The sequence below is a fragment of the Gordionus sp. m RMFG-2023 genome, chromosome 4 (genome assembly GCF_954871325.1).
Source record: "Gordionus sp. m RMFG-2023 chromosome 4, tfGorSpeb1-WG-v2, whole genome shotgun sequence".
Lineage (NCBI taxonomy): Eukaryota > Metazoa > Nematomorpha > Gordioida > Chordodea > Parachordodidae > Gordionus > Gordionus sp. m RMFG-2023.
The window spans coordinates 24,681,801-24,742,748 of record NC_088778.1 but is presented as its reverse complement, the minus strand read 5'-3'; the positions used below and the strand labels follow the sequence as shown (position 1 = coordinate 24,742,748).

At 28.6% G+C, this 60,948-nt stretch overlaps 1 protein-coding gene across 1 annotated transcript; it reads right to left on the bottom strand.

The window, feature by feature from the left end:
- Positions 1-5,152: 5,152 nt before the first annotated feature.
- Positions 5,153-50,380, bottom strand: LOC135928524 (nipped-B-like protein A). Its single transcript, XM_065464980.1, has 49 exons — positions 50,242-50,380; positions 49,938-50,166; positions 49,756-49,892; positions 49,676-49,712; positions 49,504-49,559; positions 48,971-49,179; positions 43,775-44,330; positions 42,242-42,304; positions 41,694-41,795; positions 40,830-40,951; positions 39,025-39,111; positions 38,636-38,758; positions 38,125-38,233; positions 37,534-37,679; positions 36,703-36,783; positions 35,005-35,105; positions 34,157-34,295; positions 33,587-33,675; positions 33,143-33,275; positions 32,750-32,893; positions 31,944-31,979; positions 31,209-31,298; positions 29,406-29,602; positions 28,203-28,429; positions 27,178-27,667; positions 26,965-27,058; positions 24,687-24,785; positions 24,332-24,478; positions 23,693-23,827; positions 22,046-22,192; positions 21,171-21,279; positions 20,371-20,501; positions 19,313-19,453; positions 17,686-17,779; positions 17,283-17,434; positions 14,938-15,102; positions 13,992-14,082; positions 13,153-13,259; positions 11,209-11,275; positions 11,094-11,148; positions 10,793-11,036; positions 9,941-10,324; positions 9,557-9,703; positions 8,997-9,078; positions 8,211-8,325; positions 7,777-7,978; positions 7,535-7,658; positions 7,032-7,096; positions 5,153-6,861 (listed from the first exon to the last, which is right to left on the bottom strand). Exons 1-49 carry the CDS (start codon positions 50,306-50,308, stop codon positions 5,851-5,853), a joined length of 7,878 nt encoding a protein of 2,625 aa, XP_065321052.1. The 5' UTR covers positions 50,309-50,380; the 3' UTR covers positions 5,153-5,850.
- Positions 50,381-60,948: the final 10,568 nt, after the last annotated feature.

Below are 60,948 nucleotides of genomic sequence, written 5' to 3'. Positions count from 1 at the left end.
ATTTAGGTTTATATTACCCCTTCACTTGGGACTAGGATGTATAATATGCTCACAGTATTAAAATAACATTTTGGGAACTTTTTAGAGTCCCAAAACCTGGATGGATCTCAATACCCTTATTGGCTTAATAGTTAGTTAAAGAAAAATTAATACAATCTCTTTTAACCCTTCAATACTCTGCTGGGCTATATGAAACCTCAGGCATGCTAGAAATGATATTACATAAAAACGGTTAAATATTATGATCTGGATTCTTCAGTAGCTTTATCAAATATATCTTAGAATTTATATTCCAAATTTCATATATTTCGGTTGAGTAGTTTTTAAGATATAAGCATTTTGTGACTGATTGGGGTTTGTGAGACCCCACTAGAGTAAATTTGTATGTTCTATATTTTTTTTTATATTTGCATTCATTTGTGTAATTTTTTTTATACAATAAAGATCCATATTATGAATTATCATGATTATATGATGGATAAGTTATTTTTTTAATTTTTTGGCACAAATTATAATTATCCTCATCATCTTTAATCTAGGCTTAAGAAATAAAAATATTTTATCAAGCTTAAGGTTAGATCGATCTTATATCCAAATATCAAATGAAAATAATGAATATTTCTGGAGATATATACATTTGAAATTGGGATCTATTAAACCACACCCGACTACTAACGTCATTTTTTTCACCGGAGTATTGAAGGGTTAATTATCATCTCTAGCCATCTTATATTTTTCTACGCTAGTATATCTCATACCTCAATAAAATTCTACCCGGAAATAGTTCCTGTATCTTACCAGACGTAAGGTACTAAGGTCGTTACTTTCTATCTGGTAAAGTTTCTTCCCACTATTTTCATATATGACTTAAAATACCACGGTGGTCAGATAATTTGTTTGCTAAACACATTACCAGAAGAACTTAACAAGATATCGCATACGGTAGGATCAAAACCTTAATTTGAATAACGAATGAGACGGCGTTCTAATTTAATTTGTTAAATCCGTCAAAATAAAATTTCTCAAAATTACTTAGAATTTTGCCAACTTTATCCAAACCCTTAAAATTGTTTCGAAATTATAGAATCATATAAAATAAATATAATTTAATTACATCTCAATCTTCCCATAACAAAATAATATACAAATAAATCATCGCACAATACCCTTGGTTTTTGTTTTCTTACGTTTAAATAGGAAAATCACTACATCCACTTAAAATGTTTTTTCCTCTAAACTTTATTTTTATACTTTTTTTGTTTGTTTTAGTTTTTTTTGTTTGACTTTTCGGGTTTTCTCTTGAACTAATTGACAGGCAAGTTACAAATTGCATCCCTAAATATCAATGGAATGAAAAACAAACTAGCGGTTCTCTTAAGGAAGTTAGAAGTGGAGAATGTAGACATTATTGGTATTCATGAAACCCATTCTCCAGGGAATAACACTGCAAGCTTTAATGATTAAAAAATATTTTGCACGTATACTACTTCCAACAGCTGGTCTGTGATAGCATTTCTAATAAATAAACATATACATAAATTTGTCATCAAATTCGTACCCATATCTGAAAGATGTGGTCTTCTCTATTTAAACACAAATTTTAGGCCCACAATAATAATAAATTTTTATGCCGCGCCAAGTAGAAACGAAAGATTAGGCTTCATCGACATAATGATAAATACGATCCACTCCCTATCGTGTAGATAGGTTAACTTAAAAAATATAAACAAATCTTTCACGTAAACTGAGTAAATTACAAACGTCGGAAGATGTAATACTTTTTGACCAAGCATTAAAAAGGAAACGAGCTAACTTCCTAAAAGTAACTATGCATGAAAATGTAAATGCTGGAAACTATTTAAAAGTGATCTTGCAGAATCATATGATTGTTTGCGTCTTTTTTCAATGAAAGAATGGATGTGAGACGTTGAAAAATAAATCAACTAAGAGTGATGAATGGTTCAAATAAAGACTTATGGAAAAACATAGAGATTACTGCGAAGCGATAGACGGATTTATAAAGCAAAAAATGCCTTTGATATTGATAAAGATATGAAAGAAAATAGGATTTATGACACCTATACAAAATTAAAATATCTGTAAACCTTGCAGATTTAGAAAAGTTCTCTCTATAGTTTTAAGGAACGGTAAGGTAATCATTGACCAGGGCGAACAAAAGGTATTATGGCTTGATTATTATATGATGGTCTTCGACTCACAAACATAGATATAAACCTCGCCCCACCCCCGTCTGGTTTCTCCATATGAAATATCTAATGTAGTAAAAAAAAAATACGGAAAAACAAAGCTCCTGGTAAAAATTGCACCTATATTTTCCTTCCTATTAGCCCTCTTCAATAAAATATGGAAGAGTGGAAATACTACAGTAGAATGGAACAAATTCTTCCTATGTAATTTCACTAAAATCAATGACCCGCAAAGATTTACTAATTACCGAGCCGTAGACCTCCTCACATCCTGTGTCTCAAAGATTTTTATGGTCTTCTTAAAAAATAAAATCATATCATCTAAATCTCATTTTTTTTCAAATTACATATGCGCAAAAACACATTAGAGCCTATATTAACCCTGAAAATAATTTTACAGAAATGTTGCAAATACAAAATATACTCCTACTTTACATTCGTGGGTAAAGCTTTTGATAATGTTAACCATAAAGCTCTATGGGAAACTCTGTCAGAGTGTGGGATAGAACCAAACATCATTCACATCATAAAAAATCACCATTCCATACAGTTTGCATGCTTCAAATAACAAAATATCCCCTTCCTTCTGGATAAAAAAAGGTTTAAAACAAGGCTGTACTCTATCGCTACTCTTGTTCAATATCATAATAAATAAAATCATAAAAAAAGCACTGGGTGAGGCTTTAGTAGATAAAGGGTCAAAGGAGACGATATGTTTTGAAAACAGAATAATATCATATGCAGATGACATAGTTGTGATATACAAAAATATAGAAGAAACCAAAAATTTACTCTACTATTAGAGATCTTGAGTCATAGGAGGGTTGGATTAACGATAAACTTCAACAAAACAGTTATTCTCCCTTCCCCAAACGTGCCACCGCTCCAAAATTTTAGGGTTGGCGCTGACGCAGTAAAAATAGTAGATAAAATAAAGTACTTAGGGATCACACAGGATAATAAAGGTAGCTGCAAAGAAGAAATGAGAATACAAAAAAGAAGAGGTGCTTTTTATACGTGTATGAAAATATGGAAAACAAGAGATTTCCGTATTTACCAGGCTGCATATCTTCAACTCGACAATAATTTCCATATTACTCTATGGAGTGGACATATGGGAAATAAACAAAACAGAAAATAGACGGATTCAATCCCTTATGAATAATTGCCTCTGAATCATAAATGGTATATTCAACCCCACCAATCTTTGGAAAAAGTAAAAACACACGGCTATAAATATAACATTTAAAAAACACCGAATTCAATAATAAAAAACTGATAATTAGTACATGTTGCCAACATGGCTTTATACATACAAAGGGAAACAGTACGCAAAATACAAATCACTATGGTACTATAAAGGATGTGATGGAACTAAAAATAATAATGCTATTACATATATTGCCCACTTTTTTTAAAAAAATAATCTATATTTGGTATAATATAGGAATAAAGCCATACTACTTATATTTAAAATGTAATAACTATTAGCCCAGTACTCATCCCGATCTAGGATTTTGTACACATTGAGAAATATAATGTCTATCTGTAAAAAAAATTGAAAGAATAAAAAGGGCAATTTTTATTTAATAGCCATTTCCGGTGTAGTAATAGATCTATTTTTAATATAATAAATTTTATATCATATTAAAGGGCTATTCTAGAGCTATTTAACAAAATTTAAATTATCTCTTTAGGTTAATTATTTTTTGAGATATTTAAAATTAAATATAGTGTATTTTGAAATTTCCGCGTTTCTAAAGATGGCCATATCTCATGAAGTAAGCTGAGTTGAGAATTAAAATTTTATAATTTTACTAGTTAGTGTATATACCACCATCATACAAATTTTAAAAAATATCGAAGAGGGTCGGGTTGAATCTTCAGTTGATTTGTACGAATACAACATATATACCTTGGCGAAATTATCTTTGAGTTAAGACTGAGAAAACTTAGATTAAATTATTAAATCACTTGTTGTCGTAGATAATAAAAAGAATCTTAAGAAATAACAAAAGAAAAACCTTATCCTTCAAATCACAAGAATTTGCAAGACCTTATGACTTCTACAGTGAACTCCTATGTATTTGCCAATCACATTAATACTAACCTAGACTGACAATTTATTCATTTAAAAAGTGTACACATTTGTGACTCTCACCTCTTATTGAAAGTTAGCACAAATTCATGGCACAAGCCAATAACATTGGATGCTGTCTACCCGAAAAGCATCGAATTTATTTATTTTATTATATATAACCATATGTGGTAGTGGCAATTCAAACAAAAAAAAATACATATTTGTTAAACAATACCTTTGGCACCGTCTAACATAAGCCAACATGAGCACTTTCTTTTTTTGTCAGTTTAAATGTAGATGAATATTTTCCAATAAATCCATAGCTTAATATAAACTAAAAAAAAATGAACATTTACATTATAATTTTTGGGTATCTGTTAAATTGAAGGTGTACGCTATTTTCAATACTAAAATGCCACAAATATTTATAAATCCATAGTCTAGAGGTTCCTAGAGGGGAGGGGGGATTTTATCTTCATATATTTTAAAGGAGGTAAGAAATAAAAAATATTTTGAGAGTAAATATTAAGTTACCTATATATTTTTTTCCTCTCATAAAGATGCTGTACTTGTTTGACCGATCTAATTTAAAAGGATAAGACAGGATTGTATAAATTAATGATATTAATGCTAACCACGATTCATTAAAAGTGTAAATATACTGATGTCCGCTATTAAAAGACATTACGAAATTCTTTCAATAGTACCTACAACCAATCACAATGACTTTAACATTAATGACATTTATATGATTAAATTATATTATATTACTAAAAGGTAGGAATAAATTAATTTATTTAGACTTTCTTTAAATATAAAAAAAAATGTTTAAAAACATGTTCGCTGTAATTATAAGGTATGATGGTTTGAAAAGTATTTTATTTTGTTTATTCGAAATTTTGAGATTTTTTTTTAAATATAAAAAAATTAAAATATAAAAAAAATAAAGGAAAATGTATGTGTTGTTTTTTGACAAATAAATATTAAATTAAGGAAAGGAAAGAAAAAGTGGGCATTCATTCATGAATTTAAATATTATTTTTGCCTTCTATCTAATAAATAAATATAAAATATATATTTTTTTTACAATACAATTACAAATGATTACAATTTAAAAATCGGATAATAAAAAAAAGGATAAAAATGTATTAAGAATCTATTTTTTGTTTTTTTTAAAAACCAGGTCCTAATTAAAAATCACTTTTTAGAAAATTATTAAAAATATGTATTTAATATAAATATATTTGGGGGAAAAAAATTCATCATTTACAAGGGTAATTTTATATCAATTTTTTTACACAAATTTAAATTATATAAATAGTATATTTCAGGTTATATTAAAATTCTGCATAATTTATTATAAAACAATTTTCGTATTTTAAAAAAAAAGGGGAAATATCAATTATAAGAACCATAATGATAAAGATACAAGTTAAATTTAATCAACAGTGTACAGTGCATGGTCATCACTGATAGAAACCAGCTTTCAATAATATCAAGTCCTCTGATAAATTATATAAATTTGGAATCATACCTTGTTAGAAATAATACACATATTTTTCTTCAATTGTTGCCTCCTCCCCCAGTTCCGTAAAAATTTTCGTAGAGATTATAAGAATAACCACTCGTGTTGGAAGTAGCTACGATATTATTGTTTAAATTATTATTATTAATGGCACCGATATCGTTAAATTTGGTAATGGATACGTTTAGATTTCTTGAGATATGTTGAATTTGATTGTGGGAGTGGAAGGAGGCATTGGGAGGAAAACTATTGACTATAGAAATGTCTGGTTCCATCTGTCGTTGGTTGTATTTTAAGTTGTTTGGGTTGATGTAAGGAGCGTTATTGTTGTAATTAATAACGCTAGGATTGTAATTGTTGCCAGCGTCATAGTGATGATGGTGAATTTGTTTATTGGATAAGTTGGCCGAAGTCACGTTTGGGGATATGAGGTTATTTATATCGTACGGATGAAAAGGCATTTGATGAGAAGAGTGTGTTGTATTGTTGTTTGCGATGTTATGGCGAGGAGGATTCGAGGAAGATGCTACGTTATTGACATTGTGAGATATTTGGTTGATATTGGGATAATTGTTAGCGTGATGAACGTTGGTAGGTCTGGATTGCTTGGGGGGTTGAGGCTGCGGGTATTGAACATCAAATATGTTGTTTGCCACTAAATAAGTGCCGTTGTTAGAATGAGGAGGATTACTGTAATGATTATTCAAGTTATCCACATTTACTGGGGCGGCCACCTGCCCCGGAAATATCGCTGGGTGATTAGCCACAGTCGACGACGTTCTTTTCTGAATTTGATTCGAATTTTTGAGGTATTGTTGATAAGAAGACATGAGCTGGTTTTGATATTGGCCAGTCAGGGAGTCGTTATTTTTAGTTGGGCTAACTTTCGTCTTAAGATTGTTTGTATTGACGATAGGTTTGTTATAATCATTTGGAATATTGGGTTTCGAAGTAGAAGCTACTACAGCATGGTGATGAGAAGGCAGATGGGGTTGTTGCTGGGGTTTGTTCAATTTGATGTGCACTTTTGGTATGGCGTGAGTTTCATTCTATAAAAAAAAATAGGTGGAGGAAAGAGGAAATAAATTTTAATTACTAATATTTAAAATGATATGCAGCTCTTATTAAGATTCTTAAAATTAGTAATTTAAAAATATAAATTTTTATTTTTTTTTAAATACTTAATATTAAATCACGATAATCAATAAAAAAAAATTACCGGATTTGAAATTTGTTGAACTGTATAGGAAATTTCCCCGGCTTCATTGTTTTTATCTTTTGTACCTTTAGGTTTAAAAAATGAAATAATTGGTAAATGTTTAACAAACCTATTATGACCTTAAACTTATTAAGATTTCGGAATATTTTATATCACACATCAAAAAATAGGTATAATAATAAAGCAAGAGTTGTTAAAAAAATACTTTTAAAATGTAGCTAGACACTGCACCAATGTATCGAAAAGATAATAAAAATAGGGAAATATAATTGGGCTAGTTTTCCGATACTGATTCAACTCGAAAACTAGCTTTATTCCAAAGGTATTAATGATATACATTTAACACATTCATAATTTTAATCGCTTATTTATGCTGATATAAGATAAAATGCCTCTAAATGGACAAACCTTGTCGATTCAAAACTAATCGCTTAATTTATTAGTGTTTCCAATTTCGATAATATGGGTACAAATCAAACAAATTTTAGAAAAAAGGATATTACTTTTGTGATGAGATTTTGGCAAATGGGTTCTCTGTTGAGCCTTGGCTTCTCTGCAAGCTTTAATGGCTTTGACATCATCGTCATCTTCCTCATTAGGGTCCAATTTTAACATCATTTCTTTGAACTTTGATTCATAAGTAATTCGATAAATATAATATATAATAAATATGCAGCTAATATATTTAGATATTTCCATGTAATCCTTTAAACAAACATTAAGAAAAAATGAATGATACACATACCTCCAAATACTGTCTAATGAGATTGAGTTTATCCTGAGTTGTATAGGTATGGTCGGGCATTGTGGCATATAATTGATGGGAAGCGCGGCTCAAGTAATCGACTGTTGACTGTGGCTTAAAGGTGGGTAAATATTTGCGATTTCCGCCTATGGGTTTATCGAATACTTTACTAGTATCCATAGGAGAGTAGTTGGCTAATTTACTGGATATATATAAAATAAAAGTGATTTGATATTATATTTTTATATAAAGCCTTACAGACTAAATTAATATTTTATAATAAACATTAAACTAAGATCAATGTAATTTTAAAGACAATTGACTTTGGTAGCAATATATTGTATCTAATAAAACAAATTTCATCCATGATGCAAAAAAAATTAAAAAATATTACTAGTATATACGATATTATATTTAAAAAAGTATAAATATACTTGTCAGTAAGGCCGTAGAGATTTTTCAAAAATTGCCTCAAATAGAGGAGCAAGAAATATCCCTGAGATGCGACGCAGCACTCATATAGAGCTAAAGGCTTATCCGGAACCTTAGCTTAAAAATATGTTAAATCATAAAACATTATTTTTTATAAATTTACGTAACCCATTTATTTAAAATAATACACACAAAAAAAGGAAGATATGAAGCATATTTTTTATTTATAAAATATTTCATTGCAAAGGCCTATGAGATATGGATCTGCAAAAGTAGGCCCAATCGGGTTCTAGCTGGGTCAGGCCTAATATTTTTTAAGAAAATTCGGGCCAGGTCGGGCCTTACAAATTTTTTTAAATATATCTAAATTTATAAATTTTATGTTGAATTTTTTATGTAAAATAAAAATATAAGATTTTATTTATAGAAACTAGACCCCATATAACATATATCGTTTATTTTGAGTAATTATAAAAAATTAATTTTTATATTTAAATAAATAAGGGCTGGGTGGTTAAATTTTTTCAAAAATATTTCTGGTTCGGGCTGGGCCGGGTAAAATTTTTTTAGAAAAAATTCGGGCTATACTGGGCTTGAAAAATTAAGCCCGATGCAGATCACTACTATGAGATAATCATTAATCCTCTCTCTATATTGGCTTTATCTAGCATATACAAATAAACATACGAAAAACCATTTATATAACTAGAGAAACCAAAAAAATATGTAAATGTCTTCAATTTGTAACTTCATGAAGTGATATTTAATTCATATACGAATATTTAAACCTAACAACTTGTCAATGTCATCATCATCTTCATAATCCTCGTTGAGATAATGGTTTTTGCTCTGAGTATCGCGACCAAAACACTTTTAATTGTATAATAAGAAGTAATTTACAAAAATCTGTAGCTTATAATTAATTAGTCATGTTAATTTAAAATCCTACCATGCAAATATTGAATAGTAATAACAATTAGAATCCTTACCTTGGGTTGCTTCAAGAAATTTCATTTGGAGATACATACTGCCCTCTTAATATAAATATAGAAAACCTCATTCTAATTGTAAGAAGTGGTATTTATCAATTCTATCAATAATTGCTTGATATGATTGACAAACCCCTCATTTCCTCGAACAAAACCAATCACACCACAGATACCTTTACCCTTTACATTAGTATTTTATTCTATGGTTATCGTACCAAACGTGGCTGATTGGTATTAAAACGACATGAAGTAATGAAATAATCTAATTTATACAATATGCAAATGTGGTCAGATATTGGCCATTCCAAAAGTTAACTTATCAAAAGGTGTCCTTATTTTGAAATAAATAAGATCAAAACCTCCGAGAAGGCTTGCAGAATGTTAGATCCCGTCACGGAAGTCATAATTTCCATTTGATGTAACACAAACAGCGGCTCCTCCTGATTAACGTAAGGGAAATATGCCAAATTGTCGGCTATGTAAAGCAATTCTTCCAGGGGAATTTTCTAATATAAATTAAGACGTTTTGTTTTTTTTAAAAATTTTTATATCTCGTCTTAGAAAGCAAGCAAATATAAAATATTACTGAGAAAAAAAAATGTGCTTAAAATTAAGTCAAGTGACCCCAGATAAATTTAAAGATATTTATTTTTCAGTTTGTTTTTCAAGAATAAATAAAAAAAAGTTACCTTAATTCAAATAGTAAAATGAAAGATATATTTTTAACATTAACATTACAATACCGATTGCTCGTCAAAAAGTTTAAGGAGGGAATCGATGAAAAAACGCCTTTGAGCTTTGGAATTTCTCAGGAGGGTGTACAGAAATCCTAGGGTTGAAAGGGGTTGAGTATTCGCGTTCGTGACGGTACTTGGCAAATTGGCGCTATTGTTAGCGCTCGTTTGCGAAACGTTGGCAGTCACCAAGCCTCTCACTATATTACTAGTCAGGTTATCAGTATCTTTGCTGCTATCGTTAGCGTTTTTGTTTTGGGATTTTTTATTTGGAGAGCTCGATGGCTCTGTACTAATTGTGCTGTTGATAGATGTTGGCGGAGGATTGATGTAAGTTAACTGACATATCTTTTGGAGCTCAAAGGACTTTCGAGAGCCTGCTAAGGCTTTCATCTGAAAGCAAAAATTATTTGTGGGGCAAGAAAAAATTAATCGCTTTTTAAACTATAAAATGGCATAACATACAAAGGCATAAACTTTGTGATGACTTTTTTCTGAAATAAGAGATAGAATATTAAGATAAGATATCTCATCATCTTAAAAGCTTTTTCATTGATAATCTTACCCTGGCATAAGACCTAAGTAGTGTTGTTAAACGACTTCATTTATCCATATTACCTATCAAGACTTGACCAATAGATTTTCAAACTTTTAGGCCATCTATGGGCAGCTTGGCTAAAATCTTGAGTTCATCGTTATTAAAAATCGATTAAATCGAGCCGTTTAACAACAGTAGTCATAAATCTAATTTATTATCGTTATTTAATGAATAATAATACTTTCCTTAAAAAGTAACGCTTTTCCTACTTATCCTTACTACTACTTTACACCACCCATTAACGATAAAGAAGATAAATGTACCGAAACGAATCCCGGGTATTTAATGTCTATATCGCCCATCAGTTTGCGAGCTTTATTCTTGATGAGCGTGTTAGGATCGGTGGCCATGGCGATAAGATATGGCACACATTGCACTGGGTACACCAGACCTTGTTTGATTATGGTGGCGAGCACATTGTTGGAGCCGCATCTCACGTTCGTCTCCAGATCCAGGGACCGGTCCAAGATGTCCTTCAGGTATATCTGAACTATAGCGCTGCTAAGGCTGTACCAATATTAAACAAATCATGTTTATCTTAGAAAAAATATAATAGGTAAATACCTGGATGAGATCTCGTTAATTTCCTTAAAATCATCTTCTTTCTTGGTCTTTTCCCCTAAAAAAATAATCGATTTAATAATCATTATTTATAAAAATTATTAAGAAGTTTGTTTACATTCTTTGTTGGCCATAGTCGTCTTATTTTCTTCCTCTTGTAAATAGGAATATATATTTTTCAATACCTGTTAAAAATTATATTTATAATATTGGTGCATCACTTAAAAAAATAAAATATATACATATTAACTTATAGCTTTATAGGCTGCGTTTTGGGAATATTTTTTTTGATTAGTTAAATTGAAATGTTTTTTATATTTCGGATCTTTTAAAATGACGCCAATCATTTTTTTAAAAATCATTCGAAACAAATTAATCATCGTAAATAAAGATTATAATGCCTTTTAATGGTATTTGTCTTTCCTATAAATTTTATGTAATATAAAAATAAACTTTTTAAAATTATATTTCTCTCATTTTAAAAAATATTTATATTTTGAATTGCCATATAGAATCCATGGAGATTTGGGAGATAAAATTATTTGAAATACGATACATTTCCGGGTTTAAATTTAAAAATCGTACTCGGAAAATTATTTGAAACTCAGTGTTGAGTATTCTATACAGTGTTGTAAAACATTTCCTAATTTAAAAAATCGTCTGAAGAAATTTATTTGAAATTCAGTGTTAGGCATTCCACACAATGCTGAAATATACTTTAGGTAGATTCAAATTTAAAAAGCGTCTGCAAATTATTTAAAATTAAGATTCCTTCCAAATCCCCATGTGAAAAAAAAACTTATTCCTACATTTTTTTACAAATTTATAATTCAAACGAATATGTTAGATAAATAATGAATTTAAAAAAAACCGATATTAAATTCAAAAGAAGATAAAATGTCATCAGATTTTATTTATTTTTTAAATATCGTCGCCTGAGAATTAGATTATTCCATGAGCACTTATTTTCAAAAATGACCTTGTTTTTACATAAATCAATTTTTTTAAAAATATACTATTACATGTAAAATCAGAAATGTTTATAAAGTATGTTAAATAATAACCAAAAGCTCTCCTGTAAAATTATAAAAAGTGTAGATGGAATAATCAAATTCTCATGTGACGATATATAGTAGAGATCTGCAAAGTTAGGACCGAACCGGCCCGAAGCCCGTTCGGACCGGGCCGGTCCTAATTTTATTTTAAATAATCGGGTTCGGGCTAGGCCTAATATTTTAAAAAAAATTTGGGCCGGGTCGGGTCAGACCTTGGAATTTTTTTAATATCTAATATATTGAATTTTTTATGTAAAATAAAAATATTTGATTTTATTTATTGAAACTAAACGACATATAACATTTGTCTTTTATTTTGAGTTTATTTCTATATTTAAATAAATTCGGGCCGGGCTGGCAAAACTTTTTAAAAAAAATTTCGGGCCGGGCTTGAAAAATTAGGCCTGATGCAGATCACTAATAACAGTTCGAGGTTAAAAGAAATATAAGCTTCCTTTTTTTAAATTTATAATCAAGTGACATAAAACAGAACTTAGGGGAAATTAGGGACGCTTTTAGAACGGAAACAGTAATTCCGTGAAAGTTCCGGAACATAATTCTTTTAGTCGGAACGAGAACGCAACAGGAGCATAGAAGATGCATTTATTCCGAGTCCCCGGTTGGGTAGATAAAAAGAAAATTTAATCCGACCCGGTATCGGTTAAAAATCGGAATCTCGGTGGCGTTTCTTATCAAGCCTATTTAAAAAACGGATAAGAATCGAATTATAAAATATTTGTATTCGACTCTTTTAAATAAATAGAATAATTTACTATCCGTGCATATACGTTTAGTATTGTTTAATATTCTTATTTGATTGGCATAACTAAGAATGATAAATTATTTAATTTCTTTAAAATAATCGAATGTGATTAATTTATTAATATTTCAAATAATTTTTAAACTTAGTTTTGATTTGAATATAATTTTTAAAAAAATTTAAAAGCAGCAGTGGAATTTGTTTATAGAAGAATGAAATAAAAATAAAATTGCAGCGGAGATTAAACTTGGCATTTTAAGGTGACGGATATGGCAGGATCGGTTAAAAAGAGTTGATACAATTCTTTCGTTTTGGAATGGGATAAATAGCGTGAATAATTGATGCAGAAGAAGCCTAATTTTCGCGGAATGGCATATATATCCATTTTAAAAAAAAAGGAAAATTAATTATTTATAATATTGAATAGAAAGTTAAAAGTAGTATCAATCATATATTCTATGATATGGATAGAAGTAAACTAAAAAATAACTGGGCAACAATTATATCCAAAATGCGAATTCCTAATTTAAAAAAAAACAAGTTTATAAACCTTGAATCTAAAAATATTTGACTTTTCCCCTCCCTCTCCTTGAGAAGATAAAAAAAATATAAAGTGATGTTGTTGACAACTAGATGAGATATGAGTAGTTTTATAAAACGGCTCGATTTTAGCTAATTTTTAAAAACGGCTAACTCAATATTTTATTCAGAAAAATATTACGCATGCTTTCCGATTTTGCTCATAGATGGCATAAAGGTATTGACATCTATAAGCGAAATTTGTTGGCTTACGCCATATTTCTCTGGATAAAATATTGAGTTAGCCGTTTTTAAATATCGGTTCAAATAGAGCCGTTTAACAACATTAGATATGAGTATGGGCAGATTAAACTGGGTGGGTGGGTACAGCAAACCAATTATAGATAAAAAACATGGGGTGATGATGTTGACAAAGAGGCGAGATATAGGGAACTTAAACCGAAAAAGTGAGCAGGTCTATCCAGTTGACCCCAGTCAAATCCGTAAAAAATGGGTTTTAATAGTTTGTGTTAATCGTTATATGTGTAACAAACGTAACACGTGTACCTAATCCACTCAAAGCTTTTTGTTTGATAATTTCGTCTTTTTGGGTAACGAAATGGAAAAATATTTCGAAAACGCATTCGGACACGGGTATCTAAACATTGAAAATAAAACATTTTTAAAAAAATTAGGATGAATATAATTTGTCTGATAAAAAATAGGATATTTTGTATTTTTAGGGGATAAGCTTGCTAGTCTTATAAATACGATGTTTTAGCATTAGTAAGAAATTAATTTAACTACCAAAAAAAAGCTAATATAAAGTAACCATACAAGTCTACTCAAAACTTCAAATTTAAAAAAATAAATATAAATAAAATAGCAAAAAAGAATTTCTCTCCTAAAACGTAATTAGAAACTCAGGGATACAACACGTAATAAATATCGACTTGGTTCATGTTCGATTATCAAAAAACAATACCAGTTCGTTTTGAATTTTTAAAAATAGGTTCTGATCTTTTCGAATATAAACTTATTAGAATTATGTAAATAAGCACTTATTATAAAAAAAATTATTCACTATTCTCTAAAATAAGGTTAAAAAAGGGATAACTTGTAAGCAGTACTATTTTTCACATCGTCGCCTGAGAATTAGATTATTCCATTTCTTCTTTTTGTAATTTTATAGAAGAGCAAATTCAAAAATTAAATTGCCTTTATTTTCAATAGGATTTCAGACTTTATATTGGCTATAATTTAGCTTATTTTAAATATATTTCGAATTTTTTGTATAAAAATAGTATTTCTATAAAAAATTGATTTATGTAATTTTTGACAAAAAGTGGATATAGTATAATATAATTCTCAGGCGAATCCCCGTCAATCTTTAAAAAATATAATCCAATTTTATAAATAATTTTTGCTGCCTATAAAGCAATAATTATTTTGGCTGACAAAAATTAGATTAATATAATAATAATAATAAATTTTGAGAACGATTTTTTTTTACCAGATTGCAGGTGTTTAAAAATGGAATTTTTTTGCGATTGCAAGAGTTGAACTCGTGTCCTGAGTTGTCGGTACTTTTAACATTGTTAGATTTATCCATGTGAACTTTTTTGAAATTGGAATAATATTGATTTTCCCAAAATAGCAATTTTTCTTGAAAAATTTTCTGTCGATTTGTCATTTTTTTTAAAAACAAAAAAAAAATTAGGTAAATATTATTTTTATATTGCTTTTTAATGTCATTTTTCAAATAAGCAGTGCTTTACAAATATATTTTTTCTTTCTCTATCTAGTGAGTCTGGATTTGGGCTACTAGTTAAATTAATCAAATTTCACTAAAAACACATGATTTATATTATATAATCGCTTGTGACAAATAAAAGTTACATAAAAAATTTTTCGTTTTGATTCACTAGTTAAATTAATCGAAAAATATAACTACACACACCAAAAATAATCTACAAAAATAGCCCCCCCCCCTCTTTCCATCATAAGATTAAATTTACTATCTTAATACAATAAATTTCAATACAATATCCCCGATTTATATTAAATCTAAGTAAATAATGTCCATACATAAACTGATGCATTAAGGGCAATATTCACCCTTTATTTCATAACATCAAATACTTAATAAATTTTAATTAATTCCAATACTCTATTTCCAAATATGAATCCAAAAATATAATTATAAATTTTACAAGGATTACCAAAAAAAATTTATCATTACAATTGGTTCCCCTTTTGTAGGGGAGCTCCTAATTGTAAAAAAATAACAATTTAAAAAAACATTTCTTTAAAATTAAAAACCCATGCTGAAAAATGATATTCATCACTAAAAATAAAACTATATAAGTTAAAAATAACTCAAAATCAAAATACAGAATGATTTCACAAAAATCGAAAATATAAATCTAAATATAAAATTCATAATCAAAACAAAAGAAGATTCCACAAAAATATAATTTATAAATCTAAATAGAAAAATATAAATCGAGATTAATCCTGATTACATTAGAAACCAAATCCTTCATAACTGTGACACCTCCCCCTTTTACATGACTTAAGTAATTCTTCCACTTTAAATGGTGGCAACGGCTGAACCTGTTCATCGCATATCGGGCGACTCTACCTCTCCGTGCTCGTGTGCGTTGTCCTATATTTGGCGGCCTTCCATAATGCTCCCTGTGGCACCATCGTCGTATGTTCTGTAATCCATATCCATGCACAAAGCGATCTCCCTCGCCTTTCTACTTGATTCAATTTCGTCTCCAGATCTACCACTACTGAATCCTCCTGTGTCAACGTTCTCAACTCACTAGCTATCGGCAACATATCCCTACTGATGATGGTGGTTCTGACCAAGTGTGTCAGGTCCAAATATCTGCATAAGATTTAAACTAGCCAATGCAAGGACAGTGCACTAAAGCGCAGAGGCAAGGAGAGGAAGGCGCCCTATGTATGAAGAACAGATTCACAGTCGTTATCACTATTGAGAGTGAAAGAACAGGAATATTAAGAAATACTGGGGTCTCAAGAATTGGGAAAAGCAGGATTAGTCATGATTTATATTTTTCTTTTTAGATTTATATCGATTTTTGTGAAATCATCCTGTATTTTGATTTTTGAATTATTATTAATTTATATAGTTTTATTTTTAGTTATAAATGTTATTTTTCAGCATGTGATTTTATGGTTTTTAATTTTTAAGAAATGTATTTTTAAATAGTTATTTTTTATAACAATTAGGGCTGATAAAAGGGAGCGAATTATAATGATAATAATTCCTTTTTTATTTGGTTTAAATCCTTGTAAAATTTATATAACCATTCATTTGGATTCATATTTAGAAATAAAGTATTGGAAGTAATTTTGTGTTGAAATTGATTGGCATTCTTTCTCAAAAAATTTCGTCTTCAAATAAGCTTCCACAACCAATAAGAGGGTAAACGCAAAATTTGATAAATAGTTCATTTGATACAAATTTAAATTAAAGAAATGTCAGTATTTGTCTAGTATTTATGTCATTAGGTAAACATGAAGAAAATATAAAACAGTTTGAGATTTTTTTTTTAAGAAACAGAGATTTTCATCAAATTTAAATTTTATTAAAAAAACTTTACATAAGTTTAATTACTTTTTTTTAAATTATCTGATTATTTGAAATTTAAAAAAAAATTTATCTCTAAAAACTTGCAAAAAAAATCTTTCAAAATGAAATCAAAAAATTTTATCTTCAAAGATTTTATTCAAAAAAATTTGAGGATTTTTTTTTCAAACCCTGATATAAGATAATCGAATCGGGAGTCGATAAAAAATATTCATTTTTTTAAAAAAATATTAAACTTTATTCAATTTCATATCTTCTTGATCGAAATCAAAGTGCATACAAAGGAGACCAACAGTGTAAAGAGATCGGAGTAATAACGATTTTTTGGAATTTAACACGGGACAATTTTCGTTTTCGTACGTTTCCAGGGCCATCTTGTATAATATTCCTAATAAAAAAATAATCATTTAAGTTGATTTCGGTTAACAATAATTTTTATTTTTTTTAAATCTAATTTTATATATTTACGAGAAAAAAAATTTACGTAAATATTTTCTAATTTTAACAAAAATTTGATACTGTTTGAAATTGTTAAAATGGTTGGAGAATGTAATTTAAAAAAAATTAGCAATTTGCGATAAGGAAGAAAGAAAGCTATATTGCTTTTTCATTTTTATTTAAAAAAATAATTAGAATAACCGAAAAATCTGAGGAAGCAATCCGTCACCAATCCGTAATTGAAGGTGACTTGTTTAACTATATCGGCTAAGCAAGCTACACAGCCTTCTAAAACCTAAAGAAAAAAAACAATAATGTATTTTTTATATAGTATATCGTTGGCTAAAGATTATATTGTTCTATCTATATCCATTTTTTATGAGCATTAAAATTTTTTTTTATGTATTATAGATAGGAGATTATAGTTAATGCAAATAAAGTGTTATTTTAGCATTCTTATTGGTAATATGAAAAAATACGGTGGGTGCAAATGGATAAATATCCAAAAAAAATAAATAGATTTTGCAAAATAAAATGATATAAGAAAATTATAATATCCAGCCATCGATATGTCGCATGATTGGAATTTAGGATTTATAAGATCATATATAGCGCTCATTTTTTAAAAGTTTTTGACTCCGAATGCCAACATTTATAGTATCTCTAAAACCCCCCCTATAAATTTCATAATTTTTTGTTCGTGGCTTTTTCGTATAAGTGGTAAGAATCCATGAGGATTACAGAATCTCATTTTATATCATTTATTGAGGGGCGATTTTTAAATTTGGAAAATTTTATTTGATTCCAGCAAGAAAATTTCTGCCAATCAAATTTGTGTACTTAACAATTTATACGTAAAACACTATATAAAAATACCAAAAGTTTACGACAAAGTTTGTCTGAATCCCAGTGTGGGTATTTTTATACGTTTTAGGAATAAAATTTTCGGTTCAAATAAGAATTTTTTTAAAAATCGCACTCAGTAAATGATTTAAAATTGAGATTCCGAATCCACATGGATTCTATATCCCAATCAATGATGTATACAAGATTGGCGATTCGTGAATTAAATGTGACCACATATAAGAGTCAGCTGTAGCGCCATTTTGTGGTTTGCATGCTCTATTTATCATTATATGAATGCTGCACAATGTCACTTAATCGACGTGCAAAACATAAATGGCACTGCAGCTGGATCATATGTGTGGACACTTTTAAATGCATTTAATGAATAAATCGCTAATCTATTAGTATACATTATAGATTCCAATACATATATATATATCTATGAAAAATCGATCTCGATTAAAATTGTGTGAAATAGGGTTTAGGTGTGGAATTGCGATTCGGGTAAAAACAAATCTTTAAAAAAATTAATTCCTATACCCTGAATTTACCCCTAGGACTACACAAAAATATTACCATATCATCAAATCCCTCAATTGTTATTGTATTGTTAATTTAAAGTTTAAAAGCCCTAGCTATATATAGAACCTTCAACAACTTATAATATTCTTTACATTCAACATATACTATAAAGATCAATCTCATTGATGTGACCCCCCCCCCCATTATTATTTAAATTTTTACTTAAATAAAGTTTATTAAGCGCAATTGTTATTAACATCCCCAATACATAAGCTAATTTTTTTATTTATAGATCCAAATGAATCGCCCATGTAATACACAATTTTAATACAATTATTTATTAAAATCCCCTCTCCAAACTAAAAAACTAACCATCTTAATGCGAAAATTATTTAGTATCCATTCCCTTCCGAGAGTATCCTTCAAAAACAAGTAAAACATTAAATAATAGGTAAATTACTAGCATGCCTTGCGTGACTATAAGTCTCATGAGACTCTCCTCTAAGTGGGATAGGAATATAGGGTTGGGATGTCCCATCTTGGGTACAGTTAGCCTGAATATTTTAGCGACATAATGTATGATCATGTGGTCGTCTTGGATCTGAAATAAAATAATTTATTAAAAAATAAACAAAAATTTGATTTTTGGTGTGGAACGTAACGGATCAATATTTTTAAAAAAGCAACGATGAAACAAATTATAAATGACTGCTTTAATTCATGATGTATTTTTTTAAGGTTATAGTAAACATATTTATTAATAAACTTATATTGAATTTAGCCTTCTAAACCCGGTCCGACCAAAGTAGGATTAGAACCGGGTTGAGTTTAAATTAAAATTCAGCTAATCGTTAGACTAGGCCTAAAACTAATTATTCGTTATTCGTTTTGAAAATTACTTTGAACCCGAATTATTGATGTTAAACACCAACATTTAGTCAACTAAAACACGATTCAAGTCGAGTTTTTATTCGAAGACTCTGACTCCTAGTGACCAATTTAGTCAACTAAATATACGAATTTAGTTGAATAAAAGTAGGAACAATTTAGTCAACCACTTAAATGTAGAAAAATGCCCCGTATTGGTAATATAACAGATTCTGTAAAAAATTATAAAATTTTTATACCCAAAAAAATATCAAATCTTTTCATTTTTTTTTATGGAATCTATTAGATTATAAAAATAATAGATATATGACGCTTAGTTTTTTACAAATAAATATAATTTAATATTTTAAATTGTAAAAATAAAATATTCTATCAAAAATGAAAAATAGCGCTAGTTGACTAATTTGGTTGCTCAATAATATTTAGTGACTAAATATCCTCGTCATTATCTGATCGAGAAATTATTTTCTAACAAAAACTTCCTTTTTTTAAACTTTTTTACTTTATTTCCACAAATCTATTCATCTTTTTTTCTCTTACAGAAATTTAATAACAAAAATAGTTTAGATAAAATATTTTATAAAAAATTTTATTATAACAAAAAATTATATAATATGCAATTATTTTTACATTGCATTTTTGGGCGAGGTACGGTTGGAGCGTATCGCAATGTTTAACAGTGAACTCAGGATCTATCTTAGTAAACAAATACAGCGTACTGAGGCATGAGACCAATTTTTGACTTCTAAGTTGCGATGTTTCTTTTCGAGGGATTATCAATTTTTAAAAACATTTATAAAATATATTTTTTCCTTCTTTTCCTCTATATTTTTTCTTTCTAACTTTCTTACTTACTTCATATATATGAACATATAATTATTAAAAATAGGTAGATGATAAAAGTATAATGGAAAAAAATGATATTAAAAGTAATATCGAATTTAAATCTAGAGCTGTATATCGACCGATATATCTCTAAACAATCGTTGAAAAATGGCGAAAAGTAAGCTACTGATATAAATCGGGTCTAATTTTTCAGGCCAGGCCCGGCTGAAAACTTTTTGTAAAAAAAATTGGCTCATATGTCAAAATTTAAGCCCGAACCAGCCAGGCCCAAATTTTTGTTAAAAGTATTATGCCCGAATTAAATACAAACCAATTTTTTTTAATTGCTCGTGAGCTCTATTTTCAACAGCAGGAAAAAAATTAAGCTGAGGTTATCGTTTTTAGCGAAATCTAAGTTTAATTCATTTTTTTTAGTCGGGCTAAAACAGTTAAAAATAAAGCAATTAACCAACTACATCTTCAACGATAATTTAAATAATGTCTTTCCCCATCATCACAATGCATGACTGGATTTAGATATTTGTAATAAGAAACGCTCGTACAGAGAAAAAGAAATGAGTAAAAAAATAAATAAATAATAAAACCAGTTCTATTTTCGTCGATCTTCATGATTTTATCGATCAAGGCGTGAACTATTTTTGTTCCTGCTTTGTAAACGTTTTGATAATTTGGGTCTTCCGTATTTGAAAGCAACTGAAAAGTATTATGTATTATCATTTTAAAAAAATACAAAACTTACCTTAGGTATAGTTTTAAAAACGGCCCAATTGGATTTTAGCACAAATAATATTATGTAAGCCTGGAGTTTTGCTCGCTTGCCAAATCTCGAGGCTTACATAATATTATCCTGGCAAACATTTTGATCCGGATATTTTTAAAAATCGACCCGAATCAGGCCGTTTAATAACACCAATATTTAGGGACAAAAAATAAATTCTTTTTTTGACAAAAAAATCGATATATTTAAAAAAATCAAATATCCTTTTTGTATAATATCCTTAACTAGAACTGAAAAATGAAAAATCGAAGCGCTTTTTTTTGAAAATTCAAAAACAATTACCAATTTTTTTAGAATAAGTTTATTTTTGTATGACAATGTATTGTTTAAATTCCTGAATATACAATGTTTAACAACTAAGTTATCACTCATTTAATTAGAAAAATATGTATGCTATCTAGCAATGTATATTTAGGAACAAAAGGATACTTTTGAAAATTTCTTTCTTTACATCACTTTTATATTATATCCTTAAAGGGCTAGAAAATGAAAATCTAAATCTTTTTTTTTTGAATATTCAAAAAATATTATCAATTCTTTTTAAAATAATTTTTTTTTGTAAGATATGATTATTTTTTAAATTCATGAATATTTAACGTTTAACAAATAATTTGTGACTAATTTACTTAGAAAAATAAAATTTGTGTAAATAATTGAGGGTGGAGAAAAAAAAATATGTACGCTATCTAGCAAAGTTTCTATAAGCTCGGGTCCTTGCTCCATAAAATGATTCACCGTCTCTGTAATGTTGGATATCTTTTTCTCCACCGTCTCGTTCGTAAATTCCGGGTTAAACCACATGGCTTGAAACACCTCGATCACCAATTTCTTATTGAAATTTGTTTTTTTTACGTTACATAAAATTTAATTTACATTTCTCTCTCTTTCATGTTAGTGTTATACTATCAATAATTTTTTTTAAGTGAACAGTTATTGAGAAGAGAAGAAGGTAGCGAGGTTTAAGAGGCCGTCCGGGCTAATTTTAAAATAATGAGCTAGGATGGCGTCTAGTAAATCCATCCTGGGATTTGTAATTAAGGTTGTTAAAAAGCTCGATTAGAATTGATATTTAGAAACGACCAAATTAAGATTGTAGCCAGAAATACAAACTTTCTGCCATATAGGAGCAAAGAAGGTTAATATAATATTATTTGGGTTAAAATCTTAATCGAGTCGTCTTTAAAAATCGACCCGGGTTTTTTAACAACCCTGTCTGTAATGTATATGTCGCATTGGGATATGGAATCCAGATTCTAAATCATTCACTGAGGGCAATTTTTGAATTTAATTTGACCGGAAATATATTTCAGCATGTAGTAAATCTCCACACTGCGAATTTCAACAATTGTCAGATTCTTTGCACTTTGATAAATCTTTTGCCTTTTACCGGGAACTTTATAACTAGTCTCAATTCATATTGATTTTTTTATACGAATTTTTATTAAAAATAATACGAATGTTTATGTCGAAAATTCTTAGAAATTTATAGTGCAGGTACTCAACATTCATGAAGAATTGCGCTCATTAACCTTTTTGCCCCATCTGCCTAACCATGGTTTTTATAATTGACCCACTAGCTGATATATCTAAAAATTTAGTTTTAACCCGTCCATCCAATATTTAAAAATTATATTTATTTTTAACGTTTATTTAATTAAACTCCAGAGATATATTAATAATTAACCCATGCATTGCCCCTCCCTTACATTTTAAAAATATTTTTTATGCCAGCCACCCACCAAATTTTTGAAATTCGGGCTAACCGCCCTTTGCAGAACTGTACACTATTTAAATATATACTAGAATACATTTCTAGCTAAATCAGATTTTTAAAATCGCCCTCGGTAAATATTCTAAAATCGAGAGGTTCCAAATCCTAATGGATTCAATATCCCATCCCAATACGGCCTATATAATAATAAATAAATAAATATATTTTAAATGTTCTTATAACAACTCTTCTACAGCATGAACACTTAATCCCTCGCCCTGCTTTGTTTACCTACTATTAGCCCAACTTCACAGTGAAAGTATGTATGTATATCAAGGACATATGATACTTGCATATAATACTGATGATTCACATATATGCATTCTGAGGTGTCGCCGAATCAGCTGGTGACGCCTTGGTTTCCCCCATATAATAATTTTTATAAATAAATAAAAAAAACTTTGCAATTTATTTTAAGTTGGGAAACTAAAATGGTGTCACCAGCTGATTTGCATTGATACATATATGATGAAACCAATCCAGGTAATTAAATGAATCATAAGTCTAGCTAGAGATACTATTATATGCTTTATGATGCATGTTATAGGAAATATTACTTTGATTCCTTCTTCGTCGTGTATTCTGCGGACTAGCTTGCAGCAAATGGAGGTTATGTTTTGGTATTCGGGGAAATCGTTGCAAATGTCCCTCAGTATACGGATGACGCGTTTCCTGACGCTAACTCCAGTATCCTTTTTTTATATTTTTAGGGTTTGTTTTTTTATAGGAATAAGTTGTATTCATAAAAATTTATATTTATTAGGCAATCTATCATAGCATAAATAAAAAACCAATAGGACAATAAGTAAAACCTCCAATTCGTTATTATTGTTGTAAAGACCCTTCGCCAAGAATGTTAAAATTAAAATTGTTAAAACCATTATCAAACCGCGTAACAACTAATAGAACTCTGATTTTTTTTAAAAAAACACCCAATACGATGATATAATTTAGAAAATGTCCATTTTACCCTCCCTTTTCGTTGGATAATATCATATATTACTGCTAACGGAAAAAATAATAGTTTTAAAAAAAAATCTTTGTAGCCTTAAACAAACTAAACACTTTGACTGACGTTATACATATGACAGAAGATTTGTTTAGTAGATGGCTTCTTAAGCCCTCTTTCCGAATAGCAATCCTTGTAATTTCTTTCTACAAAGGAAAGTTGTATAAAAATTGAGTGTTAGTTATACCAAAATCCGTTCTGCGATCATGTTAAAGTAACGAGGAATGAGTTCGGACCTGGCCAGAATGCATTTGCCGATTAGTTCGACGGCCGCTTCACGTACGCTAGGGGATTGGTCCATGAGCCGAAGATGAATAGTTGATTGCACGTTTGTCTATTGTTAGAATTAATTTTAATTTCGGAAAAAAATGTTAAATACGAGAATGAAAATTTTAAAAAACGTAGTAATTTTTCATCTATCCAAAAATTTTAAAAATGATTTAAATTTGAGCTAAGTTAATTCATGGTTTACATTAAATAATATTTCGCTCAAAATAATTTCTATAAAAAAAGAGAAAAATTTTTTTAAAAAAGAAGATTACCTGGGCTAATATACCGGGATCTGCTTCGATAATATTGGCCAAACATTTCATAGCCTTAGTTCTGATAGCTATTGCCGACTCGTGAACTACTTTCATAATCTTTTTCGGCAAAAAAAAATTTGGTAAATCTCATTTACGAATAAATATTGATATATTCTATATTTTCTAGGACGTTTAAATTAAGCCAATAAGTAGCGATAAAAAAAATAAAACATTTAGCAATAAATATATTTTTTGGTTTATATTTAATTTATTGTGCCCAAAATAAAATCAAAAAACTTTATCGAAAATAAACGAAATTTCGAAAAATAAAAACGTGGGCAAAAAATTTATCTTTAGGTTATCCTTAGGGTTTTGGAACAGGTATTGAACAGTTAGATTTATTCTTTTTTGTTGCTAAAAATTTCTATCTACAAATCAAAAGAAATAAGGCCTTAAATTTATAGCTCAATAATTTTAAAAATTAGGGCTTTATTTCTTTATCCTTCTCATCTGGTTTTAGTGAATTGATACTTTTATCAAGTGAGCAATTGAGTTGCAATAGCTTAACAACTAGAATCTTACTTATAGTCCAACTAATAATATGTTTGCACAGCATTATTGGGTCATCTCTAAAGGTAAACGTGGATTAACGTCATACCTCCTTAAACCTAATAATTAGAGGTAGCCACAAAGAAGCCAACATAGCAAACATTCTCGAACAAAATCTATCATCACATGATACAGTCTGGGACCTGACGGACTGAGTCCCATCTCACAAATCTTATCATTTGTGACTTTAACTTGTGTCTTGCTCATTCCAGTAGGACAAAAATTATGAATCCCCCTTAATATCAGATAAATCAAGAAATGATAGTTATATTTCAACCATAGTTTGAAAACGGAAATCAGAACCCCGGAAACCAGGACAAATCTAAGAACCGTAACCCACTAATCGTTTAAACTAACTGTAGTAAACCTTGTCTTTGGGCTCTATAATTCGGGCATAACTACCACATATTATAAAGTGCCTTGATAAATTTGAATGTCTAAGTTGAGCAAAAACTTTGCTCCTTGTGGTGCATAAATTAGGTAAATTATACTGTATACTATCTATCTTCCATCACAATTATTCTGCTTTTTGACTCAAGCTCTAAACCTCCTTAATTTATTAAGCCATAAAATTAAGTTAAGACCCTTTTCAAAGGAACCGAGAGAATCTCTTTTTATCTACTAAAATAAATGCAAATAGCAAATATATATTTTTTAGTATTATAGTATTATTTAGTAATAATATTTATTTCGTATATCACGTGATATATATTTTATCATACTATTCGAAAGTGGCGTGATATTATTAGATAATTCATATTATTTCTTTATATATTTATATATGGCGTGTGATGTTCATGTGACTTGCTTTTTTAGGGATCCGAACTGAATATTGGTTACGTTCAGATTCAGATAAAAATGGCGGTTCAAGGTTCGGTTTCGTAAAAAATAAAAATAATCTAATTTAAATTTAATGTGTCGTATCTTAATTATTTTATTTTTTTGCAAAATGAAAGTGAAACGGCTTAAATATTTTCTTAATAATAATGATTGATCTGTTAGTTAAAATACCTATAAAATCTATTATATTAATCATTTTTTAATATTGGTTCTTTTATCTTTAACGGCCTTCAGTCCCATTCAGGAATAAATCAAATATTGAATCGAACAGTAACGAATATGAATGGTAAATTCAGTTTTATTCGAATACGTTTATTCAATTTAAAATTTTCGACGAACGAATAATTGGTTTTATTCAACCTAATTATTCGGAATAATTATTTAATATAAAATTAAATAAAATTATTTGTAATTATGCATCAAATGCTCGTGAAGCATTTTTCTCAGTTCTCAGCTGAATTTGATTTGCTGTCAAAGAAACAAGAAGAAAAACTTTTAGCCTAAAAAATTACCTTAGCATTTTATAAATTAAATTAATATGAATTTTAATTTCGTTAATTACTTAGTAGCATTGTTCTTTATCATCAAATTAATATGATAATTTTTATATTTAAAATTTAAAAAGAATTTCAAATAATTTAAAACAAAATACAAATAGAAATCTTTATAATTCTTACTAATACAAACAATAAATTATTTGAATACCAATACCTTATCAATTCGTATGATCGTTTTATGATAAAGCCTAGTAATGTAATATTAAGTTAAATAATAATAATTTCTTTTTTAGAAATAAAACACAATAACCCAAAATGGTTAAAAAAATATTTTTTATAAAGTGACTTACTTGACCAAGGTATATATCATAGCTTCTGCATAATAAACGTTTGGAAGCCAAATATTTTGCTATAAAAGTTGACTGCTCGGTATCTAAATGTATGCTATAAATAAAAGTTGGGAGTTATGTTCTATTAAAATAATGTAAATCGCTTTTTTTAAGATTTTATAATTCTCATTTCAACATTTTATTTTAATTAGGGATATATATATAACTGTATACTTTTTGATATCCTTGGACAAGCATTTCCCGCTCATGCCCACGTAAGTGGCTTGATAAGCTGCCTGCGATTGGGCTCCGTCTATGCATCTTTCCCTTTCTTTCGCGGTAACATCGACCTGACTAGCGGAAAGTGAGCCGTGGTTTTCCCCTTTTTCTTCTTCCCTTTTTATGACAGCATCCGATTCGTTCGCCAGCTTCTCGTGACTCGAATTTTGAATGTTAGATTTCTTGAAAACGCTGGAAGCGACATTACCGACACTATCACTGTTATAGGTCGGTGGCTTGAGAGAAGGATAAACAAACCCTACGAGGAAATTTTTGTGATACTCCATGAATTCAAGGCTGTTCTCGTCGATGGGCACCTTTTTTTTCTTGGAATTTTTACGTTTAGCGGTGGAGGATGATGATGATTTTAATATATTTTTTGGAGGGGTCAAAGTGGCTTCTGTCGTAGTGTCGCCCTTTTCGGGTTTGATCGAAGAATTGGATTCTAACGTTTCATGATTTATGCATATATTTTTTTTAAGTAAAAAAAATTTCGGACTATATATGCCCGGCGCAGACTAATAATATGACCTTAAAACCCCGGGCTGAGCTGAGCCTAAAATTACAAATCTGGATGAGACGTTTTTTTTAACAAATAAATTTAAATTATCGAAAAATCACAATGAGTTAGTACATTTAAACATTCATTCAATTCTTATATTTTCGAATTCTCTTTCAAATTATTCCTCAAAATATAACCAAAATTATCAAATTTTAAAAATACGGGCCAGACAAGGCTATACCTACAAAAAAAATTAAAAAGAAACCTCTTATGCAAGGCTTTTTAATATTTTTTTCTTCTCTTCACGTTTATAAATCACGTTTTTCCGTATTGGTATATATTGAGCAAGGGGCCAAAGGGGAAAATTTTTTGCTTAAACGCGCATAACGCCATTGTAAAAATTTTTATGGTTATTTTCAATGTCCTAACATCTGTTCCCTCTCGTTATTTTTATTTATTAGATCAAAATTAGCAAAACCTTCTTCCTTTTTCAGCTTGACTCCGCCATGTTTGCTGGTTTTAATTTTACCGCTACTCTTTTTTTTGCGGGTTTTTTTTCTGCTCCTCTCGCCGCTTTTGTTGATGTACTTGGGGTCGTAGGTTTTGTCGTTATCCTCGGAGGAATGAGAGGTGTGGCTCGAACCCGAGCTCTCGTCGTCGGACGAATGTGAGGAAGAATGGCTAGAAGATTCATTTCCGGATGCACTGTATAAGTTAATTAAAATATCATATTATGAATGACATGAAAAAATAATCATTTCCAACTTGCTATTTTTAAAAAAAGTTATTATTTTAATTTATAAGGGGAAAAAACAAATGACTTTTTTAGTGTTGGTTAAACGCCCGATTTGGGTAGAATTTTTAAAAAGGGCCAATTAAGATTTTAGTCAAAATAATATTTTGTAAGCCTGGTTGCTCATAGATGGCAGATAGGTATGGACCTCTATTTGCCAAACCTCGAGGCTTACATAATATTATTTTGACTAGGAATTTTTTATATATTTAATATAATATTTTTTAAAAAAGAATTAATTAATTTTAGTTAAAAAAAAATTGATAAGAAAATGGAGTTAATTTCTATTCGTTTTTTTAAAGGGTACTTTTAAATAATTTTTTTTTGGTTTTATTTTTCAGAAGTGTGTTGTTTTACTTTTTAATTTTGATTATCAAAAATACTTCTTTGACTTAAGATTTATTTATAAAAGATTTGGAATAGGTAAAATTTGATCAAAAAACCGATTTGAGCTTTCTCAAAAATATATTTTGAATTTTTTTTTAAAATTTTGAAGAGCATTTCAAACTCTGATTCAAAGGGATAAATTACCTTTAAATATTTTAATTTTGAGATAAGTTTACGTGTTCATTTTTTTTAATTCTAAATCGTGAAAAAAAAAGATTAGAATCACCATTTGTTTTCTTAAAAATTATTTTTTAAAAAAACCGTTCTCGACTAAAATTATAATAAGAATTCAAAAATGGTTAATCTATTATTTCTTATAAGTATTAAGAAGTTTCCATATCGTTACGATTGGTAAAGCAGGAAACGTTAGCTAAATCCAAGAAAAACATAATAATGGATTTATTAGGGGACCAAACAAAACAAAATTCTAAAAGCAGAAAGCAACTTAATATTAAAGCATGTGAAAATATAAACATAATTTTCCTTTTAAAGTATTTTAACTTGTTAGTCTCAATGATGGTAGTAGGTCCTGTTTTACGGGATGTAGCACGCGATTCGTTAGACACCTTAGCAGACTCATTAATACTAATATCATGGGTAGACGCGGTCGCATCGCTATTTTTATTAGTGTTCGCAGCTTTGTTAGCCTTGAGTAAGATGTCGCAGTACCATTGAATGATAATAAACTTTCTGGCAAACTAGGATGGGAAAGGGGAATTTATTTATATTACAATATGAAGAAAACCTTTATATGAAATAACGATCTTTTATATCGTAGCCTATGCCTAAAGTTGTATCCAACATTTACGACATTTATCATTTATTTTTGGCATAAATGAATATTATATCAAAAGTATCTATTGTTTAGAAAAAACTTTCTATTTTAAGGGATAAAAATGGTGCGATACTTAACATAATAATTAAGCAATATAAATTATATTTTATGCGTTTATAAGAAATTTTAAAAAATTTACAAATTTCCTAAACAGATAGGGAAAAAATAAAAGTGTTAGGTAAAATAGTAGGCTCAGGCCAACCCATATCCAATATTTTACCTTTTATCTCATGAACCGATATCAAATAATAGGCATATTCACAAACGAATCGAATGATTTACTATTCGTTTTAGTAACGAATAGTAAAATAATTTCCTTTCGAATCGTATAATTATTTAATTCGTTCAAAAAGAAATAGTATACGAATAATTCATTATTCGATTCATACTCATTTTTGAATAATCCTATTAATTAATAATAAATAAATGGAGGTTAATTCTTTTTTCCCCCTATTTTCTCTTCTTTTTTTACTTCTAAAAGCTTGCTGGTGAAAATTAATTTTATTCAAGTCTATAAATTTACAAACTACAAGTCTTCGTTAAAATGGAAAAGGGCATTTTTTATGTCTTTTTTAAATTTTAAAACTAAAAAAATTTGTAGAAAATCTCTTTTTTTTCAAATAAACAAGTTTTTTTGTGGATTATATTTTATTTTATTTTTAAAAAAATCTATTAATGGTATTGGGGTTCATCTCTGATTAATTGTGTTTGTTTTGTTTCCCCTTCTAAAAAAATTTTTTTTAAAGTCAGATATGTGAGTTAGCAAGAGCAGCCAACGATATACAAGTATTTTTTTATAATATATTGACCCCAAATTAATATGATCGTCTTGCAGACTATCAGCGCCCCTTTTTATCATAAATTAACACAGATTATTTTGGCAAATCCTTATCGCTATATTTACTTAAAACTGAGGAAAACGCTAAAACGGCGCTAGGCCATTTTCAGTCAGTACGTTTTTTCAAAGCAGTTTCCTAAGTTTTTGATTTTTCTAAAAACTGAACAAATTATTTTGTTTTGAAATAAATTTTAAAAAAATTGCTGGAAAAATGCTGTCTAGGAAACCCCTTTGAAAAAAAGTTCTGTCTGGAAATGATTCAACTTGGACTTCTTCTCCTCAGTTTAATGATGAGGAGGGGGATTTTTTTTACAATCGGATGCTCCTGATATCAACCCCTTTTAGGTGATTCTATATCCCTTCGTAAAGACGGTGATCATCTAAACACAGATCATAGGGAACTTTTTAAGCATCCATTTGCCGCTGTAGGAATGGTTGTCTGTTCAATCCACCACTGCGTTAAGGCTGAAAGTAGGATTTTGGGGGGTAAAGAAAATAATCAAAGGAGAAGGGGGAATGAGACCAATTGTGATGATGTTTTCTCAAGGGCGTATCAAAAATTAATTTAGAAAATAAACAGTATAAAAAGTGCAAAAATAAATCGCTATATTTATATATAAGGAATAATTACCCTAATAAAAGGATCGTTTACACTATTTTCTTGTAGGTAGTTCAATAAGAGTCTCTGAAGTTTCAAAGTTTCTGGCTCCTTTTTCAATTCCTTTGAAAAAAATATAATAATAAAATAAAAAAATCATATCAAATTTAGTTGAATGTTATATTAAATAGGGTAAGGTGACTGATCGTACTTCTGCTTAGAAATAGATTATTTCCCATAGATATGGCTTAAGACTCATCATATTTAATTATATATATTGTATTGCATTATGGCTTAAAAGACTTATCTCATTTAATTATAAATATTATATTACATTTTAAGAAAATCAGTTATAAAATAAACTTTTATTATAAAACAAATAATTTTTGCTTACGCTAATCTATAAATAATATTCAAATTAATAAACTATACTATAGGACAGAAATAGTGGTTGGCTAAAAAAAATCAGATGTGATAAAAGAAACAGCTGATTGAAAAATAACTCCTTTTAATTGCATTTAATATTTTTTATTTTCAAATGAATACAATTAAAATTTTCTAAAATTGTACAAAAAAGGAAAGGGTTCATGTTTTCGTCAAAAATAATAAAACGAAAGTCGTTCATCATTTTTTTCAAAAAACGAACTTCGTTCATGAAAGCGTTTAATTTGAACGCGATAACATTATTTCTGAGTATCATAATGTATATTCAAACATTAGGACCACTAAATAAGGTCAGAAAAAGAAAAATTATTTTTTCAAACTTACATTGTACTGAAGAGAATCCTCGTTAGCTGTGCGAATCTGTTAAAAATAAATATTTTGTTTTAACATTAAAATGAGTGACGTCCTAAATTCTAGCGGGCGGATAATCGAATATAATTTTTTAAGAAATATATATTTGTAGGGGAAAAATAATCGCTACACTATCACGTGATTCGTATTGGGATTTTATTTTATCTCTTCCAACACAACAATATTCTTAAACCAAAAACCAATGTGTCTTGCATCTCAACAATCCAGTGTTATTATTTTATTTAAAAAAATCAATTTTAATCTTATAAAATATAAAGAATTTTTCTGTTGTATTAGGTCAATATGTGGAAACAAAATAACTTAATAAGTATATTATTAATATAAAAATATATTATTATCATGGTTTATCAAAATAATTATATAAAATAAATATATCGTAATTAATAGTAAAATTATTTTAGAGCTAAAAATTTATAATTAAGTGGCCATATGTTTTAAAATTGAGATACGGTCACCTTTAGGATTTATCGCCGATATTCTTCGAGGCATAGAACAATTTAGGTCTTTTATATTCATTTACAGATCAAACGTTTTTGGTAATGTTTAAAAAAATCTAAAAGTTATTTATAATGACAAAATTTTCAACACATTTTTAAAAAAAACTTTAGAACTCAATATACAAACGAGGCCAGATAATATTTTTTTTTCAATTTTTTTTAAAAATAATACATGGTTCCTTCTTATACTTTATCTTTATCATTTAGTTTCTTTTTACTAGTCTTATATTCATATTTATAAATTTTGTTTAAAAAATTTACTTGATCCAATATCTCCTTTAAAACGAGAGCATCGGATTGACTAGTCAAGGAATCCTTCCTGAGCTTCGAGGTAATCTTGCCCAAGTATTCCAAGGAAGCGAGCCTGAGGGCAATCTCAACTTTTCTATCGCTAAAATTTTGAACCTGTTTTTTTTTAAAGACCATTTTATAGTAAATATTTTTTTAATATATGATTCTTGCCTTATTTAACAAAAAATTTTAATCGAGAAGAACTAATCCTAGATATAAAAAAAAGTTATAAAAATGGCGATTTATGGAGAACTGTAGAGAAAATATAATTACTTCTACTTTTTGGGGACTTTAATTTATGTCAAAATCTATTCGATGGGAAAGAAAACAAGTCAACTTTGGAATATTAAATTTTTTTCTAACCAATATTCCTCCCAGTATTGTGAGAAGCAGTTCGGAAGCGGGCCATTCGGGTTTATTGACAGTCGTGAGTAAATCGTCGACAAAATGGTCGAAGAGAGTTCTAAAATCTTCTTCACACGATCTCACGCTGCATCTGATGAAAGGTAAGAAGATGTATAAATATTAAAATTCAAGGCAAGCTGTGTAAAGTGCATCGTAACCATTATATATCATTCTGGCACAACTTGAGCGCTAGAATTAGGCTGTCTATTTTTTTTAAATTATATACCAATATGAATGTATCGTGTTCATAGTAGGCCTAATTCTGGCATTAGTGAAACATAGGTTAGATTGACATCAAATATATAACCTTATATAGAGGTTGGTCAACCACAGAAAAAGATTGAGGAAGGCTTGGCGTGAATACTATAATAATAGACGGAATATAAAATTTCAAATTTTAACTTTTTCAGAAATATGGCTAAGAAGTTGTGCGCCGTTTTAGTCGCGTTTCCGTAAGAGTTCAGCGTCATTATATCGTGGTCGGGCAGATTCTACGGTGTATTAATTAAAATATCATTTTTCGATTTTATTTTGGTGTGCCAATTTTTTTTTGAAATTTAATGATTAAAATGGAAAGGGCTAAATTAAATATTATTTTTTTAAACCTTTAGGAAAGTTTGATCATCTTAATACATTATGGCTTTTACGAAAATAAAGGTAATTTAATTTACATTTAAATAAGCTTTGTTCATATTAAGGGAAATAGGTTAAGCCTTCAATAGCGGGAAAATTTAAGTTAAATGTAATGATAAAAAAAAATTATTAATGCAAAAATGTCTTCAAGAGGTAACGACTCTAGAGCGATTAATCTTTTTGAGCCCAAGATGAAAAGGTGATCAGTAATTTAAGGATTTTGGCAGGGCTTTCTACCTCTCGCTTCTATATATAAAGCTTAGTTGAATGCGGAAAGTATTTTTATTTCAATTTATCCACCCCCCCCCCCTCATATACCCCCTTAGAAATTTATTTTACCTTGTATTCGTTGTTGGCGTCTACTAATTGGTTATCGGTCGACATTTTAAAATGAAACAAGGGTGGAAAATCAACAATGCAATGAATAAGTTGAAGCACCAGAGCGCTGACCATTTGAATTGAGTCTTCAGAATTTATCCTTTTATTTATCAATTTGGGAGGGAATCGATCAATTAAATGTATTTATTTTAATAATACATGAATTTTAGTTAGAATGCTTAAAACGAAATATACCGACCATTATTTCGCTAAGTGAAATTGGGAGTCCTGTGTTAGTTTTATAAAGGGTTAAATTTGTCCAGTGTTTTAAATCGGGTGGTCCCACCTGGTCTCTGTCATTGACTTTACCCTAATTTAACATCATATTTATTAAAATTTTAAATAATATAAAAGAAATGAGGTAATAACGATTTATATAATAAACATTCTTGTTGGGGCAAAGTGATATGGGTATATTAAATTGTTAAAATGCTAATTCTGGTAAAAGCTTTTATTCTAAATATAATAAATCCTGGATTAAATTCAATTAGGATTAAGGTACATATGCAATTACTAGGGTTGACCAATAAGTTCCATTTTTTCATCTCTACTAGCAAGGAATTATTAATCTTTTCGGTTCAACTTCAGTCGTCTATGAACAGGTATATTTTAAAGCAAGCAATTATTAAGGGGAATACGAGAATGTTAAATAAAAAATTTGAATTAAATTATTTAAGTAGCTACGCTAAATCTAGCCATCCACGATACTCAAGTCTAAAAATATATCCTTAAAATATTGATTTTAAATAATAATATAGGAACAAAATTCAAAACTAATTACATAATTAAAAAATTGATTGGACAATTACTTGTAAGATCTTAAATTGCGTTTGGACAGGGGCAAACGGGCTAAAGATGACAAAATGTCCTCTAAAATTAATTGTCGATGTTTGTCGTATTTAGAAAATATCTTTGAAAATTATATTTCAAAAAATAATAATTAATATTTTTCAAAAGGTTATCAAATTGGTTCTTTTATTTATTTATTTTTGAGATAGATTGACAAAAAGATAACAAAATTAATATTGACGAAATATCTCAAAAATAAAAAAATATACTAACGAATAAGTATCATCAAATAAAAAGTTGTTTTCTTTGATCTATTTTTAAATTTCCTTCCTTTCTTCCCATTTAGAATAGAAACTTGTCTTATTTAATTATTACTCAAAATTAAAGGAGTCACTATTTTATAAACAAGATTAATAATTTTATTTTTATAGAATACGAATCAAAAAATAAGGAAGCAAAATGTTGCAAATATTTACTAAGGGACTCTCATTTACTTCGCTTATCGAAAATTTACATCTAGGTACAAGTGTTTGATAAATTGCTCTATTTATACTAACTGCAAAACGGCAGCCGTTTTATTCTAAGTCTAAAACAGGTTCAAACTTGAAAATTCAAAGTATAAGAAAAATCAATTCGCGTCTCATAATTTAGGCGACTTGACGTTACTAACTAAATACTTAAATCGTTACACCAGGAACAAAAAATGGTAAAGCTAGTTCGAGATATAGGTTATAAAAAAAATGGGAACATTAAAACTAGGACTGTGCAGATCTACAAATCTAATATCTTCATATAATGGTCTAAAACAGATCTGATCATAGGAATCTTATATACACCAACCAATACGATCACTCGTATCTGATATCGGATTGGCTACATGTTTAACCAAATTGAGATGAAATAAATATTAATTATTTGGTGCGCCATCATAAGAGGTGTGATGTTTTCATTATATTTGTTTGAACTATTTTTTTTTCAAATATGTTATAATCATGTGCACACAGAGGAAGGAAAACAAATACGATTAACTTCAATAATAAAATTTCGCATTATATATCGTAAATTCTTAATTGAAAGGTATCGTGATACTTTTTAAGAGGTAAAATTCTAAGCCCCCCAAAATATGAATTATATTCTGGTTCTGCACGTTTCTCTAACGTCGCGTTTAAAAGCTTTTCTTTAAAGCTGTGTATAAAAGTTTCCAATCTTAAAAGTTAATACATCCTATTATTTTAACTAGTGTTGTTATTTTATCCAAAAAAATATTACGGAAACTTGTCGATTTTGCTCATAGATAGCAGGGTTAGCAAAATCTTGAGACTTAGGCAATATTTTTCTGGCTAAAATATTGAGTGAGGTGTTTTTAAAAATAGGGACAAATCGAATGATTTAACAAGACTACTTTTATCATTAAACGCGTTTTAAGTGCATCGTAAATTAAGTAATTAACGGTTGCTCAAATCAATAAAAAGTATTATTATTTTAGTGGTTTATCAAAAAATCATTTATATTTTCAAACATGATTACAAATCACTTGAAGTAAAAATTTTACAAAATGGCGATTCAAATCTAATCGTATAATTTATAATTACTTTGTTTTAATCGGGTTCATAAAATTCCAGAAAATATTTGTTTTGAAAGGGGTTAAAATAAAAAAGAAAAGTTTATTTTATAAATAACTACTTAAGAAAAAAAAATATATAGACGAATATCATTACCGAAGTTATGAGTCTTAGAGCGTTCAATTGTAAGTCGCTTATATTTTCGACGAAAAATGGCTGGGTTCCTAACGACGAAATCTATTTTATTAAACGAATAATTTTATATTTAAGGAAAGAGAATAATGCAATGTTTAAAAAGTTGAGAAATTTTAACCTTCTTCTCCAAAAACTACGATTAAAATTAGAAATTATTGAGACATGCAGTACTATAGGTAATTACTATATTTTTAGCCGTTTATGCCAATTATTGGCCGCTAAAAAATCGGCTAAAAGGAGTTTCAAGCCAAAAATTATCACTTTGGACTAGGGGTTTTTCAACAACTCAAATTTTGAAATAAACAAATATATATTAAAACGTAACAGTAACGGATTTTCTTTGGTACGTGACTGTAGATTGAGCCAAATTAACTGGCATTTAGCCATTACCCAACTATACTCAGTAAATAAGTAACCGGGTAGTGTTGTTGATTATCAGATGGAGCCAAACGGGATCCACTCATTTAGATTGTAAAAACATATCTCTCGACTTGTTTATCATTCGAGATAAGTCGGGATAAATCATTGCAACGAAATCTACAAATGTCGGGCCATTCGACTCTACCGGAAAATTAACAACACTGATATGAGTTAGATGCCTGATCCGAGTTTGTATTCAAATTTTGGTCTATTATGGCCAAGATGGATTTTATATGTTCTAACCTGGGTTTTTAAAAAAAAAGGATTTTAACATAACTAAGGGTGGCATAACTAAAGCCTGGGTCTGTACTGTAGGTTTCTAAAATATTTCGTAAAAATATCATAAAATGTTTTTATATTGCCGCTAATTACCAGTATGATGGACGAATCGGTAAACGTTTGCACCTCTATCAGTTCGGCCAGCATATTAACTATCTCGTTTAATTTGTTATAAAGAGTGAGAGTGCATTTGCTTTCGACCTGATGGCTTTTATGTCGTTTACTCTTCACGTAAAAATCTTTTTTTTATTGGAAGAAGCAAAATTTTTTTATAATACAAAAAACAAATAACTAATGCATTCCAAAAAATAAAAAATAAATTTACATTTTTAAATTTTTAAATTTTTTTGAAAAATTTTTTTAAATTGTTACTGGACATCCAAAATATAAATTTTTTAGTCCGAACCATACTATAACCTCTGGTGGCCAAAAATGTCGTTGATCAAAAGGTCATAGAGTCATGAAAAAATATTTCCCTATAAACAAAATATAATGTTTTAAAAAGCCACAATCCTGATTTATGCAGATTAGCCTGTAAAATATCAAGGTATCTCATCTAATTATAAAAATCAATGGCGAGATAGATGTTCCAGCCTATGGATTGGCCAAGTAGTTATATAGTGAGAATTAAGTTCAAGCTCATTTGACAAAAAAAAGAACATTAAATCGATTTTTGATAAATACCTTTGGACTTGTTTATCTTGTATACCGGATCGAATTCGGGGTATATTGTATTGATCAAATGGTATTTGGTAAACTGAATGATGATCTCAATCACGTCCTCCATAAACAACTAAAGTATGGCGGGGGTCCAATATGAAAATAAAAAAAGGGGATTTATAAAAAAAATTATCGCTGATAAATTTTTTGAGTGAGTTGCAATTTTAAAAACACCCAATGTCATGTAGATAAAAACTATATTTAATTGCAACCACATAATTAAAAGTGGAGAAAATAACACGATAATTATAATTTTGCCAATAAATGAAATGTTGAACTACATCCCAGCAAGCAATACACAATTATATTCCATTTTGAAATAAATTGTGCAATTATTTTGATCTTTTACACCTGCTCTTTACACGGTTGTTTGATTTAAAACTACTTACCTACTTACGAATAAAATCGCGCGATGTTAATAGCTTGCTAGGACCTTGGTTTATGTATAAAAAAAATAATATGAGACGTGAATAACCTTTTTTGATATGTGGGAAGACGTTAAGACGTAAAGAGAGGTTAAACAACAATCCGCGCTGCGGAATACTCGCTCCCAAGCTAGTTCTTCCCATAATTTGGTTTCGTCCTCGTTCTCATTACCCTTGTGGAATAAAAAAAAGAGTGATTTATGAGTTTTAAACCAAAAAAATAATAACGATAAAAAAAACTTATACACTTGATTGAGAGTGAAAAAAATTAAAGGCAACATACCCATATTTACCCCTAGGCCCCTCATAAAATTTGCTATATACCTTCTTAGGAGCTGACCTATTATTTACTGAAAGATAATATAGATGTGAATGGATCCTACCCCCCCCTGCCGTTATGTAAACACTGGACATGTTTTGCATATAAGTGAAAGTGTACTTGTTGCATTAGAGGGAGAACTTTCATGCCGTCTTTGATATTCCAGATAAACACGTTGAATACTTTAATCATCTTCTCTACGTTGAGCTTTTTTTTTTAAAAAAGAATAATAAAATGTTATTTATTATAATCTAAATACTTAATATATAATATTTTTTGTGGCAATTTTGTGTATTTTCATTAGATATTTCTGAAAAGCTTTCACTTATTAACTTCAAAATTGCTAAAATAAACTTTCAAAACAATCAAATCAATTGCAATTAGTATTTTCAAAACATGAATTTAGCTAATTTTTTTAACAAAACCGGCTAAATCAAGATTTTAGCCCAAAAAATATTACCAGAATCGCGAGATTTGGTCAAGAGGGCCGACCCTTTCTGCAATCTATAAGCAAAATCTCGAAGCTTAAATGATTAATTTTTTGGCTAAAATCTTTATTCTTTATTTTTTCATTTTTTTAAAAATAGTGTCTAAATTAGTAATTTTAACAACACTATACAATATTAAAATTAATTATATCAACATTAAATTGCTAAATATAAAATAATAAAAGTTTTACAATTGTATCGTTATATCATATTAATAACCTTCCCCCCCCCAAAAAACAATCTTCGACAGGGTTTAACAAAAATTTGAAAATTATGCTATTTATTTTTTTAAAAGATCTGCGAAATTTTTTTTTTCATTTTTTTAAAAAAAAACATCAAGGGAGGAAAATCAAAGAAGCTTGTTTTTACAAAATACTTTTTATTTTGGTCATAAATCTTCTTTGAGCATATGTTAATCCCATCAGGATAAAGTAAATCGTCGGCTGAGTATTGTAGTGTTTTATCTTCATTTTTCAAAATGGTTCAGGAGAGCATTTTCAAAAAAAATGTTTCTTGTATTTTAAATCAGGAGATTAATAACACTAATAATAATGCAAAATACAGGATTATTCTAAATTATAGTTGAATATTTTTAGTGTTGATATGGGGAATTTTTAGTGCTGAAGAATTGACTTTATCGAAAATGCATTTTGCAAAAATGTGGATATAGAACACTATAATACTCAGACATCGAAATGGTATTTATTTTTATAAATATTGATATATTTTAATTTTAATGTAAAATCGTTTAATTAAAATTTAATAGGTTGATTATTAATAAATTAATATTTTAAATTCAACTTGATTTTAATAAATAAAAGTTAAAAATTCCGATATAACATTTCTATATTTATCAGGGTAAAGGAACGGAAAGTTCTGGAAACGAATCTTTGGGAAATATTATGCAATGCTATAGGAATGAGAACGAGATTCCGGGAATGTTGCAGGAACAGTACCGGGGAATGTTTCGAAAAATGAGAATTTTAATTAAATTTATTATATATCCATTAAACATAATAATTATAATAGCTCATTCATAAATTTTAGTTATTCTTTCATTCCAGTTTGCTTCACATAACAATATTATTAATTCACTTCAAGTAATATTATTAATTCACTTTAAGTAATATTATGTTTATGTGATTAAGATTACAAGAACTTTGTCTAAAATAAAATAAAAATTATAAAATAAAAGTTCTAAATTTCAATAAATGATTTTCATAAATGAATTTAATGTTGAGAGGTATTTTTCGACTCTAGAATAGTTTATTGACATCACCGTGCAAATACAAATGACAATCTTTCAGAAAATGTCTAAATTAATGCTTAGAATGTAACAATCGATCTATAATCACAATAATATCACCGCGCAAATAATGATAATCTTTCAGAGAGTGTTTAAAATAATGCTTAGAATGTAAATTGCGTCAGGCTTACAACGTTGGAATAATTGAGTGCCTTCATCTTAGCAGCTTCTGTAGCCAGAGAATTGTGAAGGTATTTGACGATCAAAGAATCGGTCGGGATATCTATGTCATCGTCCATGTTTTGATCTTTGTCTATGAATTTATTTTCCATTTAAAATAAAATGGAATATAGTTTGAAGAAGTAAATTTACACGCTCACACCGATTATTTATTTATTTTTAAATTTAAATCCCAAATTTTATTATTTTCTAAAAATTTGACAAATTTGTTTAAAGGATCGACAATCCTGCCTGAGTTAGATCTTAATTTTTGGGGTCACAAATACATTTCAAATCTTATTTATTAAAACTTATACTCCAAAATTTAAGATCAACTATAATTCAAAATTTTATTTTTCCGCATTTTCTTTTTCATTAGCAAATTCGAAATATGATCAAAACTAAACCAAATTTCAGGGTTATTCATCAAAAAAAAAATTCTCGCTCGAAATAAAACAAAACTGTATTCCATCCTATCTATCGCAATGTAAAAAGATCGTTTAATAAGCTTACAATCTACTCTATACTTAATAAATCTGTAAATAAATAACCGAGGAAATTAAAAGTGAAAAGGTAGATGAAAGGATTAATTCATTTTTCATTTAGAATCTATGCAACATTATTAATGTATCACTTATTGTTTGTTAGTTGTGATGAATAATTAAATGGGCATTTAAAATTATTTTTAAATGTCAAATATTTTCTAATTAATTGCTGTTTATAGTTTCCGATTTCTCAAAGTTGTAGCTAATTTTTAATTTTCAAAATTGTTTTATGCGAGAAATATCATTCATACAATATAGTTAGAGTATGATAAAAAACATTTTAATGATTACTTTTGTGGAAGAAAAGAGAAGGGATGTCGGCTTCTTCCGATTGCTCAATAACCTTTTCCATCAACCTATCGAATTTCCCAAATAAAGGGCTATCCATAATTTCTTGAAGAATAATAATTTTAGTTTTAAAAAAACATTTATAGTTATTGTATATTTTGTAATAGAAAAACGAACAAAAATTTCTTTAATAAATACTGCTTTATTGCATAACAGTATTGAGACCTGCAAAGTCGACATGGCCCGCTGGGCAAAAATATTTTCCAGCTAGATAACTTGGACAAAATATTTCTCCGGACAAGGCTCGGCAACTTGTACTAAATATTCAGGAGAATTTGACAAATTTTTTTGAGATTAAAAGAATTAGGCAAATTTTTGTCGTTTTCTATCATAAAATAAATCATCCTAGTACTCAGAATTCAAGTAGGGCCAGCAGGTTCTCTAGCCTGGAAATTAACAATTAGAAAAAGGCACTAATATACTTTAAAATAAGGTAAATAGAATAAAAATATTGTTAAGAAATATCATTTTTTTAAAAAAAAAAAAGAAACCTTCAATAGTGAACGTATCTTTGAATTGTTGACTCTTTTTGTTCCGTTTCTTGTACTTGATCACTAAAAGAGAATAATAGTAAGGTAATGTTAATAATGTATCTAGATTAGCGATTTCGTTAATTAAAAGTGGGTCCATACAAGCGCCATTTTGTGATTTGCACGTCATTAATTGTTTATTTATCATTTTATGAATGCACACAAAATGACGCTACAGCTGACTCTTATGTATGGAAATTTATTTATTAAATGAATAGCTTATCTAGTAGTATATATATTAGAGGTCTGGATTGGGAGGTGGGGTTTCTGCCCGCCAGCCCACGCCCGCCCATCTTAAGAACGGACAGGCGGGCTGGTTACAAAATTCTTTAAACTATGGGCGGGTGAGAGGGTGGGTTAAGAAATTAAACAATGGGCGGGCGGGTTAAGTAAATTTAATTTAAAAAATTAAAATGTCCTTTTTTGGTATCATAAAAACTTTTTTCTTAAAATAAATAAACTTTTTTTATATTTAAAACTAATTTGGTGGAAATGACAAGAAAGAATTTGCCAAAGCTATCAAGATTAGCAAGAAAAATATTGGCAATTCCAGCAATTCTGAAAGAGGATTTAGAATTGCTGGAAGGTTTTTGGAACAAAGAAGAACGTGTTTGAATCCAGAAAATGTCGATTCATTATTTTTGCATTATAATTACATATAATATCAATTTTTATATTTTTTTCATAAATTATCTATAATTTAAATTGTAAATTATAAAACTTTTTGTAGAGATAGAGATATAATGTTGAAATTTTTTTTATTAGATGTTTAAAAAATTTTAATAAATAATGAGTGGGAGAGTAAAAAATTTTAGACTAATGGGAGGGCAGGTATTTTTTGAAAATTATGGGTGGGTGGGTTAAAATTTTTTTAAACATTGGGTGGGTGGGCTTATGGTCCAAAAACCCGCCCAATGCAGACCTCTATTATATATATATCATTAGATAATGTAGAGAAAGGTTGATTCAATAAAAAAAATATATTTATAAAAAACATGATAACATTTCATCTTTTTACAAAACCTAAATTATTGATGTTAAACGGGCTCGATGATTTCAGCCAACATAATATTAAGCCCGTTTCGAGATTTCGTTAAAAAATGTTTACACCTTTCTGACATTTATGAACAAAATCTCCAGGTTTGCGTAATATTTTTTGGCTAAAATATTGGGATAAGCGTTTAAAAAAATCGAGCCGTTTAACAACACTAACCCAACTCCATTCGATTGGATAACTTATTTAAAATATTATGTCTTAAAATCTCTAATAATCTTCCGCCAATGACATATAATACTTATCTAGACTGACGCATTTATTCATTAAAAATACATTTTAGAGTCATTGAATACAAATCAGTTGGTGACATTCCCTTGTAATTTTAATTGTTTGTATGGAAAACCAAAATGGGGTGCCACAAGCTGATTTATATTGATATGCATTTAAATGAACGAGTTGTCAGTCAATTTTTTAAAAAATTTATAAGCATTTCAAACCTGTAGCCGCCTTATCATCCTCTTCATCACCGCTATCCGAGCTCTGTTCACTTTTAACCAAATTTTTCCCCAATACTGAGGTATCCTTCTTAATTTCACGTGTACTGTGGCCTATCGTGGTACCGTCTACCCTGCTGTTTAATTTTGGGGGTCTGCCTTTTTTCTTGGCGCCATGTTTCGCGTGTTGTTTGGCCTCCTCAGCTGCAGTAATTTTACTCTTGCCCCGTTTCACGCTTTCCATGTAAGATTTTTTCTTTTTCTTTTTACTACCAAAATCGCTGAACTTGTCCTTGTCGCAATCGTAATTAGAGTCATCGCTATCGTCCGGGATTTGCTCGTCTGGAGAACCGCTTTCGTTTTCATCCCCTTTCTCATCCGGCGATTGAGAAGGTGAGGAGTCTGAATCGATTCTCTTCCTAAACTTTTGGTTATGGGTCGATTTACTATTATTGCGGTGGCTGAAATGGGCGTCGTTAGCTGTGTTAGAGCGCTCGTAATTAGGATTTGGGTCGAGAGTGACAATTCCTTTGGATTCTTTGGAGATGCTAGTTTTAAACTTGGGAGGGAGAGGGGGGTAAAAAAAGGATGGTTATTAAATCATTATATCAAATCACGAGCCATTCGCTCACCTCGTTCATCTCCAATAAAAATATTTATGAAGATTAAAGATCATACGAGTTATTAATAAAAAAACTCAATAATTTAAATATTGAGTTTGATATACATATAATATATTAGTAAGTAATAGATTGATAATTCTGGGGAGAATTTTTTTTCTTATTCTACATGGTCATCTAAAGTCCAGTAGAAAGTTTAAAACTAAACTTTTATTATGACTAAGACTTCCAACTTTTGCAAATATTTTTTTTGATTATTCATGTTTCATTAAATTTACGCCACAAACCAATATTTAAAAAAATTAACGAAAATAAGATTAAAATCAATTAAAATGAATTAAAGATGGTGTTATATTTCAAGAAGCCAAAAGCTTTTTTATTGGGCAAAATAATCGATTTAAGGGTAATATTATGTGGAAAAATTAAAGATAGTGCTATATTTTTAAACAGCCAAATATCTTTTTCGTTGTTTTATAACATTTTGAGGTACTATATACATTAAATAAAAAATTTGAATTATTCTGAACGTGTCAAAGGTACTAAAAAAATCGATCTCAATCCTTTCCGGAAGTGATAAAACAGAGTTAATTTTTATTTTAAATAGAATTCATTAGATTTGACTAATTATGATCGTGATCTCATTTGATAGTAAAGTCGTCCACTTTTCTGATTGGTCATTTAATCGTAAATTTAAATTATATCTTAAAAAAATTATTCATAAATTTTCTTATATATTAAATAAATCATGGAATGGAACGTTACGGGAACGAAGTTTTGAGTAAATTTAAACGGCGGAGCCTTCCCAGAACGTTTCTGAAATTATATATAAATTTCTTATTTATTTTTATAATTTTTTTTAACCCATCTAACAGGTGTATATATATTAAGTTCTTTTTATATTCTAACCTTAGAAATGGTACACTTGGAATTTTTTTTATTCCAAATAAGATTGGAAAACTGTAGAAAACTGGTTCATTAGAGTTAAAGGAAGCAAATTCAATGTTCCAAAAGGAGAGCAGTTTTCCAGTTATTTTATAGGCCAATGGACCAAGTGTAAAATAAGATTTCAAAAAATTAATTCCTTGTTATCACAAAACTTCATTTCAGCCCTCAACAAAAGGGAAAAAATGCTAATGAATTAATTACTTTGTTATGCCTTATATCTAGATCGTAGGTTTAAATCTCTTTTGAACGAAGAGGAAAATAATATAGCTGTAAATTATTTATTGGCGACATGGGAACATGTTAAATTTCAAGGATGACGGCTTAATTATAATAAGTAATTTGGATAAATCTTCTTGAAGAAGGACAAGAATATGATGAATTAGAAATATTTTTAAGGTCCAAGATTAAAAAAGAAAAAGGGCAAAACTTAAAAAAAGGATGATATTCTATCAACTATAATAAGAAATCCAGCGAATCCTCTATATTAATCAAAAAAATTTCTAGAATACTGAGAATCCAATAAAATAAAAAATTCTGTACTGTATGAATTGGCCCAAATTGTATTGGCAACTTCATATATCCAAGTGAGTGCTTAACATTATTTTTCGACACTCAAATTGATACTAACACCATAAAGAACCAATATAAATGGTAATATTTTAGAAAATATATTATTGCTTCGATGTAATAATAGATTCATTTAATGATTAAATAAAGATTAATTGAAATGTGTAGATTAAAAAAATATATTTAGATATCGGAACCATTTTTAACCGGGACTGGAATGAGAACATGAATTGATCCGGGAACCCGAAATAAATGTATAGTTAAGATAATTAACTGAATAAAAATTTATATTAATAATGATGTCATCCATTTTGATCGAAATGGATGAAAATATGATCAACATCTTATTCCAGTTCTTAAGCTTTTTAATGCCTCCAAATATAGGTCTCTATAATTTATATTTTTCGAGTAACCTTTTAAGTAAAATACAAATTTGTAAGGAAGTACCAATATTATTTATCGGATCGGGTCGATATTTCATCTTTTTAAAATATCGGTTATCGGCTGATATAATAAAAATTTTCGATCCGATGCTATAAATTTAAGTTATATATACCTATAAAACCATTTTAATTATTAATTTAAATATTTATTTTAAATTTTATATAATATTTATTTTTTTATCATTAAAAAATAAAAATATTTTATATACTTTTAGATTCATGAATATAAACTATAACTGATTATGATAATATATTTAATAAATGATTTATGTTATGGTATATTTAAATTATATATGTTATACTATTAAAAAGTATACGAGATGAGTAGATGTATGTATTGGAGGTCTGCATTTCAAGATTAGAAGGGTAGCGAGAATTAAAAAAATTTAAGTAATGAGCGGGCGTGGGTGGGTGAATTTTTAATATTTTTCAGGGGAAATGAGCAGAACAGACTTTAATTTATTAAAAGGTAATAGTTTTATTTCATAATATTGCATATTATATATGTTTAATTAAAAATACATTAAATAAAATTAATGAATAGCCAGCCATTAAAATAATTTAAAACATTAGGCGGATAGGCGGGTTAAACAAAATTTATAGATGAATGAAGTTATGGGCGGGTAACTTTATTATAAAAATTACTTGTGAGAGGGCGAGTGGGTTAATTTCCAAACAAAGAGTGGGCGAGTTTTTTGGATAAAAACAGGCCCATTGCACACCTCTAGTAGGCTTTAAAAATTAAAACGATTTGTGTCTTTACAAGATATAAAATCAGATATGATATCTGATCGAATCGGTAATCGGCCTATATCAATTTAATATCGGTTCGGATCGACCTCCAAAATGTGGTATCGATACACCCCTAAAAATTTGAGAAAGCCTTTTTACCACTCAACACGATCATATCTCATGAATCTACAGAGCTGGAGCAATAAAATTTTGATAGTAATAATGTTTAAAACATACCTAACTATCGTTAAGTACAATTTGAAAGATGCATGAAAATTCTCTGATCTCATGTGCAATGACCTAAAAATAATTTTTTTTTAACTTTTAACCCTGTATCTATCTCCACTGAGTTCTAGTTTCTAAACCAACTATAACCCATTTCATCTTCATACTCATTTTTATAGAAATTGAAATAATAAGACCAAGGATGCTAGTTTTTTTCATCAATTTGACTTAGAATGACCCTATTATAATTTGGGCTTTATAAGTTTAGTTGATTAATGTCTAAATGTAGGCTTATTCGGCTCAACCTACAGGTGGGTGCAGAAGAAAATATATTAACATGCGTTTTCGTTTATATTACTTTCTTTCAAATTTGAGCTGCTATATTTTAAAAGAAAAATCCCAAAGCCAAAGTGATAGTTAAGAATTGGCTTAAATGACTAAAAATATAGTAATTACCCAACTACACTTGTATGGGATAAAAAGGAATGAAGTAAATTAAACTGGAATTATCTTATTTTATCATTATCTTAAGAAGAGATTGGCATAATAAATATTATTTATTGCCATTATTTGTAATATATAATATCAAGTCGGTTGCAGGAAACATTTTCCGAACAAAAGAAAGTGCAGTGAATGGATTATGAACAACATAGAAATCCTGAACTTGATATTAAAAGTTACACAGAGTTATCTATTCTCATATTAACTAGGTATATAGATTTGATTTTGAGAAGGGGGTGGGGCCCACAATAATCTGTCACAGGGAAAATGTATTAGTAAAAATTAATTTAACCCTAAATAATCTAATATTGAGTGATCTTAGGTCACATCAGGTCTTAATCCATATCTTGTGTTTGGTTAAAATGATCAAATATATACTTGTAGAAGTTTGATTTTATCGATAAAGACTCCATATCAAATATAAAATTTATTTCAACAAAAAATATTATTAATTATGGCTGTGCCCTGATCCGCAAATTTGAATATTTTATCAATCTGATATTCACCCAAAACCGATGCAATAAATGATATAGATTATCACATTTAAAAATGAAAAAAAAAATCTGTTTTATTATTTTAAATTAAAAAAAAGTAAATAAAATTCCTATACCCAGTTTTTAAGTTAAATCAAGCAAAGGTTTTTTTTTTGGCTTATAATTTATAAAGACCTGAGGTGAAGCAGGATTCGATCTTTCCATTAAAGGGGTTTCCCAGTTTTTAATAATCAGAGGCATGAGTTAGGCTGAGGATTCTAGCCTTTTATTTAAAATCAAGTTAAAAAATCTTTTTTTTTCGACAAAACAGAAATAATGTTCTTACAGTTTTTCTGTAGAGTGTGGAAATGGCATATAACAATAATTTCAAATTTATATTATAAATCTATTTGTGCTATATAAGCTTTTCAAATATTAGAGAAGCATAATTTGATTAATCTAATTTTACCTCCATCTTAAAATTAATTTCTTTTTTAAAGATAAAAAAACTATTTTGATCTACATAAACTGTTATTTATTACATTTATTATGATGTTCAATTTTTAAAAATTAAAAAAAATAAAATATCAGACTTAAAAAAAATAATAATGTCCTACTACTGTTATAAAATTAATCACAATTTTTATATAAGAAATATAATTTAATTTTTTTAAAAAACTATATGTAACATACCTTTTTAGCTATCAAAAGGTCTAAATGGTTTTCTACATTATTTTCATCCTCTTGGGCTGACTGATATTCCTGGTTACTAGCATGGTTACTAGCAGCAGAATAATTGTTATCAGAATATGTGGGCCTTCTCCTTCGTTTCTTGACTCTCTCACTTAAATTTTCTATATAGGCATCATTTTGTCTGTTACAGCTATTGTAAATGCTATCGTCTTTTATAATAAACAAAATATGATTGTTTAATCAAATTTGAATTTTTTAGACCAAAATTCAGCCTCAAATTTTTTTATTTTTATGGGGCAAGCCTAGTCCAGAATATTTATATTAATTTAATACCTGAACACAACCTAAAATTTTTAAATGTCATTTCATGAAGTTAAATTAAACATAAATCACTAATTGCTTTGTCCTCATTATAGAGAAATTCAAATTATCATATTTGATATTTATTTTATTAAGTTTATATTTTAATAATAGCAGTGTTCTAGTATGTGTATTTATATAGTTATAAAAAATTTATAAATTATGGAACTTACTACTATATGTTGAATCATGTGGAGAAAAGGTGTCAAATATATTAACATTGCTAGCACTATAATTTAAAAATATTTTAAATTATTTAGCAATATTTTAAAAAAAGGTATATTAATCTTCATCATGTATAAATAAATAAAATATATTAAATGTTTTAATAATTTAATATTTCACCTTGATTTTTCTTTTAATGCAGTTACATGTTTTTCACCTAAGAAAAAAAATCATTTAATATATAAAAATGGATATATTACTTAATGGGACATCATTAAAACATCCAGGATCTATAAACAATATTTCTTTTAAAAGAGATGAAGGTTTATCATCTAATTGTATGAATCTTGTATTTAACAAATAATTTTGGGGATATAGTCTTGATATTAATGGGTTACTATTAGTTAAAATATAAAATAAAGATAAATTGAACTATTATTACAATTCATCTAATGAAGTTGATCTTAAAGCAGAAACAACTGATTGTCCTAGTAAACGATTACGAATATGCCTATCTTGTACATTATTAATATTATCATTGTTATTTAATAATATATCAATTTTTTGTTTTAATGATTCTTTTGAGGATGAATAAATATTATCCTCTGAAGCTATCAAGCCATTTATTGATGCAAATTTGTAATTTCCTGGTAGGGGTAATTCTGGTAAGACTAATTTAAATATTAGATATAATGTTTAATATTATTTAGAAATATAATGTTAATAAAATTAAATTTAAAACTTACGTTCATTTAGATTATTATATAAACCAGAAAAATTTAAATGAGGAACATAATTTTCTTCATCCATCATATAGAATTGTTAAAAGAATCATTATTCATGGAATTTTATGATCATGGGCATGTTTAGATTTTATAAGAAGTTGATTATCTTACCAAGTATGATATAAATCTTTTGGTTTATCATTTAAAGCAGACTATAAAAGTAAATGAAAACTTTAGAAAAATTTTATTATAATAATAAATCTTTATCAATGAATAGCAATCTATGTATATGCATAGAATCGTAAAAGCTTGTTTCTGTCTTAAAAAAATAGATTTTTTTTTGTTGCACTATCTAAACATATAATTAGATCTTTTTGATTTTATATTAAAAATACAAATATAATGGTTCTTTAATATTCTTAATCTAAGTAAGCTTACAAAATAATCATTGAATCTCGTTAATATTATTAGATTAAATATATATAATTTGGTTACATCTAATTGAATATATAATATTTATAATTTTAATGTTAAAACTGTCAACTAGATGTGGCCCGACTTACTTAGAGTATTTAATTATAAATATTAAGACGTTTTATAATTATAGTCTCAGATTTAATGCGAGATTTTTTAACATTACTAATAGTGTGATGTAATCAGTAAATTTTGTGGGGGGGGGGGGGATGAGGGGGGGTAACGTAACGTCTCAATCTTTCCGTTTAGTTGAATTGAGATGAAGAGTGTGATTTATATGTGCTGCGCCATAAAATGGTCAGGAAGAGGAATGCGTAGTGAGTCTAGTTAAGATGAATCCGCTAATCGATATTGCGAATAGGAATGGAATTTCGTTCCCCTAATGGAAGTAGGTATAGTGTGACTTGAAGGTATGTATGAGAAGTCATTATGGCGAAATTGAATATTATTTTTTATTATTTCTTTTAATTTTTACTCGCATATTTTAAGTTCTCAGTTGAATTTGAAGTTAGCGGTGGATCTTAAAAATAATTATAATATAAAACCAAAAGCTATTTATTACATATATATATTACAATTATCTAATTTCCATAGATGTAATATGAACCAATGTTTCAATAGTATGTTATTTAGTGCACATTTTGAGATGATAGATAATCTATGTATTATTTAGAGATATATTCGAGTCATGAACGGCTGCCTCTCCCTCAACCATATTTTATATCAATCTGCGTCGGAGCAAGATAAATAAACACCAATAAATTGTGCCTTATTGATTTTAGCAGTTCGCCTTCAAAAAACCGGTACAATAATGATTTATCTAATGTCTTTATTTAGATAAGGGCAATTATTTAGCTCATAAATATTGGGCGAAAATAGAAATATCACCAGATGCCAATTGATTCCACATTTAAGTATGGAATATGAGCAAATATATTTATTCATCAATTTAAGTGGCTATTGCTGTGCGTGCAGATGATTTTTTATACCTTCAGACGTGGGTTACTTCTTTGCTATGAAAGGATTTCCTTTCTGAACTCTAACTAAAAGAATTCATTGTCATACCCCCCCCCCCTCCTCGAAAATTTGCTTGTTCTCTTAAATATCATTTTAAGTTCCATCATACGCCCCTCCTACCTTCTCACCAGTTAAAATTTAATTATGTATAACTAAAACAATCATTTAAAAGAAAATTCACACTTACGTACCCACCCTTGCTTGTTCCTGGTAATATCATTTTTTAGCTAATAAAAAAAATTCCCTTAAACCGGCCTCCTCCAAACACACAAATTTATATAGTATATCCACGGGTTTATTTAGCTCTGCGGCGTCTCTAGCCTTTACAATACCAGGGTGGTTAACTAAAAAAAATTTATGTGGGCTTCGTCACCTATGTATAATGCTGGCTTTGGTCCGCCTTTCCCCAATCTTCGGCCAGGTTTTCTTTTAATATATTTTACTTTTTGATATTTAAATTTGCAAATCCTGAATTAGAATTCAAAATTTCTTTTTTTGTCATTATTATGCAAACTAGTGTTGTTAAAAAGCCTGATTCGGGTCGCTTTTTAAAAATATTCCGATTAAGGTTATAACCAAAATAGTATTATGCAAGCCTGGATATTTTGCTCATAGCTGTCATAAAGGTTTGGACATCTATTTGATAAATCTTGAGGCTTACATAATATTATTTTGGCTAAAATCTTAATCAAATCGTTTTTAAAAATCGATTTAAATCGGGCTTTTTAACAACACTAATGAAATTATACTAATACTAGCATATAAATAATAAAAATAAAACCATACCTGACATTTGGCCAAAGTTAATATTTTTTTTAATACTACATATTAATCTATTTATTGCAGTATTAAATATTTGCTATTGCAGAATATATATATTATCATTTATATATCAAAGAGCACTAAATATTTGTGATTTCGAATATAAAAAAATTTTGCAAAGAATTACAAGAATGATAAAAGATATTTATTTATTATTTCACTGTCTCAACTGATAGTTGCAAAACCTCAATAAGCAATATAATTCTAAGCAACTCATATTGACAAAAGGTGATGCAGCTAATTTAATATCTGTAACCATTTCTTTATATCTCTATCATTTTTAATTAATCTCTCTTCATTATCCAAAAAATCTAAATAGGATTAGTATAAAATTGTATTTCATTAATTGTACTTTGTTTAACTACAACTCCTTTATTATCCAATATCTTTAAATGAATTTTTGCTATTATATTATTATCAACTAATTTTGCTTATATCATAAAAAAATTTTGTTTAATATTTATCATATTTATAAATAGTCTCCTGATTATATATATCACGTGTAGATTGTGTATTCTTTTGTCCCAAAAAAAATAAAAGAGATAAAATTTTATAATTATAAAAAGTGTTTTTTTCTAATTACTTTAATTATTTCTTTATTTAGAGTTGTGTTGGTAAATTTTCTGAGTTATGATATAGCATTGTGGTGATAGATATTTTATTTATTTTTACAATTGCTACGAACAATCATACTTGTGCCTATATCTGATTTAATTTTTAACTAAATCAATACCAACAATCTTACTTGTCATAGCATCAGATACCATGCCTATATCTAATTTAATCTTTAATTATATTAGACTATCATAGTTCATATTTCCAGATTCAATCTCAGATATACATTCCATTGATTTATAAATATAATATCATGTATATATATTAATTTATCTTTTTGTTTTGCCTAAATTACATTCATAATTAATCTCCTCTCTTCATTATACAAAAGAAAATATTAGTTTAAAAGTCTATTCCATTAAATGTATTTAGTTAAACTACAACTCTTTCATTAAACCAAACGGTGCAGAGCAAGCCATAAAAAATCCGAACGGAACAGAACAAAGTAGAGCAGAGGAAAGGAAAGCAGAAACAAACAACAAAGAAAAGTAGAAGAGATAAATATCAGGTCAGAACAGATTAGAGGAGCTAAGCAAATCAAGCAAAACAGTAGAGAACCTAATACAACATAACTGTAGAATGGAGCAAAGAAGAGCACTACAGAACAGAGGACAGTTCAGAATAGAGCTTTGTGAAGCAGAGTGGGTCAGAACAAACCCCTCATAGCAGAGAAAAGAATAAGCACAACATAACATAACAGAGCAGAACAGAATAAAGTAGAGAACAGAATAGAATCGATAAAAATAATCGAACAGGGTAGAGCAGAAAAAAAAAGATAGAATGACAATGCGGAAAATAACAAAACAAGATAGAGCAAAACCTAACAAGAAAGTCAGAGAGATATTGAGTTGAGAAGAGAAGAGCAGATAGAAGCACAGTAGAATTGAGTAGCAGGTTACGCAGAGCAGAGAAATGCATAGAAGTGCAGAAAAGTAATTTTATTATAGATTACAATTTTAATAATAAATTTTTGGTCAACTTTCTAAAAAAAGTCCCTTTTTTATGCATAATTTTTTTTTTAAATAGACCTAAAAATGAATTATTCGTAATTTGATTCCAACATAGTTATTTGAATTAAAAATTAAATTCATATATATGATAAATATCTAGTCAATCATTTTTGTTTATAACAAATACACGCGTTATTTTATAAAATATTCAAAATTACTCATATTATTTTCGAAAATAATCAATATAATGTTTAATTACTTATCATAATCCTAATGATTTAATTCTATTAAATATCAGTCATTCGGCTAATGCCCTGATAAAGAAAATATTCGAATTGATTATTTCTTTCGAGGTGGACTGGTTAGTCCTAGCAACTTAAAATCAACCTATTTGAAAATTTTTCAAGTTCCTATGAAAACATTTAAAGATTTTATTAAAATTTGACTATTTCTTGTTTGTAGTGTTATTAAATAGGCTGAAACCTAACAGTCAAAATTTGGTTTTTAAGATTAAGCTATCCTTTAATTTTTAACTTCGATCGATGAGTAAACTCAAAACTTGTTAAAAATAGAGCTTTATCACCAGAATTTACTGCTGGTTAACCTCATTCAATATTTTAAATAAAGCAGAGGGGTGACTAATCAAGGTTTCAATGCGGTTGTAACATTATTTTATAAATTTGATATTTAAAATATTAATATGTCAATATAATATACGTATTTTATAGAATATTTTAATGGGTCGAGATTCCTACCGTCCCCATTAAGTCATCGCAATTGAAATAAAGTAAATATTTGATATGTTAATGACATTTTCTTCTCCAAACTGTATTTCAGCCTTTATTTTAATTTTAATATTTAATACGTTAATATTTTCAAAAAATTAATTTTATTGGCTTTTATTATTTAAAGATTTTTTCCCAATATGCATAAAAATTGTTAAAAAGCGAAAAAACCGGATTTTTATTTGGTTGAAAATAAAATATAAAATGAAAATAATAATACTAAAGTACTAAAAATATCAAAGCGTAAAATAAAAATATGAGTGAAATTAAACAATGTTAAAATGGAGATAAAATATGCCTTTTTTTCTTTCTTACAATTGAGGACTAAAACTTAGTTAGAGTGATAGGTAAAGATTACAAGCATGGCCAATGATCTGTCCAAAAGAAACAATGGGATTCTTGGCTTGTAGGTTAAGAAAAGGAAGGCATTCTGCAGTAGTATAAGGATTTTATTCTGTGTGGATGTATTTGGAGGTGGCATCTAATACTGTCTTATTTTAACATTTCCTAAATATTATAAAAGTGAGTCAATGCATTTTAGTTATGCACTATTTATATTTAAAATAAAAAATAGTATTGAAATGCTGATCAGAAAATTAAACTTATAGAAGAGAAAGATCAAGAGTGAAAGAAATATATCAGATAAAAAGAAAACAAAAGTTTTTCATTTAATTTTTTAAGAGTATTTTACTTATAACATTTTATTTAAAAAAATTAAGAAAATTGTTAAAAAATGTGTGAAACGATTGATAAAACAAATCTTGTTTAAAATTAGAATCCAATTTAGCTACTTTTTTGATTGTTGTTACAAATGTTAAAGTTTTTCTATTAAAGTCATTATTAATATTTGAATATGTATAAATATATTAAGCACTTGAAATATAATTACGATTTTCCCACAGAAACGACTATCAGACGAGATTATGATATTAATAATAGTTATCAAGGTTCAAATAGCGATTTATCAATTAAATCAGATTTTTACTAATGCATACCAGTAAAGTTTGAACTTGTAAACATGGTACTTTTATTTGATAAAAGCGAACCTCTTAACGACATATATAATTGTACATTCAACCCTGACCTATATAAAAAGGAACCTTCCAAGGTTGCTTTTGAATCTCGGAAAGTTTTCTACTACCACGCTAAGAGCTTACAAACATACAATGAAATCATTCGAAAATATTCTTTTGGGCAAGGATAAAACAAAACTAGATTTTATTAAGGATGACTAACTAAACAAAACATTTGTCTAGTCAGGAGGACACATCTGCATCCTCCCATTCAATCGCTCCTCCACCGCCTAGACCAGTGCCTTTATGGAAACGCATAAAGTTATTCTTTGCACCAATATGTTGTTGCTGCTCTTAAACCCAAGAAAAATCGTCATTTCAAGTATATTTAATATATCAATTTTTTAGATCAGGTTTAGCATTGTTATATTGGGTGAGAGTTTTCTAGGTAGGGGAAGGCTAGGATGGGGTCTGGGAGAAGTTTGGTTAATGTTATGGTCGTCATAGAGGGTGGGAGGTTGGGTGGTAATTGCATAGGGTCGGTTTTTTAAATATTATATAATTAACATTGATTATTTGCTTTTGTTTTATTAAGTTCGGTTGGTTTATAGGTTTATCTCATCTATTTTTTGGTCTTTTTTAATATCAACTAATATGTTTATTGTATTTGCGTTCATTTTTATTTAATTGTTACATTTTTTCTGCTCTTTTATGGGAGGTTCCATTCTATATATTCACTTATATTTTATCCACTTTCGTATATCACTTATCGTTGTTCTGTTCTACATTTTCTTCTGTTGGTGATTGTTTATGTTTTATTCGCTCTGTTATTTTTTATATTAATGAGGTCTAATTCTAATCCGTTATGTTCTTTCATGTTATATTATTTATCTACTGTTATTTTAAACCTAATTCTCTTCTATTGTGATATTATATTATTATGTTTGTTTTAATTTGCTTTCTTTTAGCTTTTTTTTATTTTGCTTCATTCACATTTGCTTCTTTTTCTTTTCTTTTATTTTATTTTGCTTTCTTCTTTTATTTTATTTTGCTTTCTTCTTTTATTTTATTTTGCTTTCTTCTTTTATTTTATTTTGCTTTCTTCTTTTATTTTATTTTGCTTTCTTCTTTTATTTTATTTTGCTTTCTTCTTTTATTTTCGTTTTTTCTTATCGTTTCTAATTGTTGATTTTCATTTTATTTATATTATTTATTTTTTTTCCTTTTCTTTTCTTCTTACTTTTTTTTGTGTTTTTTTTATATGTTCCTTTCATAATATATTACTATAATTTATTCGTTTCAATTTTGTTTGTTCTACTCTGTGTTATTCTCATTGTTGCCAATTCTTATGTTCTGTTAAGTTCAGTTTTCATTTGCAATTCGCATCTTTAATTTATTCATTCTTAATTCCATGCTCTGTGTTGTGTGATCAGTTGCTTGGAACATTTTGGCTCTACCTTTTCTGCTATGTCACATTAGGATCAATTTTATCTTGTTTTATTTAAATTTCTTAGCTCTGCTCTGCTGTTTTTGTTCCATGTTATTCATTTTTTTTTATTCACTTATGCTCTGTTTTATAAGATTTTTTATACTGAATTGTTTATTATTATTTATTCTAATCTTTTCTATAAGCTTCATTCTGATTTTTTTTATATTCTATTCATTTCAGCTATATTCACTTCTTTTCTATTTTATTTTATTCTATTCTATTTCTATTTCTATTCTATTCTATTTCTATTCTATTCTATTCTATTCTATTCTATTCTATTCTATTCTATTCTATTCTATTCTATTCTATTCTATTCTATTCTATTCTATTCTATTCTATTCTATTCTATTCTATTCTATTCTATTCTATTCTATTCTATTCTATTCTATTCTATTCTATTCTATTCTATTCTATTCTATTCTATTCTATTCTATTCTATTCTATTCTATTCTATTCTATTCTATTCTATTCTATTCTATTCTATTCTATTCTATTCTATTCTATTCTATTCTATTCTATTCTATTCTATTCTATTCTATTCTATTCTATTCTATTCTATTCTATTCTATTCTATTCTATTCTATTCTATTCTATTCTATTCTATTCTATTCTATTCTATTCTATTCTATTCTATTCTATTCTATTCTATTCTATTCTATTCTGTTCTATTCTATTCTATTCTATTCTATTCTATTCTATTCTATTCTATTCTATTCTATTCTATTCTGTTCTGTTCTGTTCTGTTCTGTTCTATTCTATTCTATTCTGTTCTGTTCTGTTCTGTTCTGTTCTGTTCTGTTCTGTTCTGTTCTGTTCTGTTCTGTTCTGTTCTGTTCTGTTCTGTTCTGTTCTGTTCTGTTCTGTTCTGTTCTGTTCTGTTCTGTTCTGTTCTGTTCTGTTCTGTTCTGTTCTGTTCTGTTCTGTTCTGTTCTGTTCTGTTCTGTTCTGTTCTGTTCTGTTCTGTTCTGTTCTGTTCTATTCTGTTCTGTTCTGTTCTGTTCTGTTCTGTTCTGTTCTGTTCTATTCTGTTCTGTTCTGTTCTGTTCTGTTCTGTTCTGTTCTGTTCTGTTCTGTTCTGTTCTGTTCTGTTCTGTTCTGTTCTGTTCTGTTCTGTTCTGTTCTGTTCTGTTCTGTTCTGTTCTGTTCTGTTCTGTTCTGTTCTGTTCTATTCTGTTCTGTTCTGTTCTATTCTGTTCTGTTCTGTTCTATTCTGTTCTGTTCTGTTCTGTTCTGTTCTGTTCTGTTCTGTTCTGTTCTGTTCTGTTCTGTTCTGTTCTGTTCTGTTCTGTTCTATTCTGTTCTGTTCTGTTCTGTTCTGTTCTGTTCTGTTCTGTTCTGTTCTGTTCTGTTCTGTTCTGTTCTGTTCTGTTCTGTTCTATTCTATTCTGTTCTGTTCTGTTCTGTTCTGTTCTGTTCTGTTCTGTTCTGTTCTGTTCTGTTCTGTTCTGTTCTGTTCTGTTCTGTTCTGTTCTGTTCTGTTCTGTTCTGTTCTGTTCTGTTCTGTTCTGTTCTGTTCTATTCTGTTCTGTTCTGTTCTGTTCTATTCTGTTCTGTTCTGTTCTGTTCTGTTCTGTTCTATTCTGTTCTGTTCTGTTCTGTTCTGTTCTGTTCTGTTCTGTTCTGTTCTATTCTGTTCTATTCTGTTCTGTTCTGTTCTATTCTATTCTATTCTATTCTATTCTGTTCTATTCTATTCTATTCTATTCTATTCTATTCTATTCTATTCTATTCTATTCTATTCTATTCTATTCTATTCTATTCTATTCTATTCTATTCTATTCTATTCTATTCTATTCTATTCTATTCTATTCTATTCTATTCTATTCTATTCTATTCTATTCCTATTCCATTCCTATTCTATTCTATTCTATTCTATTCTATTCTATTCTATTCTATTCTATTCTATTCTATTCTATTCTATTCTATTCTATTCTATTCTATTCTATTCTATTCTATTCTATTCTATTCTATTCTATTCTATTCTATTCTATTCTATTCTATTCTATTCCTATTCCATTCTATTCCATTCCATTCTATTCCATTCTATCCCATTCTATTCTCTTCTATTCTATCTAAATAGGATAGGATAGAATAGTATAGGATAGTATAGGATAGGATGATAGGATAGGATAGGATAGGATAGGATAGGATAGGATAGGATAGGATAGGATAGGATAGGATAGGATAGGATAGGATAGGATAGGATAGGATAGGATAGGATAGGATAGGATAGGATAGGATAGGATAGGATAGGATAGGATAGGATAGGATAGGATAGGATAGGATAGGATAGGATAGGATAGGAGATAGGATAGGATAGGATAGGATAGGATAGGATAGGATAGGATAGGATAGGATAGGATAGGATAGGATAGGATAGGATAGGATAGGATAGGATAGGATAGGATAGGATAGGATAGGATAGGATAGGATAGGATAGGATAGGATAGGATAGGATAGGATAGGATAGGATAGGATAGGATAGGATAGGATAGGATAGGATAGGATAGGATAGGATAGGATAGGATAGGATAGGATAGGATAGGATAGGATAGGATAGGATAGATAGGATAGGATAGGATAGGATAGATAGATAGGATAGGATAGGATAGGATAGGATAGGATAGGATAGGATAGGATAGGATAGGATAGGATAGGATAGGATAGGATAGGATAGGATAGGATAGATAGATAGGATAGGATAGGATAGGATAGGATGGGATGGGATGGGATGGGATGGGATGGGATGGGATGGGATGGGATGGGATGGGATGGGATGGGATGGGATGGGATGGGATGGGATAGGATAGGATAGGATAGGATAGGATAGGATAGGATAGGATAGGATAGGATAGGATAGAATAGGATAGGATAGGATAGGATAGGATAGGATAGGATAGGATAGGATAGGATAGGATAGGATAGGATAGGATAGGATAGGATAGGATAGGATAGGATAGGATAGGATAGGATAGGATAGGATAGGATAGGATAGGATAGGATAGGATAGGATAGGATAGGATAGGATAGGATAGGATAGGATAGGATAGGATAGGATAGGATAGGATAGGATAGGATAGGATAGGATAGGATAGGATAGGATAGGATAGGATAGGATAGGATAGGATAGGATAGGATAGGATAGGATAGGATAGGATAGGATAGGATAGGATAGGATAGGATAGGATAGGATAGGATAGGATAGGATAGGATAGGATAGGATTGGATAGGAATAGGATAGTATAGGATATGATACGATACGATAAGATGCATTACAATACAATACTAGGATAGGATAGCAGCGTCTACATGAGCGGGAGGGGTAGGAACAATTTGCATCCTATTTTTTTAAAGAGGTAGGGGGTAAGCTGCTTTAATGGGGGTTTTATAAATTTTATTGGGGTTATCTATTAAATTTTGAGATGAAATAGAACAAAATTTATTGCTGTAACAATTAATACTTTTATTATAGTATTATTATAATACAATTCATCGACAATCTATATAATGCAAACAATCATACACATTGTTTTCCAAATAAACTATCCTTTTAAATGTAATTT

Excerpts from the sequence above, each read along its gene's own strand:
- LOC135928524 (XM_065464980.1), bottom strand. The coding sequence starts at position 50,308 with ATGATGGATGAAGAAAATTATGTTCCTCATTTAAATTTTTCTGGTTTA. Across the intron at positions 49,893-49,937 it reads TCAACTTCATTAGATGAATT|TAACCCATTAATATCAAGAC; the intron begins GTAATAATAGTT and ends TTTAACTAATAG. Across the intron at positions 19,454-20,370 it reads ACCTCGCCCAAAAATGCAAT|ATCCAAGACGACCACATGAT; the intron begins GTAAAAATAATT and ends ATTTTATTTCAG.